General features: G+C 27.4%; 2 protein-coding genes, 2 long non-coding RNA genes and 1 other non-coding gene across 7 annotated transcripts; 2 read left to right on the top strand and 3 right to left on the bottom strand.

Annotated features, from left to right (window-relative positions):
- The first annotated feature begins 10840 nt into the window (after nt 1-10840).
- Nucleotides 10841-10912, top strand: trnah-gug (transfer RNA histidin (anticodon GUG)). The gene has a single exon. It is a non-coding gene; the product is annotated as a tRNA-His (tRNA).
- Nucleotides 10913-13747: 2835 nt separating this feature from the next.
- On the bottom strand, nt 13748-41273 carry LOC136091222 (uncharacterized). 2 transcript variants are annotated; one of them, XR_010643801.1, is made up of 4 exons: nt 41114-41273; nt 31267-31364; nt 27720-27850; nt 13748-14065 (listed from the first exon to the last, which is right to left on the bottom strand). It is a non-coding gene; the product is annotated as an uncharacterized LOC136091222 (long non-coding RNA). The 2 variants fall into 2 exon arrangements; XR_010643802.1 differs by lacking the exon at nt 13748-14065 and adding an exon at nt 21286-21358.
- LOC100204534 (scoloptoxin SSD14) lies at nt 29297-51040 on the top strand. 2 transcript variants are annotated; one of them, XM_065818358.1, is made up of 11 exons: nt 29297-29409; nt 31118-31143; nt 34155-34400; nt 34548-34616; nt 34813-35020; nt 40592-40708; nt 41900-42224; nt 42393-42583; nt 48826-49054; nt 49397-49589; nt 50810-51040. In XM_065818358.1, exons 1-11 carry the CDS (start codon nt 29366-29368, stop codon nt 50914-50916), a joined length of 1755 nt encoding a protein of 584 aa, XP_065674430.1. In that variant the 5' UTR covers nt 29297-29365; the 3' UTR covers nt 50917-51040. The 2 variants fall into 2 exon arrangements, with proteins under 2 accessions (XP_065674430.1, XP_065674431.1); XM_065818359.1 differs by having other exon boundaries at nt 40595-40708.
- Nucleotides 51041-55862: 4822 nt separating this feature from the next.
- Nucleotides 55863-56744, bottom strand: LOC124819244 (mas-related G-protein coupled receptor member X2). The gene has a single exon (XM_065817806.1). It carries the CDS (start codon nt 56742-56744, stop codon nt 55863-55865), a length of 882 nt encoding a protein of 293 aa, XP_065673878.1.
- Nucleotides 56745-60725: 3981 nt separating this feature from the next.
- Nucleotides 60726-63630, bottom strand: LOC136090739 (uncharacterized). The gene is made up of 2 exons (XR_010643679.1): nt 62674-63630; nt 60726-62501 (listed from the first exon to the last, which is right to left on the bottom strand). It is a non-coding gene; the product is annotated as an uncharacterized LOC136090739 (long non-coding RNA).
- Nucleotides 63631-72089: the final 8459 nt, after the last annotated feature.

Genomic DNA, 72089 nt, shown 5'->3' on the forward strand with positions numbered 1-72089 from the left:
TTGAAACAAAAAAGTATAAATCAAATTAAAATTTAAACTATTATTTTAAATCTTTAATCAAGTAAGGAAAAAAGAATATTCTTATTCTACTTATAAACATTAAAGAACAAACATTTATTGTTGATAAATAATGTGGTGCGTTGAAAATTAAAAATATTAAATGCAACCCGTAACTACAGGAAGATACAGCCTGCCTGTGTATAGTTTGCGCCTGCTTGCAGTCATCTTTACATAATATAAATATTATATAATTAAATTATATAATTTTGCCTTCAGCCAATTCTGGTGTGCATATTAGTAAGTAAATTTTAAGTGACAGGGCTGAATGCAGCAAAGAAAAAATAGAGGAAATAGAAAATAACTAATTTGAAAATTAATTGATTTGAAAATTGACACCAATTTTCAAATAAATTTGTAATAAATAAATGAAGCAACAATTTTATTTAGAAATTTTTTATTCGTGCCATTTTCTTTTTAGAATTTGAGTTTTTCCCCTTGGATTTGTACCATTATACTTTTTTCCCCCTCCGAAAGTGTTTTCACTTTTCTGTGAACATTTTCATTTGTACCTATTTGGTCAAAGAAGCTGTCCATGCTTAATAGTTTGTTTTTTTTGATATCACCATCATGATCAGAAACTTTAACGAATTTAACTACTTTTGCTTGTTGTAAAGATACTCTGAATGAAAGCGGTAGTACTCTTGATATAAAATTTCCTTAAACATATTATGATCTGTTTCCTTAAAAGTTTAATTTGAACGTGGTTTCGAGCATCATTGCAACTTTTAGACAAACATTATCTTTGCATTTATGGAAACAATTTAGGAAAACTTAAATAAAATATATAAAAGCACCCATTCATTTGATAAGTGGGTTAAAAAAAAGTTACAATACAGTTTGCGGCACGTCGCAATGTATACCATGCATGCTGCGGCATACGTCAAGGAATCAAAGTAAAGGAGCAAATTAAAAGTAGTAGAATTATAGTAATTATATCGTAAACAATAAAATTCTTTTATGTTTAAAAGAACAGTAGCTTTTTACCTTAAATTACTTTAAAAAAACTCGCCAAAGCCAATGATTCGGCAAAAACTGACCATGGCTTCCGCCGAAGCCGAAGCTTCGGTACCCTACCCGGTACCCAAAAAAAGTTTATTCTATTTACTTTACATCATGCATAAATGGCCTAAACGTTTGTAGAGATTTGTACCAAAACGGATAAAATCAAGTGTATAGTTGTTTTTATATTATTATTCCAAAGCAACAACTATAAACCAAAACTTTTATTTATTGTGGTATATATATACGCATTTAGACGATGTTTCGTCTGACTTTTTTTTTCCCGTGAACTTTGGGAAGTCAGACGAGAAAACTTTGGTTTTTGCGCTAATGCAATTTATCATCTACCGGAACAAATATGTTCCTGCGGCTTTGTTTTGATCTTTATGAAATATCGTAATGTTTCGGGGGGTTTTATTTTCAAAATGCGCTAAAATTTATTTTATTAAATTATCAATGCTATTCAGAAGCTATATGTCAAGCAAAAAGGATAATTTAGAGTATGCATTTAAATAGTTTGTGAGTTTTTTGTATTAAATCTTTGAAGGATTACCAAAAATAATATTTAATATCTCTCAGCAATTGCGTAAATTGTTTCGTTTGCCAACCAACAGGCAGTGAAAAATCAATTCTGTTTCAATGTCTACCCTTTTTTACCTTCACTTTAAACTTGTTAAGAGAAAGACAAGCACCTGATAGTACTCGATATGAATATGTATTAAGATGTGCAATAATAAAGTTTTAGTTGTTTCTCCGCTTTTGAGTTGAATGAAAGATCAAGAAAGCATTCTTAGTAAAAAGAGAATCAAAGTAGCTTCTATAAAGATGATCAAACAGAGGTAATAATCATCATTATTATACATTATTTTAGTTACCAAATAAAGTTTTTCATTTCTCTTGAGAAAGTCTAGTTTTTGCTTGGTAATTACCCTGAGAAATTATACATTTTTTTCTGAATTATTGTTCATAAATTTTGGAATTTTGATTTCATTTTTCTGTAGAAAACATGTAAAATGTTTTTTAGTGAATGCAAAATAATTAATCATTTATTGAGAAATTTTTAATGCTAAATGCATTAAGATTGAAATTGCATTGAAGATTAGAAATGCATTATTATATTTCATTAATTCTAAATGTGTTAAGCATTTATTATAAAATATTATATTATTCTGATATTGAATTTAGACATGCTTCAAGTAAATTTTGTTTTTGAATTGTGGAGTGTTGTTTATTGTTTAAAAGTATACTGTTTTTTTTAGATAAATTACAATGAAGCAAATGTAATACTTTGTTCACCTGAAGCCATTCTAACAACTCATAGATCAATTGTCAATGACTCTGCCTTTAATCAGAAACTTGTTGCAGTTGCAATTGATGAAAGTCATTGTGCGAAAAAGCGGTAAGTGATTTTGTTATATAAATAAATTTTCTACGTAAAGTAAACGTTGATATTTACAACTTTAATGTCAGACCTTCTTGTAATACATTAAATTAAAATTAAAAAAATTTTACTCATTGAAAGAAAAGATAAATGCATTACCTATAGCATTATATAATTAAAATCTTGTAATTTACATGATTTTATTTATACCTTATTTGTCTGTGATTGTTATAGGGGATGTTCAAGTACACAATCAGATGCATTTTGGTCTCATTATAATAGACTCTCGAATTGCTATGACTTGTCCCTAAAAGAATTCCAGTATTGGCATCTGCAGCAACTGCAGCTAAAAGTACTGCTGACTTTATTATTGATAATCTTTGTATGCATAATTTGGTTATTACATCATCTACACCAGAAAGAAGAAATATTATATACAGCCTAATACATATTGACTCTAGAGATCCAGAGAAATTTTTCTACCCAGTTGTTCAACATACACTTTTGAATACTTATTCAGCTAAAAGAACTTTTGTCTTTTCTACAACTATGACTAATGTGAGATCAATTTATTGGTATTTTCACAAAGAACTAGGAGAAAAATATAAAAGCTGATAGACCACATGGTCAATTTCATTCCAAAACAGATGATGATTTAAATGATGAAAAATATAATAATACAAAGATCAAGCCTCATTTGTTTGTTCGAAAATATTTTACAATTCGTTTCTTCTGCTTTTGGTATATATATCAATATTCTTTGTGAGTTTTCTTTAAGAATTTCACAATCTCTTGATATGGCATTTATATTTTTTTGTATTTTTGCTAGTATTCTTTTTACATTTGTATAGCATGTTTTACAAATACAATGATAGTTATTTGAATAAGTTAGCTTTTCACTTATAATTTTTTCTATATTTAGGTCAGCCTCTGTTACTTTTCCCTTATTATCCCATAGATTAATTTTCATAGAATCATCATCATAGGATGAATACTTTTGTGTGATATCATGAAGATATAAAATCCACACGTTTAATGAAGGAGGTAAGAAAACCTCAGAAGGTTGTGACCTTTTTTTTGTTGATGGTATAATGTTTTTGTTTTTTTTAAGCAATAAAACATCGTGATCATTGCATTGAAAATCAAACAACTTATCATCCATTTATTAAAAATTGGATACCATGATGCAATAAAAGAGTTCACCAAAACTTATGAGTATATAAAAAGCAAAGCAAAATGTTTGAATTTAATAAATTAAATTTGAAGTTAATCCGACTTAATTTGGCCACTACTTATGAGTAAGAAAAAAAAAATGAATTTATTATTATTTTTATAAATCTGCAATCAGAAAAAACTTTAATAATGTGTCTTTTTTTAGTTTGAAAGTTAAAAATACAGGTTAACAAGATATATTTGACGTATCTTAAATTTGATAAAGTTGTTGATAATTTGTTGAAAATAGTTGATTTTTTTTTTTTTTTTTAAAATTATTATTTCAGTTCACAAAGTCAGTCGTTATACAATAAAATAAACTGTAAAAATACTTTTACAAATATATAAATATAGCAGACTAACAATATAAACTAGGTTTCCGAAAGAAGATCACAAGGATCTTGTCATCGGAACCTTATAAAATATAATAAAATATATAGTTTTTTACATATTTTTAATATTTTTTTTATTTACAATAATTGTGAAGTGCAAGGTGAAGAATACATATATAATAATCTTTTACACGAGTTAAACTGTAAATAATATAAACTAGCAAAATATTGTAAACAATATAAAGTACAAAACGTGAGAAAAAAAATAAGAAAAAAAAGTTCACAAGTTAAGTTAAAACAACAAGAAATTAAATTTTTTCAATTGATTAGTAATATTGTAAAATGTTATCTTGAGAAAGAATAAAATTTTTTGCTTTGTTTTTAAAAAGATGAAGAGAATTTGTTAGATCAAAATCAAAATTTGGCAAAACAAGTTTATTCCACAGGTATGGCGCACGATAGGCAAGACAAAATTGATTAAAATTTGTGTGACAAAAAGGTTTTTCTAAAAAATTTATGTTTCCAAGTTCGTATTTGTTGGTTGGTTTTAAATTGAAGAGATCTTTAAAGACTGGAGGAAATATATTGTTTTTCCACATATAAACAAAACATAAAATTTTCAAGACGTTAAGTTCATATATATTTAAAGTTCTCATTTTAATAAAGTAAGGTTTACAATGAGAAAAACGATCAGCAAAGTTAATTATGCGAATTGCCCGTTTCTGACAGCGATAAAGACGTTGTAGTTTACTTTTTTCAGTACTTCCCCAGGCAATATTTGCATAGTTTAATTAACAATGAATAAATGAGAAATAGAGTTGTCTTAAATTTATCTTATTGAGATAATTTCGAGCTTTGTATAAAACTCCAATGTTTTTAGAGACTTTAGAGCATATATAATTAATGTGTTGATTCCAAGTAATGTTCTCATCGAGATAAACACCTAGAAATTTGGTGACGGGATCTCTTTTAATTTCAATATTGTCAATAAAGATTTGAGGCAAGTTTGAGGGTAAGGAATTTTTTTTCTTAAGCGAATGAAAAAGTGTCCATTTAGTCTTTTCGGTGTTTAGTGTTAGTTTATTAGATTTGAACCAGTGGGATAATTTTCAAGTTCTTTATTTGCTGTAGCAAAAAGTTCGTTAATATCACTCTTAGAGACAAATAAATTAGTATCATCTGCGAACATGATGCTCATCAGATTAGTTGCTTTATTTAGATCGTTTATATAGATTTAAAAAAGGAGTGGTCCAAGGATTGAACCTTGTGGAACCCCGCATGTTATATCTAGACAATTGTTTTGATAGCTGTCATTGATAACTGGTTTATAAAAAGTTTATTACCTCCGTCCTTAAACCTGCTAAGCGTAAATATTTTTCGCCATTATTAATTTTTTAAATAACCAAAGTTTTCTCGTCTGACTTCCCGAAGTTCACTGGAAAAAAAGTCAGACGAATTATCGTCTAATACGCATTGTGTGTATAGATAGATATATTTACAAGTTATCTAACAAATTATTGTTTTTTAGAAAACATTTGCTTATTTTTAATCAAAATCAGTTATAATATCAAATCGGAATAGTAGTTTGAAACAAAAAAAGCATGAACTGGGAACAGCTGTTCTGCAAAATACTATACAAGCATTTTGCAAAAGGAGTAATAATTAGTAGTAACGATAATTTTACTTTAATATGTGTGTATATATATATGTATATATATATATATATGTATATATATATATATATATATATGTATATATATATATATATATATATATATATATATATATATATATATATGTATATATATATATATGTATATATATATATATATTATGTATGTATATATATATATACATATATATATATATATATATATATATATATATATATATATATATATATATATATATATATATATATATATATATATATATATATATATACACACACACGCGCATATATCTGTATATATATATGCGTGTGTGTATATTCATATATTTGCATATATATATATATACACACATGCGCATATATCTGTATATATTATGTGTGTGTGATTGTATTCATATATTTATATATATATATATATATATATATATATATATATATATATATATATATATATATATATATATATATATATAACCATGGATAACGAAGGGAATCCTTAAATCTTCCAAAATTAAACAACGATTATATTGTAAGTTTCTTAAAAAAAGAACTTTGGTAAATGAAACTACTTATAAAAGTTATAAACGTTTATTTGAATCTGTTCTAAAACGCTCAAAAAAAAACTATTATTCTGAAAAATTAAAGAAAAACAACAGTACACAAAAAACATGGAACATTATTAAAGAGGTAATTGGCAAGAAAAATCTGGACCGAAATGCACTTCCAACTAATCTTAAAATTAATAATAACTTAATTGTAAATAAATCATTAGTTGCAGAAACACTTAATAACTTTTTTGTTAATGTAGGTTCGAATTTAGCCTCTAAAATAGGACCATCTCAGACAAACTTTCGTTCATACCTAACACCAAATAAATTTGTCATGTCTAATCATGAACTTACAGAAGATGAATTATTAAACTCAGTTTCTTTACTAAAACCTAATAAAAGTTCGGGTGCTGATGATGTCAGTAGAATTGTCATTATTAAATCAATAAGTTTTATAAAAATACCACTTTTACATATTTTTAATTTATCTTTAAAACGCGGAGTTTTTCCTGAAAACTTAAAATGTGCATAGGTTACACCAATCTATAAAACAGGTGATCCTTCTGATGCCTCAAACTACAGACCAATCTCAATTCTTATCTGCTTTTCCAAGGTTTTAGAACGTGTTATGTATAACAGACTGTTTTCTTTTTTAACTAATAATAAAATTCTTTACGATAAACAATTTGGGTTCAAATCTGGCCATTCAACCGATCATGCAATCATTCATCTAGTACACGAAATATTTAAAGCTTTTGATGAAAACAAATTTACTATTGGCGTCTTTATTGATCTAAGTAAGGCTTTTGATACGGTGGATCATAATATTCTCCTGCACAAACTTAAAAATTATGGTATCATAAGTTTTAACTTAGCATGGTTTAAAAGTTATCTAGCAAACAGGAAACAGTACATCTCTTTTAATGATAGTAAAACGGATTTAGCGACAATATCCTGCGGCGTCCCACAAGGATCAATTTTAGGGCCCCTTTTATTCCTCATTTATATAAATTACTTAAATAAATTTTCAAGTATCTTAAATTCAATCCTATTTGCAGACGACACCAACTTATTTTATTCTGATAAGGATATTAATTCTTTATTTGAAACAGTAAACAAAGAGCTTGAAAAACTAAGTGAATGGTTTATAGCAAATAAATTATCCTTAAACATAAAAAAAACAAAATATACTTTCTTCCATCGTCTTCATGAAAAGAGACTCATCCCATTAAATCTTCCAATTTTAGTTGTAAATAACTCTTGTATAATAAGAGAGCGTTCATTGTTATTTCTTGGTGTTGTTATTGATGAAAATGTGAGTTGGAAGGAGCACATAAATATAATTCAAAATAAAATTTCGAAAAATATTGGTCTACTTTACAAAGCTAAGCAGTTATTAAATCAAACCTGTTTAAAATACATTTATATTTCATTTATTCATAGCTACCTAAGTTATGCAAACGTTGCCTGGTGTAGCACTAACGTAACTAAAATAAATAAACTATTAATTCAACAAAAGCATGCCTTAAGAATTATTGGAAACGTAGATCGTTTCTCACACTCTAAACCTCTATTCATTAAATTTAATATTCTCAACGTATTTCAACTAAATCTTTATCAAATTCTTATTTTTATGTTCAAAGTTAATAAAAAAATAGCACCTATTTTATTTAACTCTTTTTTGGAAAAAATATATCATCTATACCCAACACGATTTTCAGAAAACAATTATGTTCAACCTAAAACCTATTACTCTGTTACTAAGTTCTCAATTGCTAACAGAGGTCCTAAACTATGGAACATGCTATTAAATAATGAGTTAAAAACTATTTCTTCTATTAAACAATTTAAAAACAAACTTAAGCAAAAGCTTTTAATAAATGACAACGAAGTAAAATTTTTCTGAAGCCTTTGATTAGGAGTAATCACGTTTGTCTATTTCTTTATAAATATGGTTTAAATATATATTCTATATACAGTTCAATTTGTACATTATGGCGTTGTTTTTTATCTGATATAATAAACTTTACAGATATAAAAGACACATGATACTAAAATGTTTTTAAAAAATGTTTTTTGTTTTTTTTTGTTTGTTTGTTTGTTGTTCGTGTATTATCTGTTATTTTATGATTTAAATTCAAAAGGTTGATAAATCTAAAACCAGTTAGGAAAAAAAATAATTTAATTAAAACAATTAATTAAAAAATCTTTGTATGCTTTTGGATATGTTACACTGTAATATAGCGTAAAATGTTTTTTAGTTTTTATTTATCGTTATTTTATTTTAACGCAACGTTTTGTTTAACGTTTATTTAACGAGTTACTTTGTTTTGTATTTTTATTATTGACATTTTTATTTAAAGGGGCTTGGTGATAAGACAGAACTTGTCTTCTTCTTGCCCCAGCCATGTATTTATATATTTGTATTGCATAAACTTGTAAACTTTTCTTATCGGCGAAATACATAATAATAATAATAATAATAATATATATATATATATATATATATATATATATATATATTAGGGTGATGGTAAAAACAACTTGTTTTAAAAATGTCAGCTGACAACCCCTAAATGTGTTTTATATAATAAAATAATACTGGATTTAAAAAATTTTTGAATAAAAAATATTTTTACGGGTGCCACAAGGCCTTTATACATCAAACAGGTTCCTAATATTATAAAAAAAAAAGTTTTTCAAAAGTGTATCATGTTGGGTCTCAAAAGAAGCAAAATTTTATAAAAATTCTAAAAATAACAATTATTTTATAAAAAAACTATTATTTAAGATTTTTTTAAAATTATAATTAAAAAAAATTAACTTTTTTCATTTTTAGTTTAAAAGGTCATTTTTTTTGCAATAAACTATAAAATAACAATTTTTTTTTTAAAATAATTGTTATTTTTGAAATTTTTTTAAAATTTTGCTTCTTTTGAGACCCAATATGACATACTTTTGAAAAACTTTTTTTTTTATAATATTAGGAACCTGTTTGATGTATAAGGGCCTTGTGGCACCCGTAAAAATATTTTTTATTCAAAAATTTTTTAAATCCAGTATTATTTTATTATATAAAACACATTTAGGGGTTGTCAGCTGACATTTTTAAAGTAAGTTGTTTTTAGCACCACCCTAATATATATATATATATATATATATATATATATATATATATATATATATATATATATATATATATATATATATATATATATATATATATATATATATATATATATATATATATATATATATATATATATATATACATATATATATATTCATATATATATATATATATATATATATATATATATATATATATATATATATATATATATATATATATATATATATATATATATATATATATACACACACACACACACACACTACAGTCGATAATTATGACTCCAATTGGCACGCATCGTCCGAAGGATGTTCCCCGAACAACGCATGCTTACTGGGACACTACTATTAAAATGACATATATCATTTGAAAAATTATGGACGAGTATTGAAGATGAATAATTATGGATAAAAAATTTTTTGGATTGTTAATTACTAACGTAAAATCGTGCTTTAAAAAAATAGCTACTTTACTAAAACATCAAAAGATAAATCATGATAAAATATTGATCAACAGAATGCTAGAAGATGGTAAATTGTTAGAACTATAATGGCTATATAATAGATAAAGATATGGCAACCATACATTTTTTCCCTTAAACGGCCAATTACTGGTACCGTTGCCTTGGTATTTTTACAATAGCTTTATTGATGATTTATCAATATTAATAATTTTAGTTTCATATCATGCATATTGATTTATTCGTTGATTGCTCATCTTGTTCCAAACAAATTATCAACTTAACCCGTTGAGGCAGGTTGAGAAGCTCGGTAAACTTCAATATCATGTCAAAGAAATCAAAAAAAAAATTTTATTGACCAATTTTTAGCAAATAAATATATTGTCCCAATAGCGAAAAATTTGTAACTCTGACAAATAGTGAAAAAATATGAGACAAGGACAAACTACTCATGGTATCTCTTAGATTTAATAACAATTGCTCAACTAGCCCGTCTCAATCCTATTCAGGGTGTCACTCTATCCTATTTAAAACCCTTATCTGCGTAAAAAAAGAGGAAACTTGTGTTTTGGCGACAAAACGCCTTCATATACAATTATGTGTTCAACTACAATCGGGATGTGTTTAAGTATTCATGTTTAATTGTTCAAGTAATTGCTTATAAAAATTAACTTATAATATTTATAAATGTGTGCTTTCAAGTGAATGAGCAATTTAAAACAGGCTTTAAAACTTAATCAATTTGAAACCCATTTAAAATTCTCTAAATAAAGAAGAAAAGAAAAATTCTAATTAATAATTGTCTTTTTTGTGATATTTGAATTTCATTAATTAAAAAAGTGATAATTGAATTTCAACTTTATTAAAAACCGAGACAATGCAGTTAACATGGAGTTATCTACAAGTAATTTATGTATTATGATTATTTTTACCTATTTTTAGTTATATAAGAGCAAAAAATAATTGAAAAATAAAAGACAGTTAACCACTTAAAAAAATAAAATAGTATAATTAAAATAATATACATCCAACGTCTCCACATCGCCGTGATCGTATAGTGGTTAGTACATTGCGTTGTGGCCGCAATAACCCAGGTTCGAATCCTGGTCACGGCATCGTTTTTTGACACCCTTATTTTTTTTGTCAGTTTAATTAAATGTTTTCAAATAAACTTTTCAGTCTCAAGAATATTGTAATGTATCTGCATTTATTTCTAACATACCAGGACTGCCAAAACATTTTACAAGTTAAATTCCAAAAGTTTGGTGGAAAAATGACAAAATAATGCCGTTCCGAACGGAAGTGTAAACGCGCAAAAGTGTAAATATGGCAGTGTAAAAGCGCACCCCCTCCCCCACCCCCGTCTCCTAAACCTAAAATACGTTTTACTGAAAACAATATTTTTCATATATTCAAATATATTCAATCAAATGCAACTCCAAATGCAACACCAAATGCAGTCCATGTACCAATCATTGTTTAAATTTATTGATTTCTAAACCATCGATTAGAGACTCTGTCGGTATTATTAAAGAAACTTTAAAAATATTTAATATATCAGCCAAAAGAAATCATGGTCTTAAAATAGTATTTGATAAAGAAGAACATTTAATAAGTTATGTGAAACAAGATGGATTGAAAGACACGATAGTGTTTTAATATTTAAGAATTCTCTAAACTTTATCTTAAAATCTCTGAACCTTATAACTAAATGCCAAAATCATGATTCATCAGTTAATGCTTTATATTCGCTTTATATTCTTTTTTAAATTCATTAACAACATGTCAATTTATAATATAATTATTTATACCATCACATTTACTCAGCTTAACTTCACCTGCAAGTAAACTATTTCAAAGTGTTCAAAATGACCTACATTTTGCAAAAGATTGCTTTAAGGATATTATAAATATTATGAAAAATTCTAACTGTTATTTAAATTTTAAAACAATATTTATAGAAAGAAAAACACTTATTGAAAAACTGGATGTGTGAACTAAACTTACCTCATATTACAAAGCATCAAATACACAGACCAAATATAAATACTTTATCTGTAGAAAAATACTTTAGATTTCTGTTTATAATCCACTGTATGATCATGCCCTTGATGATTAACAAGATAGATATTAAAGTAAGAAATGTTAAACTGTTTATAAATTATCACTTCTTATACCAAGCCTTGTTATTGCTATTAGGTTGCATGATATGAGTTATTTTGCAGACATTGTTGCTAAAGAATACTTATTTATTGGCATAGAAAAACGACAGTTTTCTTCTGAACAAGATTTGTAGATTGCAAAATGGAACAGAGATAAAAATGAAGGCTAATTCAAAATATATTATCAATTTTTTGGGTTTAAGTTATCTAAATTAAAATAAATCATTCTCCTAATTTCTAGAAGGTTATCTACCATCTATAGTAATAGATGATTCGGATTATTGTCCCCAATATATTGTTATATTGATATATTATTTTCAATTGTTATTGATGTATTGTTCCCAAGTATTAGAACAATGCTTTAAATTATTGGTTGTTTGCCCTTTAGCATTGCATCAGCTGAAAGAGGTTTTTCTACTTTGCGAAGGTATATCTACATTAAAAATTACAATATCAAATTAATAACTAAATAATCTTATTTTTCAATTAAAATTATTTAAATCTAGATTAAAAGGTTGGTTACGATCCCAAATGAGTCAAGATAGATTGAATGGTTTAACTTTACTTTATGGTCATAGGGAAAAAGAAGTGTCAACAGATAGCGTTATTGAACGGTTTTCAAAAGTATCAAAAGTTTCAAAAAAAAAGAAAGATTTTGTTGAAAACAAATAAAAACTAATAAACATGCGGTCTTAATAAGCTTGATGTAGTCAGGTAAATTTTCCCAAAGTTATTTTATGTGTAAAAGCACGTGAGAGAATGCATAAAACCATATTAAGAGTTGGCTAAAAATTACTTCAAGCAGATTTGACCATTTTTAACCTCCATTGTAACACTTAATAAAAGATAAAAAAAAAAAAAGAAAAAAAAAGGGGGGAAGAGGGTAAAATTTACAGATATATGGAGGTAAAACATCCTTACTCTGTAGTCCATTAAGGTTTTAACAAAACCATTAACCCCTTTCCTTTAGAGTGTGATGTAATTTAACAACAACCTTTTATGTGAATTAAAATGTTATAAATAAAATACGGCTAGGAAAATTTTTTAACTTTAATTAGCTTCCCCATCCTTGGGGATAAAATCCTCCCCTGGCGTATACCCTGACCACATGTTTCCCCCTCACCCCCTCTCTCACCCTCTATTTATAAATTTCTTAAAGATAATTGAAAAAGAAAAACAATGTTGGTGCATACTAACTAAATTTTATTGAAGGTATATTCACCCAAATTTATTTAACTACCCAAAAGTTGCTGAATTTGAAGATGTTGATGTTGAGCATGCTTTTCAACAATTTCCTTACCTGAAATCTGTTAACTATACTGTTTTTGAAAAGAAGCTTGTGAATTTAAAAAAGCTACATTTTAGTTTTATTAGAAACATCATCAAAATTAACTTTTTTTAAACGCATTTACTTGAAATTGTCAGAAATGCAGTACTTGTGAATGATGATGTGTGTACTAGTAGTATTATTTTGGGGTTAAGAGTAAAAGATAAAGAAAATAAAAAAGCCAGACTTGGTTTTTTACCAGACCCACGTGACCGTGAATCTTGATATCACCAAAGCCACGTGTAGATCGGAATGATCAGATCGTAATGAAAACATGATATTTAAAAATTTAAAAATACGTATTTCGGGCGGCTTTCGAAGAAGAAAAAAGAAGTAAGAAACGAAGCAGAAGCTCAACCCAAACACCAAAATCGACATGAAAAAAAAAAAACAAGATGGCGAACTACAATACAAGTTTTTTATTATTATATAAATACATTTTTAAAAAGTTCAATGACCGTATATATAAATACTGCACTCGTTGGTGACATGTCCACTAGGTCAAGTATAAATATATCCTTTACCGCCATTGTTAGTTTCAGTAATATTAGAATTTTCAAGACAACCGCAGTAGTGATTTTGAATTGTCCAGTTTTCATTTGAAATGCGTTCACTAAGTTGTTTCCCAAAGTTTCGATAAAATGATCAGGACAATACAGTTTAACTTTAAATATTCAAAAATTGTATTTTTTAAAAAACATGTAATTATTTAAAATATTAACTTTGCAAGCCATATTTGCGCAAAAAGCACCAGCCAGTTTGTTAATTGAACAATTTTTCTAAAAAATATATTTAAAAATTTACAAATAATAATTATTTAAAATTTTTATCATTATAAAATTGTTTTTCTTCTTCGTCGTCGAAAAAAGTTTTATTTATTTATTTTTTCAACTTTATTTTCTTTTCTGTTTTTTTTTTCATTTTTTACAATATTACATTTTTACAAAATATTTCTTCTTTTTTTTAATTACAATAATAAATTTAAATTAAATATTAAAAGTATATATAAAGCTCGAAATATGATATTATAAAATAAAAATAAAAACGAGCATGGCTTGCCAGAAAATTTTATTAATGAATGTCGTTTATATGTTGTTGATAATAAGAATGCACCTATTTCTTCTTGAAATGATTCACAATTGTCTCAAAATGATATTAATAAACTTGAAGAATGGTCTAAAAAAGGAAATTAGGATTAAATTTTGAAAAATATAAAATTATGCACATTGGTTCAAATAATAAAGAATATTCTTATTTTATGACTAATAGCAATACATTAACGGAAATTGAAAGGTCAAAATTAGAAAAAGACATTGGTGTTTATATATCAATTGAAATAGGCCAAACAAGTAAAATATGCAGCCAGTAAAGCAAATAGTATGCTCTCACTATTAAATAGTACATTCAAGTACAAGGATAAAGATCTAATAAAAACACTGTATTGTACGTATGTTAGACCAAATTTAGAGTTTTCGATTAAAGCATGGAGTCCGTATTATACAAAAGATGTTAATGAACTAGAAAAAGTTCAACGAAGAGCAAAAGATTGATATTAAATTAAATCAAGCAATGAACTCTATTTGCTCATCAGGTCCAGCATCTAATATCAGAGGAGCAAAACATAGATTGAAACCTGAATTGGTAAGAAATTGTATGAAAAGGCAATATTTTTTCAGCAATAGAGTCATTTATGGATGGAATAGTCTACCAGCAGAAGTCGTTCAATCAATTACACTTAACAACTCAAACTTGCAATCGGTTGATTTAAAAGCAACAGTAAACAAGACAAAAATCAAGAAAGCTTATTAACGCTTTTTTATTTAAAACTGAACATAAATTAATATATACCAGCTGTCATAGATATTGCCTGGCGCTTTATCTCATCAGCATTAACTATTAACTTTTAATGATAAATAATATACAAAAAAATATATATAAAAATTATAAAATTAGAATAAATTAATTATACAGCTTATTAAATAAGCGCAGTAAGTAATTGAATAATTATTCAATTATATAAAATTAACTATTGTTTTTAAATTAAAATTTTTAAAGAATTTTAAAATAGGTTAGTATATTTTCCGTTGTAAAAATGAATTATTTGATATTAAATTTATAAGAATTACATTCTTGAAAAAATCTATAGTAGTATTTAGAACTATTTTATTTTATGAAAATGGTCGGCGAAAAGATGAAAATTTTTCCAAAATTCGTTTGAAAAAATGGTTATTTAATAAAAATATCTTTCTTTAAAATATATTTATTTCGATCTCTTTACAAATACAAGTTCTGAAAAGAAACGGGAGATGAGTTGGCCTTAAATAATAAAGAATATTTTTTACATAAATAAAAAGTTTATGAAACACATTTAATTCGATTATATTAAAGAGCTTTCATTTAATGTAAAAGACGCTTGGCGTTAGCAAAACGGTCCTCGAAATTAATAAGGCGTGCTACATACTGACGATGAAGAGGTTTAAGTTTTGTTTTATTAGTGCTACCCCAAGCAATGTTTGCATAGTTAATATGGCAATGAATTAACGAGTAATAAAATTGAATTAAGGTATGCTTATCAAGAATATTTCTTGTTTTCGTATAAAAAATCAATGTTCTTTGAAATTTCACTATAAAATTAGCAATAGAAGTTTTCCATATAAGATTTTTATCCATATAAGATTTTTATCCGAATAAGATATTCCATATAAGATTTTTATCCAAATAAGATATTTCATATAAGATTTTTATAAGATTTTAGGAGTTTTCCATATAAGATTTTTATAAGATTTTTATACACCTAAATATTTTATTGCTAAAGCTCTTTTTATTACTATATCATCAATAAAATGAAAAGTCAAATTACTAAGGACTATCACCAAGGAATATTACCAAGGACTATTACCAAGGACAATTACCAAGGACTATTACCAAGGACTATTACCAAGGAGTATTACCAAGGAGTATTACCAAGGACTATTACCAAGTACTATTACCAAGGAGAATTACCAAGGACTATTACCAAGGACTATTACCAAGGACTATTACCAAGGACTATTACCAAGGACTATTACCAAGGACTATTACCAAGGACTATTACCAAGGACTATTACCAAGGACTATAACCAAGGACTATTACCAAGGACTATTACCAAGGAGTATTACCAAGGACTATTACCAAGGACTATTACCAAGGACTATTACCAAGGACTATTACCAAGGACTATTACCAAGGACTATTACCAAGGACTATTACCAAGGAGTATTACGAAGGACTATTACCAAGGACTATTACCAAGGACTATTACCAAGGACTATTACCAAGGAGTATATGTCTTTTACCATACAGATAAAAAATAATCCATTTTTTTTTATCGATATTTAATGATAGTCTGATTAATCAAAAATATATGGAAATTTTGACAAATTTGTTGTTCATGTTGCTAAAAAGTGTCATAATGTTATTATTTGAAAGAAATAAGTTGGAATCATCTGCAAACATAATTGTTATCAGGTTAGAAGCGGTAGGTAGATCATTAATATAGATTAGAAATAAGAGAGGTCCTGATATAGATTCTAGAGAAACTCTGCATAAAATATTTAACAAACTAGAAGATACACTATTATCTTCACATGAGATAAATTTCTAGTTACTTAAATAAATGTTCAGTAGAATTATTTTCTTTTTTGAAAACCATATTCATTGCTGTAAATTGTAAACTTTTTAATATTGGTATGACTTTTGCTGATTTTAGAGCTTGTCAAAAACTCCCTGTTTGATTGACATTGAAAAAATCCTAAAGAGTAGATTAAACTGGGGTAAGAGGAAACGAAAAAAAAAAGTGAACGGTTTAGCAACTTTGTTTCTTTTGCATTTATTGAAAGCTAAAACAAAATCTTTTAAAAATGCGAGGCTCCGTATTGTAGAGAATTTTTTCCTCTATCTAAAAATTGTTTTATTTTTGCCTTAGCAAACTCTAAAATTCTCACCCTAGTAAAGAAAAAAGTTTTCTTTTCAAAAAAATCAACTTCAAAACTCCCAAAACTAAAATTATATTTTACTAAACTAAAAAGGCTGTTTTGTATAAAATTTTAAGACGATAAAAATTCTCTTTTTAAAATTGAATTTGCCAGTTCCGGAAAAAAAAGTTATGAGCGAAAAACCGATATAAATGTTTTTCGGGGAAGAGTAAATATGCTAATTGCTCACACTTATGCATTAGGATGAGCTCAGCTAAAGTAATTGATAGTTATTAACTAATTAAAACGTAAATAAAAACGGTAACCTTTGCTATCTGTCTAAAACACTTTAAAACAAAATGACTTGTACTTACATTCGTAAAACGCAAACTACTTAAACTGAAGAGGAATTGCAACTTGCAGTAGAACAAATAAAAAAAGAACGTTTGCAGATGTCATCTCAATAGTTGGGACTAATTTGGTAGCTACAAATCAAGGTCATCTGTTTCCACCAAGCGGTACACTAGGACGAGAATGGTATCAAGGTTTCACGAAACAATGGAGTCATAAATTAGGCGTCAGAGTACCTGGCAATAATTTGTCTCTCAGAGCTTCTTCTTGTACCGAGGACAAAATAACAAGTTATTTCAATACACTTCAAAAACAAATTCTTAAATCAAATATCAACAATAACACTTCTTAAAATTTGTGGAATTTCGACGAATTTCAGGCGATCAAGGTAAGTAACATATAATTTCCAGGCTTGGTGCTAAACGCCCTTTTAAACTGGTTGGTAACAACGAAAAAACATTCGTAGTTTACAAATCAATAATACGTCTGTACAAAGACTGGTGTGTAGGGGGACTACTAAACACCGTATTTACAACATCCAATGGGTTTAATGGAAGGGAAACTTTATTCAATGGCTCACTAAAGTATTCACACCGACAATCAAACTAATTCCATGTAATTAGTTTGGTCCACTTAAATTGAGCAGTTTTATCAATTAATCAACTAATCAAATATTTTTTTTTATTACAGGTATTCACCTTTTAGTTTTGGACGGATACGTCACATGTGTTACTTACGATGTTGCACGTATTTGCATTGACAATAACATCAGGCTGATATGTTTACCGGGTCATTCGTAACACATACTTCAACCGTTAGACGTAGGTGTATAATGTCACGATAAAAGAGTTTGGCGCAAATTACTTACAGAATTTTACACAGCTACAAATTTCAACAACTTAACAAAAGAAAATTTTATTCAACTACAAGCAAAACTTGACACGAACACGAACATTTACACGAACACGAATAATCGTTGGATTTGTTCCCATTTGATATTAGCCAAATTGATCTATCAAAGTTACAAGTTGCTTAAACATTTTAAGCACCTTCTCAGCCTGCTTCATCATCGTCATCCCAGCCTATATCATCATCTAACATCAGTCAGCATCAAACTCCAACGATTCGCCAACTTCAAAATTTAATTTTAATTTTTTTAATTCAAAACTTTACTTATAGTTGATTGCATAATTTTTTTAATTCAAAACTTTATTTATAGTTAATTCCATACAGTAGTTTATAAATAAACTAAATAAAATCAACACAATAAACTGTATAGACAATACAAACAAACAAAAATATGGTAAAAAATAAAAAATCAGTAACAACTAGCTTAACAATGTACTTAAATAAAATATAAAAAATTTTAAAAAGAAAAAAAATAACTTCATAAATATCGTAAAAAGAAAAAATAACTTCGCAAATACCGTAAAAAAAAACAGATAAATTTATAAATTCGTAAAAATGACATGATTTAGTAATAAAAATAAAAAAAATTAAGTTTCACAAATTCTACAAAAACATTTTTCCCTATTCCAATGTAAAATGTTATTTTTGAACACCTGGAGACTTTTTGAGCACATGGTTTTATTGTCTAGGGAATTCCAGAGCGAGGTGGCTCTATTTAAAACATTATTTGTATTTTTATGATTAAAGCCTTTGGGCAGTAGCATCAATTTATTGCAACATCTAAGTTGAAATGGTAAAGTTTTCTTTATAAATAAGCCCTTCATAAATTCAGGGTTAAAATCATTAAGGGATTTAAAAACTTTAATCATAAGAAATCAAAAATTTCAATGATGGATTCTTAGGTTATTATGTAATTGTAACAATTCATCCAGAGACAAATCAAATCTTTGATGGACTATGTGGACTGCTTTTTTATGAATTTTATAAATAAGGTTGTCATTGTATTTTGAGCAAAACATCCACATCAAAGAGCAGTATGAAAAATTTGATAATTGGAGAAAATTTGTAGAAAAGGTCTTTGTCTTGTTTTTGTCTTGTTTTTGAGTTTTTAAATACGAATAAAATAAAAGATTTATAAAAAGATTCATGAGTTTCAAACTATTATTGTAAGTTTGTGTAATATTATTTTATAAAAGATTCAATATATTTTTTCATTATATTTAACTTTTTTAATTTTAGAGGCTAATTTGTTTATTGGTTTCGAAAAAGTTAATTCTTATCTACCTCTCCTGTCACAAAAGTATTGTAGTTTCTACTTCTGTTAAATCACAGAGTAAACACAAGGATTTCAGTTTGTGGTTGTTAAATTTTGAAGTAAACAGAAGCTTTAGCTTATGTGAAAGAATGGAATGGAAAATTATCGATTTTCAAATCGAGATTATCGAATAGCGATTCTTTTAGTTACTTGTTTATATAAAAAGAAAGTTATTTTTATTCAAATAATTTTATAGACTCCGACACCATTTAAAAACATGATCTTTTTTTCAACATTATCCTTTTTAAATATCTTAATCAATATATATCTTGTAATATTTTAATCAATATATATCTTGATAAATTATAAGCGTTAAATAATAAAGTTGCTTGTTTATAAGATAAGAAAACTTTTTATTCGAGAAAGGGCAAAGCACTTACTATTAGCTTTATCGCATAGAATGTGATCACCAAACATTAAATCCTTATTAATTGTAACCCCAAGTAGCTTAACTTTATCCGAAGATAAAATCTTGTTCTCGTCAAGCAATATAAATTGGCTGTTTGAATATTTTTAACCATTTATAAGAAATTGAAAGTGATCCTTGAGCCACTCCTAATGAAACTCTTAACCACTCAGAAAATGATGAACCCAGTTTAACCCTTTGTTTACGATCGCTTTGATATGATAGTAAAAGTTTTAGGCTTTCATTAGAAAAACCATAAGCTTCCAATTTAGCTATTAATAAATTGAGGGATCAGGTTGTAAGTTTTTGAAAGATCCATAAGCATGGACCCAATAAATTAAAAACAACACCATTGACTCCTGCTCAAAAGTATCAAATGTTGCAACACAACACAGAAAGACAAAAAGAGTTGAAGGCCAGTGTTTAAGTACATCTCAGGTTCTCAAGAAACTAAAGCAAGACGATAAGGCCAAAAGTCAAAGTAATTAAAGAAACGCAAGATTTACTTTAGTATAACTTCAGATAAAACATTCAAAAAAAATCGAGACAAGACAAAGACATCAAGAGGGGCAAAAAGTGTCGCAGAGTTTAGAAAGATGCAATTCTTGGGTTTGTCGATCGTGTTTACCCAAAAGATATAAGATTGGCGAAGAGTTTTTTTGCATGAAAAAATGCGGCGAACACGCTTCTGACGATGAAACAACTCAAATTTATTTCAGTAATAAATGTGTTTTTTTTGTTTTTTTGTTTTTTTTTTGCATATTTGATTAAAATAGTTTTTTGTAAACTTAACTTCTAATAAGATTAGTTTTTATTTTATTTAATTTAGATTGTCTTAATATCCTTATCAATTGTTGTTAAAGTTTAACTGGTTTGCTTTTCCCCTACTATAAGGGCAAAAAATTTTGTTCTTCAAAAAAATCCTTTTTTTTTTTTAATTTTCAAAATGTTTTTTCTCAATTCTTATATATTTATATAATGTAAAAAATTATCTATAAACTTAAAAAAAAAAACACAAAATATTTTTTCTTTAAAAAAAATAATTGAATTTGAAGCTTAATCTTACCCCAGTTTACTCTATATCTTTTCAAACATCAAATGAATTTATAATATCGTTGTCATTAACATTATCAGGGCCTAAATAAACAAAATTAAAAAGCCAGTCATTAATATTTATGCTCATAATGCTTCTTTTGATAATTTTGTTATGATTTTAAATCATTTGTTAAAATTTTCTGTTCTTCCATTCGTGAAGACAATTCCGATTTGGATCAGTTGTATCAAAGTTTGTCTTTAATGAGTGTTTTCGTTATAGCTAACAATTTGGGTAAAGTTAAAATGTTTCGATACAAAAACTTACAAATAGTGGACAGTTCAAAAATATTAAAATGTAAACTAAAAGACGGCACAAACAATGACACAATGAAAGAGCAATTGGTTCAAAACCGATAGCCGTTGCAACAACGAGTGAAAAGACAAGTTCTGTTATAAAAATATGGGATGAAAATAGTCAATAAGGTGGTGCTCAACTTCAACCATTAGATGTGGCGTTTCAAGGCTATATTCATAGAGAATTTTAAAGTTTGGATTAAGTGGTCAAAAAATAATATCGTGGAACTTTACAATTAGTGCAATGGTGCAATGTGTCTTGTGTGTAAAACTGGCATTCGTATTTGGGTGGAATTTTGCCGTGTGTAAAAAAAAGAAACAGTTTCTTTAGATCAGTTGTCACTGTTTGAATTGTTTAACAAGAGATTTCAAACGCGCAACGGGATGAAATTGCGAATAGTCAATACTTCTAACTTGGTATATAAATAAGACCGACACAAAACGGTGGCACATTAATATATTATAATGTGGTTAGTTGAAATGCAAGGTGTAATTGTAGAAGAAAAAATTGCTGTAATTGGTGCTATTTAAAACAAAATGGCTGCTCAGTTTGAAGAGTATTTTGCTAAAAAATGTCGCGATGCAGATTGTCGAGGAGGTTGTCGACATTCTATGTAAATTGATGGCCAATGGGTTATACGGTTGGTTTGCGCGCAGTTTGTTGAATTATGATAAATATTCCTACATATTCAACCTTCAACTGTGTTTGAGAGGGTGGATGCGTCGCATTTGCAAAAAGCGTGTTTAGAAGTGTCACAAACGCCCACGCAATCGGAAAGTGTAACTTATTTTGCCTGGGGCCGTATTCTCATCTCTCCGTTAAACTTAACGGAGCTTTTGTCTGAAATTTCATTACAATATTTCTAAGTAAAGAAATGACAAAAATTTATATAAATTCGTTAAAATAAAACTTATACCAAAATAAAACATTTATGTTTAAAAAAATATAATTTTAAATAAAATTTTTATTAATGTAATTTAAAAGAAATTTTTGACTAACGCTCCGTTAAGCTTATTGGAGAGATGAGAATACGGCTACTGAAGATTATCGCAAACTAAGATTTCAAAATTTGCAAGCTACTTTTGACATGATGTATTTTGACAGAGAAGAAAAACAGTTTTAATTTAGGAACAATTGATTAATTGCATTCAATGCAGTTGGTGTATTAAATATTTCATCCGTCTACAAAATGTCAAGTCATACCCGTGCGGTTTCGATGACATGGAATTGATAGAGCAATTAAGTAGTGGCAAACCAAATAGCAACAAAACGATTGCCATGTTGCAAAAGCAACACGAAGTACCCAATCAAAGTTTGAGATTGGCAGCCTCCCACTAACGTGTTTTCAGGATATCCGTCAATGTGCGGTTTAAAATTTGACATTTTATTTTGTCATTTTCATCTTCTTTAAAAACTGTATTTTTGCTAAGTGGCGTCCCCAAACCATCGCACAGTTTACTTAAGATTCAATTTTTTTAGAAATAAAACTTCTTTTATGTAAACGTATCTTTCTTTCAAATCTGGACAAATTTCTTTAATTTTTTTTTTGAATTATATATGCATTTTATATGCTCCTCCTCGCAGTTTTGAGGCGGCAATCGCTTCCCGATTGCATTGACGAATTTCTTCTAAGCAAAATTTGTCACGCACCATCTGAAGACCATAATTGAGAAAATAATATTTTGAATTTAAGTTTTTCATAAACTACACTTTTCTTTTGTCAGTTTGGATTCAGCGCGGAGTATATTTCAATTATGCGCTCTCAAACACGGTCGATTGTCGACGCAAAATCGAATTATTTTCAAAATAATTTTCCAACACAAATAAATCTACCCTTAATGCTTACAGTTCTACAGTCAACTTTTTTGAGGATATTTTTTTCCTCAAACTTTTTTTTTGATTTGTCTAACGAGTCAAAGGCATAATATTTAGATGCAAAAGCAATAACTTGCTGAATCACATGATTAGGACACTCGTCCTGAAAACATTTATATTTTTTTTTTGTCTCTCTGACGAATAAAAGGGATGCTTCTTATCATAGCTTGAATAAACGATCAACGCATCAAAATCTTTACTATTTTTCAGAGCAAACAAAAGACGTCTTTCAAAATCTAAACTGTTTTTAAAAATAACATTGCATAAAGAACCCGTGTCGATCATCGGTAATTGAAAACGTGCGTTAATTTTTTCTAGTGCTTTCTTTAAAAATGTCGCAAAAATTGTTATACGTTCTTTAGTTACACACAAAATATGAAGGACAGTTTTTCGAAGCAACAATATCTTATATAACGACATCTCCAATATACGTATTATACTTGCTCGTATACGAAAAAATTGAAGCTAGAGTTAAAATATGAAAACGAAATTCGTCATTAATGCGTAGATCGAAATCATACAAAACGATTGCACTCTACCTTAACGGCACTCTAGCTATAGTCAAAGACTTTCACACAATTATTAACTTTCAATTTTTTGTATGGTATATAATTAGTAGTTCCAACATACTTTTTCATAAATGTTATCCGTAACCTCCGTTTTTTTAAAAGTATTTGTTGATGGAATATATATATATATATATATATATATATATATATATATATATATATATATATATATATATATATATATATATATATATATATATATATATATATATATATATATATATATATGTATATCTATCTATATACATATATATATATATACATATATATATATATTATATATATATATATATATATATATATATATATATATATATATATATATATATATATATATATATATCAGAGTTGCAATATTAAATTATATTATAAACATTAGCATTTAGCTAATTCCTGGTACTGCGGGTAATAGTAACATATATATTATATATATATATATATATATATATATATATATATATATATATATATATATATAATATATATATATATATATATATATAATTGATTTTTTGACGAGATTAAAAAAATAACTACATGATTTTTACTACTAAAAGTTTCATGCGTTTAGCAATCATCAGGTAAAAAATACATTGCTTTTTTCGTTAAAAAATATACTTAATAAACATCGTGGCGTTCAAAAACAATTTTAAAACTATAACTATTTGCGAGCGTGGTTTGGTTTTTTAATCTTTGGGCTCGTGGTTGTCAAGCAAGAACTTGTTTTCGTGACGGCACTTAGAAATATATATATGTATATATATATATATATATATATATATATATATATATATATATATATATATATATATATATATATATATATATCGTTGTCATTAGAATTTTCTGATAAAAATTTTGTATGCGATTTCTTTTTCGCTTTCGTTCAAAGTTTGTTTTGTACCTTTCTTTACAAAAAAAATAAGGTGTGTTTAAACTAGATCTCTCCAAAAGCTCTCTACTTGCATATAGTCAAAAAAGAAAAAAAGAATGGGTCGAAGTAGTTTAAAGTGTAAATAATACATAAAAAAATTTTAATTTTGAATTTTTGGACGGTAAAAAACCTCTTGAATGAATTATTGAAAGCATTTGTCAAGTGGCAAAAAGAACAGGATGGCGTTCAAGACAATATTCGACATTTAATGATATTCAAGCGATTGTGTAAAAAGCAAAGCGTATACCGACTTTACATGCAGCGGATCTTAATTATTGATTGGGACCATTTCACGTTGTTTTTTTAACGGATTACGTTTACACCATAAACATATAAAAAAATATCAAATTAAAAAAAATGTTTAAATTAGAAGGCATTACAAGATTGAAAAAACTGTGCGAGTCCAAGGTAGTCAAAGAAACAAAAAACAAAACCACAGTCGAAGAAGAATTTGTTGAATATGAAGTCGTAGAAAAAGAACCCCCAGCAAAAAAGAAACGTACATTTCAAGCAGCCTTGCACAAAAAGTGGTACGAGAAACAACGTTATAATATAGAAACAGACAGTGAAGAAGATTCATGGTCAAAAATAAAGACCATTGCCATTGATGACGAGCGACGTTTGATTGGACAGCTGCTTGAAGATCTTAAACAGATAAGGGGTTCTTGATTGCAAATTTTCCGAGAAACTATAGCTGTAGGTGGACCAATTGAATACAATGAGGCATCAAATACAGCTTGTTTCCACGAAAGCCAAACAAAAGGATTTGAAGTGAACGTTTTTAACGTTGGTTTAGATAGTCTGATCCAGCAGATTGATTCAAGATTTGAGACGACCAGTATATTTGGCAATATGTTTTCATTTATCTGGTTGGATAATGATGACCTTTCTGTTCAAAATAAAACTTGCTTTCATTTTTATTCAAGATATGTGAGCAAAGAGGATCTTACTGAGGAGGTTTGTCGTTTTAAAAATGCCTGCAAAACAATTTTTAAACATGGAAATCCAATGCAGCTACTCAATCAAATCGTCGAGAAAAAGCTTGAACGCCTTTTTTCGTACAATTACATCATGCTCCGGATTTTCAGCACCATTCATGAATAAGTTCCTGAGGGCGATTGTTTAGTGAACTGATTGTAAAATACTCTTGCCGTACTTCTTTTAGACCCGAGCGCCAATTGCGCCCGTGTGAAAAATGGAGAGCAGCGGCCCTATTTCAAACAACGAAATTACAAAATTTAAAGTTTTGTGAATGCAGCAATTATCTATTTCTGATAGAGCACATTTTATTTCTGCGTTGCTATTAATTCTCTGGATTGAGAAACGGTTTGTTAATCAAAACTGACATATGAATCAAAATATTAGTTTTAAAACCAATAAACGAAAAGCCAATCCACAAAATCTTCGAGAAAGGTAAATAAGGTGCTAAAAATGAATTTTTAATTTTTTTTAGCCGCCCAAATATCAATGACATTGCCATAGCTTACCTTTTAAGTCAAATCTTTTTCAATCAAAAGAATCAAAAGATCAGTTGCGCGATCCTGACACATGGTGATCCAACTCTACTTTTGGGCGATTTTTTAGATTTTAAAAGAATATTACTAAATATAAGATGCTTGAATGTAACTTAGCTCTAACATAGTCTGATTCTTAATTTTCAGATTTCAGAGAATAGTCTGCTGGTAGAGTTCTTTATGAAGTGCTGATGAAATTAAATATGGTATAATGGGGTTGTTGATAGTCCATTCACCTGCAAACATAATTGTATATAATAATTATGATTAAATTTTTACAATAATTTTATAAATAATCAAAATTAACATTGAGAAAACCTTATAATAATTTACCTAGAAAAGCTTAATTCTTAGAAGCCAACAAAAGAGTCACATCCAAAATTCCATTGTCCTCTATTTAGCTGTCTCAGAATTGATTTGCTTCTGGTGCTCTGAATCTATACCAGTGCAGCTGGTAAGACAATTGTATTCCTCTTTCCAATCCATGTAGAAATTTTGGTACAATAGGCTGGTTTGATGCTGCATTACACTATCTATGAGTTTTGTCTACTGATCCCTAGCTCTTTACATCTCAATCCTTTTGACACAAAATAACTGGCCACAAAGAGTCAGCATTAATTATTACCAAGAGTCAGCATTAATTATTACCAAGTCAGGTTGAGCATTGCATCCTTCTCTGTTGGATAAAGTTCCTCCTTCTGACGCTGATGAATCAAATTGAAATTTGTTTAGCTCAGATTCAGGTGAATTGTTTGAGGTCTCCACTAATCCAAAGTCTTTTGAATCACACATTTTGAGTGCAGCAGGTGATCTTAAAAGAGGAGGAGGGCTCATTGGTTCCTCTTAGCACTCATAGGCTAACAGGGAGCCATGGTCATCATAAGAGGGATTTTTAAAGAAAAAGTTAGTAACAATAACAAGTAATAATAGTAATAAAGAAAAAGTAATAATAACAAAGATTATAACAAAAAGATTATAAAAAAAATATGATAAAAAAAACAGTTAACGTAGAAGTTGCATTTTCTTCGGTCTGTGTTATAGTTATAAATCCAATATCCTCGAAAGTCTACCTATTTTTTGTTTCGTCTGCGGGTTTCAATATCATATTTCCACATTTATACAGATAAAATATTTTACTCGAAAAATAGAAATTTTTTTATAGAACAATTGGATAAAAGAACTTAGTTAGAACTAAAATTATTTGTGTTTTACTTACGGTTTTGGCGTTGGAATGTTTGCAAAAAGTCCTTACAGTGTAATCACAGAACATCTCATTCCTAAACGATCTAGCAAAACTTGCCCAGAAACACCAATCTCATGCTTCAAAGGCAAACGCGCAACCACTATCTAAACAAATATATAAAACTTTCAAAACCTTTTTTAAATAATCAACCAACTTATTTAACCTTTAATTATCAACTATAAAACAAAATAAAACTCATTATTTATCAATCAATTTATTTAACCTAACACCTATTTAATCAACATCAACACTTATCCTAACCGAAAACCAAAAGCCTCACTTCAGCAAGTTTCACCAACGCGTCGAGTTAAAATTTCAACATTTTTACCAAGGGTTTGAGCCAAAACTATTTTTTCTTATTGGGTTTAAAGTAGGCATTCCGTCTACTTTAAACCCGATGAAAAAACTCAAATACGCTGTGAATAATTTTCTCTTGGCTTCAACAGTCAAATTCTACGTGAAAAAGTAGCGCTTTTTATCGCTAAATTGTCAACGAATGTCTAGTTTGCTTTAACTTCTTTAATAACCGCGGTGCTCACCCATGGAACGCACTACCTAACAAAGATGTCAGTGCTATCAGTGTCAACTGTTTCAAAGCGAAGTTTGATCAGCTACTATTAAAACTACTACAGCGCTTCATTTTCCATGCAATCGACCTAGAGTTAGCATAGCTAATTGTTCATGGGCTTTCGGATTACGCCCGGTTCCGCCTAATTCAACTACAACTAAATCTTTTTTTTTTTCGTAAAAAATAGTTTATAATAAAAGAAAATTTAAAACTAATATTTAAATCAAAGTTTTGAGCATTTTTGTTCCGAATACTCAAGTTCTCGGCATACTCAACACTAAAATGTTTTCTATTTATTGTAAATAATTGGGCCTTTTTGCTACCTTTGCCCATCCGAAGGCCATGGTCTGTAAACTTCAACGATTGAAACATCACTAGGTTTGAAAATTGGTATCATTTTTGCAATTTTAAGTTTTTCAGGATAAACCCTTTGTTTTAAAGATAGATTTAAAATGTGCTAAAGTGGAATAGTTATTCTTTATATGTTTTATAATGACGCGACAAGTGATAACATCAAATCCTAAACTTTTAGGTTTTAACGAAAAATTTCCATCTAACAGTTTAAAGGGGTTTTACACGTATTTGTTTATTTATTTTTGTTAATTTCTATCTTTAAAACAAGGGATTTTTCAATTAAAAACTCATGTAAAAAATGCATTCCGCTCATACCACAGACCTAGCTTACACAAATAAGTATGCAAATAAGATTTTATTAAAATTAGGAACGTCTTTAGATACATTCTTACGGTTTTGGCACTAGCTACAGATGCAATTTTACTCAAAATATATAAATACTGTTTTTTTTTCAGGAAACATTTATTTGCTTTTCTTAATGAAGTTAAATTTGTTAAATATTATTAACTGCTCCGAAAAAAAACCACTAGACAGCGCTTTTTTGTTCTCCTCAGAAATAAGAATTTATTACTTGCTCTTTCCTTATCGATTTTCCATTCAGTTTTCTAGAGATAAAAAAAAAAGAATAAAAAAGAAAAAAACAATTGCCCCGTTGCGCTCTTGTTACATTTAAAATATTTTTTGTCAACACGTACCCATGTTACTTGAAATCGTGCTGTCGATAATACAAATACTTAGGCTGTATGTATTGTTCAAACATTTTTCTGTTGTTAACGTAATGTTTAACGTAATGTTATTAAAACAAACAATAACAATCTTTAAAAGCGTAAGAATAAACTCTTTTTGAGACTTTTTTTTTAGTTTTTAAGGTATTTGTTTTGCTATATACATTTTTTATATGTAATATTTTTTTGACTTTGTTACTGTTGTTCCTCCTCTTCAAGCTTAATATTGTTGAAGAATTTTTTCTAGTTTTTATTAAATCTACTTTTCTTTTTTTTCGATAATGGTATTGCGCTAACAATTTACATTATTTAAATGTTTGTATGAATGTTTTGATTGCTAAATTTGAATTGTAGGCCATGTTTTTAGGTGACGCAACCAGGCATTTTACATCAAACGAGTGCTTTAAAATAAGTTAACATCAACATTAATTTGAAAAAGTTTATTAAGATCCACGTATTTGCTACCTCTGTAAAATTTCAACTAAATTTTAGTTAAAAATCTCAAAGATTTTTGTTCAATTGACTAAACATAATTCTTGTTTATTTTATTTTGTTTATTTCCTAACAAGTAAAGCATGCCACTTCATTACAGTATATTAAAAACTTCTTTTTTTGTTTTTTGTTTTGTATTCTAATTAAAAAGTTTGTTAATAAGTTTGCAAAAGCATTAAATTTAACCAGAGTTATTTTTTTTTTGCACTTGTCATTTAAGGCAAAATAAAAGCCATTTCACACAATGTTATAATGATGATTGTGATAATCTTATTCCTAGGAAATTTATTATTTGGTGATTTTACAATATACTCTATTTTTATCAAACCATTATTGAAAATTCAAATTTTAACTATTATATAGAAAAGGCATTAAAATTAGTTATTGCTTTTGTGGTCGTATCACTTACTCAACTACTTAGTGAGTACTTAATGTGCTACTTAATCTAAATAAGTGGTGATTCAACACACTTTTGTATAAATAAAGAAATAAGATTTTTAAAAATCTATATTGTATATATTAAAATATATATATGTAGCCTATTTTTATTCATATATACTGTTTTTCAATCTGTTTTTTTTATTAATTTAACTTATTTATGGCTTTAATATAAACAATAATCCAAAAAAGTCTTGAATGTGTCTGTCATGTTTTAAGTGCATTACACTCAACTAGTTAAAGTGTAATGCACTTAACTAAGTAAACATAACTTGATTGTCAAGATTTATGTTTTGAAGTTATATGATTTATAAAAAGAAATCAGTTATTAGAATTATTACTATCAGCCAAAATAAACTTATAAGCAAGCTTTCATGTTTTAGAACATTTGTAAACTTTTTTTTACAAATATTCTATAACATGAAAATAAATTTGTAGGCTTTTCTTTATAACACCCTACAATATCATATTAAACAAGGGTGTAACAGTTATATACATATTAACTATGTTAATCTTTTTTAGAAAAAAGTGTAAACAGGTCTACTACAATTTTTAATTCTATGACTGCTCTTGTTTGTTTTGTTTCTCAATTTTGGTGTACAACACCAAATTTAATTTTTAAAATTTTTAATTATTAGTATGATAAATATTATTATTGCTAGTATTATTATTATTGTTATTATTATTATTATTATTATTATTATCATTATTATGATCATCATTAAAACAGTTTAAATAATTTATTTTTGCATTAACTTAACTTGTTAAAGTTATTATTTAAATTCTATTTACAGATTTACAAGTACTGCAGAGTGTAAAGGTAATAAATATAATAATTATGATGTAAAGGAATTTTTTATAATTATATTTCATTAATTATATTTATAAGGATCTTGTCTAAACATTATGCAAATATATACAGTTATAAAAGTTAAAACCCCACCTCTGGGCAAGTTTTGCAACATTGGTTAGGAAGGAGGCTTAAATTTCCAATTAAATGCTCATAAGACTGTAAGGACTTCTTGGGGCACCTAAATAAATCTAAAAATAAAAAAAATAAAAAAATTAAATTATAATTTTATATAATTTTAATATTTTTATATAATCTTAGATTATAATTATTACCTGCTTTAAACATTCATTTTAAAGATTTATTTTAAAATAATACTCTTGACACCTGTGTGATAACATGTTCATTAAGATTGAGTTGCTGAGGGAAAAACATTGAATATTAGGCTGTCTGACCTCTCATTATAGAAACATGAATGGCTGTTGTGGTTTACTTGCATCAATATATAGTACTGATGGTTTAAATATTTTTCCTAATACTTTGTTTGTACTAAAGTTGTAGGCTCTTATACAGGGTGTACAATTAATTTCTGACCCCCTTAGTGTCCTTATATAAATGACTGTAACTCAGTTGTTAGTTAATATTTTTATTCATTTTTTTTTTACAAAATCTTTAGAACAATGTTACTGATCAGTAGTTAGTTATTCCATCATTATTACCAGAACATTCCAAAATTCTGGCACTTTCATTAAGTGAAAAGCATTCTTCTTGAGTGATGAGCCCATTCTTTTTGAACTCTTGTCATAAATTGTTGGTGGTTTTAAGGTCTTAAAAACTAAAAGCCTTAAGCCTTTCTAAAGCCTTGCCCATAAATGCTTAATGCAATTAAGGTTTGGTGAATTCCCATGTCAATCAGTCCAGACATTTTTGAACTCCCTATTGATGACATCTAAAATAATCTTTCATTAAAACATTGCATTAAATCATCTGAAGTATTTTTTTTTTTTTAAACACCTTTGCTTCCAACAAGGCTGCAAGCAGCCACTAATTAAAGTTGGAAGTTACTGAAAGAGAAAAGATGAAGATTGTAGAGCAAGATAACGATTGACAGACGACTTATAAGATTGCAAATTATATGAGTCAGGAAAGCAAGATGAAGGAAGCAAATTCCAAAGAGCTGATGTTTGAGGAAAAAAACTAGACGAATAAGCATTTTTGGAGCACTTAGGAACAGTCACAAAAAAAAGGATGACACTTAATTGAATGACGAGTAACACGAGAATGAATTATAATAGATGGCACAAGAGACGCTAGCTCTTTAGAGCAGTGCCCATTATAGTATTTGTAGAAAAGAGAAAGAGAAGCAACATTACGACGATGTGATAATGGATGGAGGTTGGCTGCAAGAGCAGGTCCAACTATGTTTACAACACGTTTTTGCACCTTGTCTAGAAGAGAAAGGGCATCATTAGAGGATCCGCCCCAGATATGGCAACAATATTCCATACAAGGCCGGATTTGAGATTTATAGAGATAGAGAATAGAATCCGAAGTAAGAAAGTGACGAGCTCGATAAAGAGATGCAACCTTAGCAGATGCTAATTTTGCAACTGATTTGATATATGGTTTCCAAGAAAGATTGGAAGTAAGAGTTAATCCTAGAAGATGAAGAGTAGGTGACTCATCGAGTACACCACCGTTCATAAATATAGGAAGATCTAAATTATTGCGATAACGATTGGCTGAAAAAAATTGAGTTTTATCTGAATTAAAGTTCACCAGCCACTGTGAGCCCCATGCTGTAGCAGAAGTAAGATCCTTTTCAAGCTCAAATGCCCCCTCCAAGCAATCAGAGGGTGTTGGTTTTTTATCACGACAAGAATAAATGGTAGTGTCATCAGCAAACAATGCCACCTTAGATGTGAGAATATCTGGAAGATCATTAATGTAAATTAAAAAGATTACTTGACTTTAAGTTCAGTCACTGGGGAAGATCTCATTTTTAATAAACTTAATATTTTAACAATTAAAACATGTGAAGTTATCTCAGGATATATCAGAGCTAATTATTTTTGTTATCTCTTTAATTGTATTGAGGACTTTGATGTAATGTTTTATTCTCATTCAGTTGGTGTTGAATTGTTAAAAAAGTCATGATCAGTTTTGTACAAAGCAGCAGCTTTTTTTTTAATAATTCATTAAATGCTTTATGATGTTTTTAATAAAGAAAGCTTCAGGGGGTTTTTCATTTTATTCCTAGAATCCCCCTCCCGTTATTTAAATCGCTTTAATGATTCTAATAAACTTAAAAAATGGCATCATGAATTAAGCAATCGCTAATTGCAACAGAAGATAAATCGTGATCTTGAAATATTTAAATTATTTAGTTTTAAATTTATTTATTGCTAGGGTCATTTACCATCAGATCATTTAATTGCCACATAACCTTGGGTATAAAGCGAAATTGTAATTTGACCTCAAACCTTTTTTATGCACTCATAATATTTGCAAAAATAATATTAATAAAAAACTTTACTTTTGTAAAAGGTTTTACAATCTTTTAAAAAAAAATTATTAGTTATTATTAACTATCTTTATTATTATCTAGTTATAAAATAAAATAATTAAACTATTATAGAAATTATTATTATTTTTATATTTTTATATAATTATATATTATTTTTATATAATTATATATTATTTATATTATAATTTTATATTATTTATATATATTGTTTTTATATAATTATTATTATAATTATTATAGAAATTATTAAAATATTATAGAAATAGTTTAAAAAGTTTTTGCAAATGTTTGGAGTCAATTTAGTATTTTTTAGGTAAATCCATAATTTATTTAAAATGACATACGCAAATGACATGCACAAAGTTTAATTTATGTTATATACATACATGTGTATGCATGAAACATAAATTATTCATAATTTGTCATTTGTGTATGTCATTTTCAATAAATTATGGATTTACCTAAAAAATACTAAACTGATTCTAAACTTTTGCAAGAGACTGTTTTTTTTTAGTGAATTATCCTGATGGATGGATACATTCAAAGCAACCAACATTTACAAATGATCCATTCAAATTTAAAGAATATTCAGTTGCAGCCGATAGTCAGCTTTGTTCTAAAATTGGAGCAGAGGTTATAAAAAAAGGTGGCAATGCAGCAGATGCAGTTGTAACTAGTCATTGTTGCACTGAGGTTGTAAATAGTCAATCAACTGGACTGGGTGGAGGAGGAAATATTGTTTACTATGATAAACCTACAAGTATCAAACTTTAGGATTTTAAAACTATTAGTTTTTGTTGTTGTGAATAATTAGTTGCTATTGCTGTTTTTTATTTTTAGTTATTATTATGAATTAAGTTATTATTTATTTTTAGATTAAATTTTTGAGATTTTTTATGATTTTTAGAGACTGCTTGGTCATATGATTTTAGAGAAACTGTTCCGTTGCGTTATTCTCAAAATAGGGATAGTTATTGTAAATTTTTTCTTTCTTTTTTTATTTTTTTTATCTTTTATTTTTGTTTAATATTTGAGTCACCAACAATCTGGTAATCCAGATTAGTCAAAACAGAATACTAGAATTAAATAGAATACATTAGAATAAATTAGAATACATTAGAATCAAAATAATAACTAATAACACTGGTAAAATTAAACAAATTTTTTTTCAGCTAACATGCCAGGAGATAAAGTATTAGTACCTGGTGTTCTTAAAGGGCTGTACACTCTCTGGAAGGATTTTGGTAGTAAAAATATATCATGGTCAGAGTTATGGAAACCATGTATAGATCTAGCCACAGATGGTATTCAAGTTGGAGCTGCACTTAACAATGCAATTCTGAAAAAGATTGAATACTTTGATGCACCAGGGATGCTGAGGTTTTTATTATATTTACATATACTGTAAAACATGCCAGAAGTGTTGCTACATCGACTATCTATAGCCTTATAATTTATATCTTATAATTTATTCAGGTTTTAAACTTTTTCTGGTCTTGTTTATTGCGTACAATTTAAACAACAGTTTATAGAAGAAGCTTTTCGATATATTATATATATATATATATATATATATATATATATATATATATATATATATATATATATATATATATATATATATATAAATATATATATAATTCTGTAAATTTATTTAGGCACCAGTCACAGTTGATAAAAATGAAAAAGCACCTAATGTCATGACCCCAGAAAATCTTTTAATGGGTTGATAGTACAACTCTTGGTAGTTTTTGAACCATAAATCCCATGTTTTAAAGTTTTAAACCATAAACTCCAGTATGGTTACACCATCTGTGGGAAAAATCTGATTTTAAGTTTTGCATAAAGTTGGTATCAAGAATTTGAAGTTGTAAATAGGAGTCCTGATGAACAGATGAAGCTCCATTGGTGTAAGCAAATCAAGGTCAAAAGATTTATCAGAGGCATTGATAATAGGTGCATGAACTGATTTTCTGATTACACTTGCCTTCATGATGTTTGCACCAGCCGCACTGAATGTCTTAAAATCTCTTCCAATTGATCCGAAGCTTCTTAGAAATCTGCACTTAGCAACAAGGTCTTTTAATGCAATGTCATCAACTAAAATGTTACTAGGAAGAACTAGAATTAGGTTATCTTCTAATCTCTTTGATAAGACAAAGATAAGACAATCTGTTTAATGAAGTTATGCTTCTTTGTACTCAATGCAACTCTTTTAGGTGCCACTGAGTCCATTTACATGACTTCTGCTAATTCTTTTGCTCTGTAAACTTTAAGCATTTGTGTGGAAGGCTTATGCCAACTTTTGAAAACTTTCCTTTCCCTCTTCAAGCCTATGGAAATGACAATAATTGTAAATGCCAGTTAAGACATTTGGATCATCAAAGTTAATTGATTGCTTTAGAATTTGTTTAACTTTTTCAATGAGCTAGTTGATAAGCGTCTTGTAGTAACACAAGTAGCAAACAGTCTTGCTGTTCTCTATGTAGTTGTTGATGTGATTTGGCATGTGATTCATTTCTTTAGAGACAAATTTTTTTTTAACTAATAAGGCTGAAACACAAGAATTTTATCATATTACATTACAGAAATAACAAATCTGATTTCTATTTCTTTCTATAACCAAAAAATTTAAATTAAAAGGTTTCTATTCTGTAATAAACCTTAATTAAATACCTTCTATCGAATATCATGCATTAGTTGGTAGTGATAACAGCAAAAGTTTTACAAGCCTAGACTTTAATGCAGTTTTATGCAAACTTTGAACTTGGATTTTCTCTCACATTTATTGTAACCAGATTTTTTAATTTATCAATGACTATTAATAATAGTAGTGTTCTCTCTATAAAAAATTTTCTATTATGGTGACATCAAGATTTTTTTTTTTAATGTGTATGATTTGCTAAATTTTATAATGTTGACCTTAAATTTAATTTTTATTATCCAGTCAAAGAAGAAGAAGAAAAAAAGTGAATTTTTTATTTATTTATATATATATATATATATATATATATATATATATATATATATATATATATATATATATATATATATATATATGTTTATATGTATATATGCGTGTATATATATATATATGAATAAAATTCTTATTTATGACCATATTGTTTGGTAATCCGTCTATTGTTCAAGTGTCTAAAATAAACGCTAAATATGATTTTTATAACCTAATTCTTGAAAAGGTATGCCAAGCAAAACAACAGTATTTAAAAAAGTTTTTTAATTTTTTCTGAAAATATGATTAGGTATATAAATAAGCTACTTAACTAATACATTACGGTGATGTGATAATGGTTGGAGGTTGGTCCAACTATGTTTACAATGCATTTTTGCACCTTGTCTAAAAGAGAAAGGGCGTCGTTAGAAGATCCGCCCCAGATATGGCAACAGTATTCCATTCTAGGCCAGATTTGAGATTTATAGAGATAGAGAATAGAATCCGAGTAAGAAAGCGACAAGCTCGATAAAGAGATGCAACTTTAGCAGATGCTAATTTTGCAATTGATTTGATATATGGTTTCCAAGACAGATCAGAAGCAAGAGTTAATCCTAGAAGATGAAGAGTAGATGACTCATCGAGTACATCACCGTTCATAAATATAGGAAGATTTAAATTATTGCGATAACGATTGGCTGAAAAAAATTGAGTTTTATCTGTATTGAAGTTCACCAGCCACTGTGAGCCCCGTTCTGTAGCAGAAGTGAGATCCTTTTCAAGCTCAAATGCCCCCTCCAAGCAATCAGAGAGTGTTGGTTTCTTATCACGACAAGAATAAATGGTAGTATCATCAGCAAACAATGCCACCTTAGATGTGAGAATATCTGGAAGATCATTGATGTAAATTAAAAAGAGTATAGGGCCAAGGATAGAACCTTGAGGAACCTCTGAAGTTACAGAATAAGAAGAAGAGTGCTGTCCATCGAGGACAACTTTTATGCTACAATTGGAAAGGAAGGATTCAATAATCTTAAAGATGTTACCAGATACACCATAAGGAAAGCATCAAGAGCGATGGCCTTAACCTCTCCACCTTTATCTAATGCATGATAAAACCTATCAGTTATTACTGTTAGCAAATCAGCTGTAGAACGAGAAGATCGAAATCCATATTGATGGTCAGAAAGTAAGTTATTAGATTCAAGATGAGAAATTAAGTGTTTGTTAATTAAAGATTCAAAAACAATGCTTATGAAAGGAAGACTAATGGGACGGTAGTTAGACGAATCAGATCGCTCTCCAGAATTTTTGAAGATAGAGATAACGGATGCCGCTTTCCAGCAGGCTGGAAAACAAGACTCTGATAAGCATTTAATGAATAGTTTTGAAAGTATAGATGACAGCTCCGAGAACACTTCTGCAAGACAATAACAAGTATGTTGTCCGGGCCACAAGCTGTAGAAGAGTGTAGATGTCGAGTAATGGATCAACCTGTTTGTTGGTAATATCAGGTAGAACGCAACTAGTGGAATCAAGAGATGATATTGATAAATCTGACTGAGATTAAGGGGTAAACAGATAGAATCTGTTTACCCCTTAGTCTCAGTCAGATTCTTAGTCTCATTTTATTTTATGGTTTTTTAGTTGATTACTGGCAAATATGTTTTTTATGTCATCTTTTGGATTTTGTTAGGCTTATTACTTTCAATTGCATTTTTTCAAATCTTTTTATCTGACAAGGTTCCTTGAAAACAGTTGTTTTATTTAATGTTAATTCACATCCACAAACCATGAAGGCCACTACAATCAATGAGGCTACTTAAATTATGGTTACAACCCTCTCTTAACTCTATAACTCCGAAACATGAACCTTGACAAACAAGGCTGCTGCACAGAGAAACAAGTTGAGTGTGTTGTACTATCAGGGGCATGGTGGGGATTGAACTCAGAATTTCTGGCTTATGAGGGAAGCACTCTACCACCGAGGCACTTATCTTAGCATTGGTGGAAAAATATAAAAGTAAGACATTCTCATTTTCTCAATACTCACATTTTATTTTGGAAGCAAATTTCTAGAAACAGAAATAGTGTCTTAAATAGTATCATAAAAAAAGCAGGTCTAACAGACCTGATCTTATTACCTCTCCCAAGAATAAAGCAGAACTACTTGCTATGAACTCTCTGATGCATCTCTTGAATTTTATGGCCACACTTTTTCTGTTATCTCAGACAAACTGGTTGATGAATTGTTAGACATTCAATTTACTCTAGATATGCTGCTAAAGTCATTTCTTGCTTAAACTCTTATATCACTTGTGGTCTTCTTCATAATCTTTATATTTTATGTTTTCTGGTAAAGTTTTTTAAAGTTGTTGAATCATTTCATTCTATTTGCAATATTTAATTTTTCCCTGGTAGGCAACACTCTCCATTTCCAGTTTTGGGGTAACACAAGCTTTTGCACCTGTCCTGTGTTGTTTCTTATCTATATTAATGATCTTCTGGATATATCATATTTTTGTATATCAAAAAAAAAAAATACAATCGTAACAAAATATGTTTTTCTTTGTTGATGAATGTTGCCAAGTTTCTATTATATAAAGAAATAAAAGAAAAAAATGTTCCTTTAAAATTCTTTTTATGGAGCCATTCAAAACAACTAAGTTGATATATTTTGTAATATTTCAAGACCATTAGATGATTATCAGAGCATTAGATGATCTCATCATCATGTAATATTTCTAGACCATTAGTTTGTTGGTATTGTATTTCCAAGGCTTCCTTAATTTTTCTTTCAAATTTGTTAAAAATTAATGCTTAAAAATTGGCATCAGTCCAGAAACTGCAAGTTAGTTTATAAACACCTGGTTTGCTGAAGCATGTTGATACCGATTCAGCCAGGTGTTTATAAACTAACTAGTTGCAGTAGATCATATCAAGGGTGTATACATAGATGGATGTTAAAACGCATTGTTGTAGACCAAAGGTGCAGCGATTACTGAAATTAAATAATAATTTAACAATCATATAATTTGAAAACTATTTGTTATTTAGTTATACAGGAGTTATACAAGGGTAATTAAATATATATAATATATTTATTTAATTGCAAATATATAGAATATTTATATAATCATGATACCTTATATATAAAAAAGTTTTATTTATTTGGATAGATGAAACAGTCATTTTGATGTGTAATCACATAGCAATAGTTTAATCAATTTTATTATACAAATATATATCGTACAATTAGTATATTATATAGTATTATCAAATAATCATATAGTTATATATATCAAATAATCATATATTCCTCATGGCACAAATGTTTTTTATTATTTTGCTATTGTTATTTATAACAATTGATAGTATGGATATCTTTGCTTTTAAACAATGAGTTAAACTTCCAACCATTAATACGTTCTTGATCATATGTAGGCGAATTTTGTATTTAGTTTTATATTCTGATGATGAGACTGTTAAGTGGTCTTGAAATATTACTAATAAATAAGTAACTTAGTTTTTTTAAATTTTTACATGAAATAAAGTAATTTTGAAAATATTATATTATAAATACTCATTCAAGTTTTCCTTAAAACTTTCGTAATCTATTAAAGCATTAAACATTATTCATAAAGTTCATTCATAAAACCTTCATTTTTTCTTGAGTTTTTTAACTTTCATTTTCTTGCTCTTTACCTCTTCTCTGGCTTTTTTTTCCCTGCTTTTCAAGAATGATAGAACACTGTTGTATCAAATCTAGTCAAATCCAAATACGATTCCTAAGAATTGAAGAACCACTGCACTACAGCTGCAATGGTTAACGCTTTTGCTTTCTGTTAACTCCCAATTTCAATTGAACAAATTTTAGTTCTTTTTTGTTTCAAAGATTTTGAACCCAATGCAAATATTTTTATGATTTTTAATTAGCTTTTACTTTTTTGTTATGTTTTGAATACTTTTTGAATATATAAAAAATGTTTTTATACTAGCAGCACATTTAAACCTGGTGGAAATATTTTGCGGTTCAATGATACTTTAAAAAGGTTGACCTTAGCAAGAACATATTCAAGAATTGCTCAATCAGGAAATGATGAAGATTTTTATAGGTGTGTACTTTTATATGTCAGCATTTATTTATTTATTTTTTCAGTAATTTTATTATTAATATTTATTAAAACAATAGCATTAATTTAATATTATTAAAACTAATAGCATTAATTAATACTGTTTAACATTAATTAACATTATTTAATTCCATAAAATTATAATAGCATTATAATTAATGCCATTAGTTTTATTACCAAACCTTAATGGAAAGCTGTTATATGTTGTTAAGACAAAATAAGAAAAAATTATTTTACCAGTAAAATCTCGAATAGTATATGAAAAAACATTATACTTTTTAGTTATACTTAACTTGTATCATGTTTTTATTATTTAACTTGTATCATGTTTTTATTACTTAACTTGTATCATGTTTTTATTACTTAAAAATAACTTCAACTTAAAACCTCTAAAAATGAGCAGTGCAGATAGAGGCAGTGAAGAAAGGGCTATTGCACTTGACATATCAAAAGCTTTTGATAAGGTTTAGTATGCTGATCTACTCCATAAGCTTCTTCATATGTACTTATGATCTTCCCAAGAATCTTATATCTAAAAAAAATTTTAATAGTAACTTATAGTACTGAGTAAGTTATCATGTATAACAATATTATGAATATAGTGCTATATGACAATCGGAAATAAATTTCTTTTGACTGATTTCATTATTGTAAAAACTGTTGGTGTTTATTAAAAAAATTGTGAAATCAAACTAGTTACTACTGCCTTAATTGCTTATTTACAGTGATTAGATTTGGATATATGATTAGCAGGTCAAGTTCTAAGTGGATTAATTTTTAAATTAAACATTATTATGCTTAAACAGGGGTAATGTTCATAACTCTTTTTAAATCATCAAAATCATTGACAATTAAAATTAATTTTTTATATTTTTAATTTTTTATTCAAATTTTGTTTAAAAAATGTTGTAGTTGTGGTTGTTATGTATAAGTTTCCTTATTGTTATCATTATCATTGTTATCATGATCATTTTATTAACCTAAATTGCTGTAGTCTCAAATGAATATCTCAATAATAATAGGATAATTTATTTTATATTTATTTAGGTTTTATTATAAATATATAAATTTTTTGTTTAATATTTTTACAAAAAAACTAATGTTATTCGACGATATTGTGTTTAGTAAACATTTATTATTTTTCCTTTTATAATTTAGTTTTCTAAATTTTAGAGGTGCTATGGCTTATGATATTGTATTGGATATTCAAGAAGCTGGTGGTACTATCACTCTTGAAGATTTGTATCATTACAAAGTAAGAATAAGTAAGCCTACCAAAGTTGAAATAAAGGGATTATTTATGCATTCTTCTCCTCCACCCGGTGGTGGATCATTGGTTTCACTGGCCTTAAAAATTATTGACTTTTTTAATTGGACAGCAGCTGATAGATTAGCCAATCCAGGATTAATTTATCACTATATAATTGAAGCTTTGAAGTTTTCTTATGCACCTAACACTTTTATTCAAGATCCTTTTTTTGAAATGTATTCAAATCAGGTTTTTTTTTTCATTGTATTTTTCATTGTCTTTTTATTTATATGGTTTTTTATTTGTTCTAACTGTATTTATATTATTTATTGCTTTATAATTTATCTTATTTTTTAAATTTTTTTTGGTTTTTATTCTTAAATATATATATATGTGCGTTGGCTTTTAAATTTTTAGGTATCCTCTTATATGTTGGATCCAGAAGTGGCATTTGAAAAAAAACGTCGTATTGATATGACATCGCATAAATCATCTTACTATATGCCTTACAATATAGCATTACACCCTGAACCTGGTGGCACCACCCATATATCCATCATAGATAAAAGTGGTAATGCAGTTTCTTGTACTTCTTCATTAAATGGAAAGTAAGTTTTTAATATGCTGTATATGTTTTATATAGTTAAATAAGTTCTTTATATGCTGTAAGTTAAATAAGTTCTATAAGTTAAATAAGTTCTTTATATGCTGTATATGTTATATGTGCATATATAAACCCCTAACTGGTTATCAGAAAGTTTTTCCGTATTTTGTTGACAAAAAGGAAAAATTATAATGCAAGACCAGAATTTTTTTTTTATTACTTGATAGACTGCCTGCCCCAACCAAACCCTCAATTGATATAGCAGCACTCCTTTGCGAGTCAGGCTAAAGGATGGTTGATGTAGCAGCACTCTGTTGCGAGTCAGGCTATTTGTCAGTCGATATAGCAGCACTCTGTTGCGAGTCAGGCTATTTGCCAGTCGATATAGCAGCACTCTGTTGCGAGTCAGGCTATTTGTCAGTCGATATAGCAGCACTCTGCTGCAAGTCAGGCTATATGTCAGTTGATGTGGCAGCATTCCGTTGCGAGTCAGGCTATAAGAGAGTCGATGTAGCAACACTCCATGCATGATTTACAGTAATAAAAATAAAAATATTTTATTAAGCCCGGAGTCCTGGAGTCCCGGAGTCCTTGCTGCCATTATACCTAAGGACTCTGGACTCAGCTTAATAGTTTTTTTCAAAAAAATTAAGCTGAAGACGCTGGTCACAACAATCCAGTACTTCACAGAAAACTTGAATAATTAGAATAATTTTACAGTGTATTTGACAATAAGTATTTAAAGTTAAGTTTTTCTATGCTATCACATAAAGGCTAAATCTTGCATCACTTGCTAAATTTTACTTCACATTCTGCACATATGTTTGACCATTGTTTTAGAATCAGCATTGGCTCTGTGGACCAAAATTTTTTCAACGATTTTATTTCTTTTGGATGCTCATTGTATGCTTCTAATAGATTAACAAAATCTGCAGAATTGAAGTAGTGATCATTAAATCATAAATCTCCCCATGAACCATAGTTGAAGTTCCATACTGCTTGTGCAGATTTTGATTCTTGATAGTCTGGTATTAGAATGTAAGCAAGTAAAACAAAAATTCAATTTCTCAAGTTCAATCTCTCAAGTTCAATCTTGCATTGCCTAAAGTAGGAAATGATTTGAAATTCACTTTTGAAAAGGGACATGTGGTTTTAACTTTCTATAACAAGCTATTAAGTGATGCAGGAAGTCCATGTCATCTTGCCAACAAGTCTGATTCACTTTCATCAAATGATTTCAAGTATCCTGAAATAATAACTTCAGATTCTTGTACTCTGGCAGTAATCTTGTCACAAAAGGGTAATGAAGATTTGGTGATTTGTTGATTCTTCAAAAAGACATGTTTCAAAAGCATATCTAAAATATGGTGTTGGCATCCAATAAAAGCAGGCTTTTCTAGTCCAATGGTTTTGAAGTGTCTGTAACAGTGTTACTACACCAACTCTTAGTCCTGTATTTGCCGATGTTGTGTCAGGTACAATCATTTTTATGGCTGGCCACAGCTCATATTCATCTAGCACAAGCTTTATTCCATTAAATATTGTTTCACCTTTTCCATTCATCAGCTCAAAAACAGCAAGTTTAACCTCTCTCTTTTCATTTTTCAAAACAACTACTTGATGTTCCATTTTTTTTATGTGTTTTCCATCAAAGTACAAAGACCACTTTTCATTTTTTAAGTTCTCCATATAATTTGCTTTCAACTTTTCTCTTTCTTTCATGAGACCTTTATAGACACCACTTTGATTTGAAGCAGGAATAGAAATTCTACCTTTTGATAGAGTTTTGCAGGCTTTATGTGCTTTTTTAGTACTAATCTCCGGAGAAATCACTAAATTTACAGTTAAAATTACACTGCTCTTCAGTTTTTAAATGATCTCCTTCACTAGCTCATTCAAGGAAATCTTGGTCTTGGCTGATGGACATTTGTTTCTTTATTAACACTAGTTTTCTTGGATGAATACCTTCAGTATCTTTAATTGTGGTACAATATCAGCTCTTCTCTTTGTTGACATTTCTCACCATAAAATTTTTTATCTTCCTAATACAACCATTCACTTTTTGAGTTCTGGGTTTTCGACTATCTTTGACACGTTTTTTCAATACATTTTCTATTTTTCTTCCTGCTGCCAATTTCCCTTGAAGAATTAGAATAATTTCTCCTTAGTAGTTCAGTTTCTTTACAAAAACTCTCCTTTCTGCTTTTCACATTTGATGACAAACTTTTAAATTGATCAATCATATGCTGTGATCATTTTCAACAATTGACATAAAAAAACTTAAATTTTTTGTTTATAAGTATAATTTCTTATCTTATGATGACACGGGGAACTAAAAAATCTTTTAAAAAAATATTAGTTATACCCCTAATATATATTAGTGTAAATATATGTACATATACATATATGTATATATATATATATATATATATATATATATATATATATATATATATATATATATATATATATGTATATATATATATATATATATATATATATATATATATATATATATATATATATATGTATATGTATATATATTTATGTATATATATATGTATATATATGTATATATATATATATATATATATATATATATATATATATATATATATATATATATATATTATCATAATCATTTTAAATAAAATCGATTATTTTAAATTTGATAGCATAAAAATAGGCATAAATAAGTTGGAAGCTTATTCGCTTTTTACGGCTTCACACTGGACGCTTGAGAAATAAATTAAACATATAGATAAGTGACTGTATAGAGGATCCTTTTTTTTTATTTGAGAACGAAAATCAGGCAGCTTTTATGACCTGTTTTCAGAATAATTTGAAAGGTATTTTTTACAGTTTGCAGGAACAAGCAGGTAATTTTCACAAGCACAATGTTTATATTTACAATAAAAGAACTTAATCATATATAGAAAGATTTATGCATATTGTATCAAATGATACAAAAAACACAAACTTAGCAAGTAAGGTTATTAAGCAATAATAAAATTATAATATGCCAATCAATCGAGCGTATCATAATTTTATTATTGCAAATCTCTAGCCTATCTCTCATATGCGTCAGATGATTTTTTTTCGATAGTTTCTAACCGTTACAATTTAGTTTCAAACGCGTCAGAATATAACGGTTAGAATCTAATGCGATGGGTTAGAATCTAATACAAAATTTTTTATTTCAATAAAACTATTTTTTTAAATATATTGCTGCAAAGAAATTTGAACAAAATACTGATTGAACAAAATACTGATGTACATAAAAAGTAACTTAATAAACATTTTTTATTATATAACATGTTATATATTTTACGTAATTTTAAAACCGTGAATAAACCCCACTTTATGAAACATTCTATTTCTATATAATATGAAGAAAAACGTTTTAAAATGTTTTTATTCACAGTTTCAAAATTGCATAAAATATTCAACATGTTATTTAATAAAAAATGTTTATGTTAATTTATAGACTATTCTTAATATATTCTATATAGAATATAAGAATATAGACTATATTCTTTGTTAAGACGTTAATTTTATTCATCATTAATTTTGATCACTCAAATTACAATAACTTTGCTTCTAATTGGGCTAGAAACATAAATTTGGTATCAATCTACAGCATTTGATAGCCTTTTTCTCCTAAGCATACTTTAAATAAATAAAAAAATTTAGTTTAAAATTTTCATACAACTGCCTACATATAAACTATTGCTTTTTAACAAAAATTGAAAAAAGTTTAGTTTTTAGTTTTTTTGATTTTTTTTATAACATATTTTTGTAAGAAGATTATTATTCGTAAAAAAAAAATTTTTTTTCTTTTTTTCCCTGTGGCGGTTACATGAAAATAGCTTTTAAAAAATTTTCGCATTTTTAGTGCGTCACTTGCTCTTTATATAGAACGAAAGAGAAAGAAAAATTGTTTGTAATTAAACTTTGAATGAGTTCATGATTTGAATGATATCATAATTGAATGATATCATGATTGCGTAAATCGCCTCTGAATAATGATTTTTTTGAAAAACGCTTAAAATTAATTACAATAAAAAGATGTTGTAAATATATTATTTTCCTTTTTAAATGTTTATATTATGATAATATTATACAAAATGGAAAATAATATGAAATAATTTTAAAATAAATTATTTAAATTATATTTTTTAATATATTATAAACTTTTTAAACGATTTCTTCGTTTCTCTTATAACTTTAAACAGCTTTGACGACATTTTAAATAAAGACATTTTAAAAACATTTTTAAAGAACTGACGTTGTAAATTAAAGGGGTTTTTAAATAACTTAAACATCAAACGATTACGCTCTTTTAAAATGATTCTTTAAGAAAAGTTTTAAAATTCTTAATATACTAAAAAAAAAAATTTTTTCACACATTTTCATTTGTATATATTAACAGTATAATTTTTATCATTAAATAAGTTCTTTAATAAATAATTTGAAAACCGGTTTAAATCTCCTGTAAAAAGATATAGCTCGCTCAAAAGCTGCCTTGACGAACGGCTCGCTTAGGTTTACTTAAAGTCTTTTTTTTTTTAATATAGAATATATTATAAATCTAGCCATGATTTTAGATTTATAATATTTTATATTCGGGTTGACTAGTAAATATCATAACCAATAAAAATCTTGACAGATAAAAGTCATAACAAATAAAAAATATTTTAGAAAACATTTTTGACTAAATAATATAATGATTTTATTAAATATCTTGAACAATAAAAACGTGCCCAATGTACATTTTGAACAGAAAAAAATTTAAACCAAAAGTTTGAATGCATTTATTGCTAAAGAAAAACCTGAGGTTTGATGCATATCCCATTCCCCCTGGATCCGTCACTGCTTTTATCTACTATTGTTAAAATTTCAATTTCATTGACTAGTATGATAAAACCATGAGATGTATGATTAGATATCAATCTGATATCTAAGCATACATGCTTTAGGTATTATATTTTATATAAATAAGTTTTATAAGTTCTCAAACTAAAAAAACAAAACTTCAATTATAGCCTTATAAATATCTTTTTGTTTTATCATATTGATGCTGAAACATAATTAAATAGAATTTTGGTGTAACAAATGTTTTACAAATATTTTTTTAAAACTGATTTTGCATATTTGTAATTTTTTTTTTCTTTTTTAATTAGGGTTTATACATCTTTCTATCCATACATATCCAGCAATGCTCTTAGCAGATCTTACTAACCATTAGAGAACGATCTTACTAACCATTAGAGAACAATCTTACTAACCATTAGAAAACATTCTTCCTGACCATTAACGAACAGTCTTACTAACCATTTTAAAACAGCCTAACTGACTTAACTGTTTCAACTGAAAATTGAAAAACTCGTTGTTGTATATCAATATCTGATGTCGACCTCAATATCTTTTTATTCGAAATCCTAAAATTTGAGCAAAATTATTTTTTTATTTTCAATAAATAGTCTCTTATTTACTGCATTAAAGAGGTTCTTTTCTGTTGTTTTTTTTCTGTTTGACCTGCTGTTATTTACGTCTAATCATATTGTTTTTTTAAGCAAATTTTATTTTGGTTTTTGTATTATCTTTATATAAGCTATATAAAGATAGCAGAACCTTATAAAATATTATTTTTAGATTTTATCTAAAAATAATACTAAAGTTCCCATGAGTTAAAGTTATCAAAAAATTGATGAATTCCTCTATATACAATATAAACATTTCAATAGTTTAAGACTTTTGTTTATTTTAATTTTTTCCAACCTCAAGATGTATATTAACCAAGTTTGTTTGACTTCAGGCATATAAATTTTCTCCAGTTATTATCAATTTTTTTTTACTGTGGAGTTGTCAGTTCCTGCAATCTATAACACAATACACATATGCTACAATTTGCAGAAATAGTTTTGGAAAGTTTTTTCATTCATAAAAACTTTGATAAATTCATATTTAGTGAGTTTCATTATTTTTCAAAAAATTTTTTTTTTAGAAAATACTTATACATAGTTATTATTAATGATTGTCTAGTCATTTTACAATTTAAACAAATCAAATAATGCAATAATAAAAATATTATACATTTTAGTAATTCAAACTCTACTTGCTTATAAAGCGAATTCTTAGAAAATATAACTAATAATAACAAATAAATAAATAATAAATAACAAATAAATAATAACTTACAAATAAATAAATATATAACATTAAACGTTTTTTATATTGCAATAGCTTTGGATCTGGTTTCATGTCTAGTCGTCTTGGTATAATCTATAATGACCACATGAAAGATTTTTATAAAACATGGAGGAGTGTTTACAATATCAATGATGATAAAAAGTTTCCTGGAAAAAGACCTATGTCTAGATTGTCTCCAATAATTTTTATTGATAGCAACTCAGATGTTGTAGGAGTTTTTGGTGCGGCTGGTGGTCCTTTTATTCCAACTGCTTTAATACAGGTGATTTTTTTATTCCTATCATTTTAACAAAGATGATTTTTTATTCCTATCATTTTAACAAAGGTGATTTTTTATTCCCATCACCAGGGCTGGATTCACACCCTAGACAAAATGAATTTTTATTCCATCTTCTTTAACAAATTTCACTTTTTAAAATTTTTTATTATTTTCTCGCAAAAAGTGTAAAAAAGAAGAAACCAAATAAAGTTTACATTTAATGATAAAAAGAAATGTAAATGCATTTCATTTTTTATTATATTTACTTTTTTTTTTTATTTATTCAAGTTTATTTGAAATTTATTTGACATTTTAGTTATTTATAGACTTGAATTATAAACTTAGGTTATTATAAATTGGTTATATTTTGGAGACAATATCAAAGAATCAATTAGTTTGTCACGCTTACATTGTCAGTTGTTTCCGAAGAAAATTATTGTAGAAAAAACTTTTCCTGATAGTTTGATACAAAAAATACAATTTTATCAGAAAGAACGATTCACAAATTCAACAGCAAGCAGCAGTTCTTTACAGGAAGGTAACATTATTTTAGTATTATCTCCTATATATCTATTATATATCTACTATATATTTTAACTATGTTTGTATGTTGTTATGCTAACAAATCTTCATCATAACTGTCAGAAAGTGATTACAACAGATAATTACTTTAAAAAGATGTATTATTATTTACAATTGAGCTCAATTTAAGGTGACAAATTATAAATCTGTTCATAATAGAAAAAAATTGGAACTCAAAACATTAAAATGTTTTGAATTCAAAACATTACAATGTTTTGAATTTTTTCAACTCAAAACATTAGAATGTTTACTATATTAATGTTTTGAATTGGATTCATATTTGATGAACTTCTAGGTCATGGAAGGTCAGATATCTTTTTATCAAAGCAATCATTGACCATATGACATATGTTATGGATCAAAAATGTAGCAAAAAATTTGAATTAGTAACTCGATTTTTTATTTGATCTCTCTAACTTTTGTTGTAACTAAGGCAGTGACATAAAGTTCATAAAGTTGCGCTTGTACTATGTATCACAGTATAAAAGTGCGGTAGTGGTGTAGTGGTAGAGCGCTTGCCTCATAGACAAGAAATTCCGATTTCAATATTTACCATGTCCCTGGTAGTACAGCGCTTAACTGTTTCTAAGCCTTGTTTGTCAAGGTTCTTGTTTCAGAGTTAGAGTTAAGAGAGGTTCGTAACTACCATAATAGTAGTTTCCTCGACTTTGTGTGAAGAAGTGTTTCCTTGAAGAAGTGTTTCCTCGAAGAAGTGTTTTTTCAAATTTTATATAATTCTATAAAAGTAAGTTTGATCTCTTTTACTGCTGGAGAGAGACAGGCATACGTAATCAATTATTACGATTTCTTCCTCTTAGTCATTTGCTTTTACACTGAGCACCTGTCTAATTGATTTAATAATTACTTAACTGACTAACTTTAATATAAATTTTTCTTTGATTTCCTTGCCGTTTTTACGAGTGTATGTGTTCCATAAAGTAACTGGAGTTTTGGGTTCAGTTGCGAAGTTATATATATATAATATATATATACATATTTTATATATATGTATATAATATATATACATATATATATACAAAAATTATATATATATATACATATATATATATATATATATATATATATATATATATATATATATATATATATATATATATATAATTATGCTTTTTTTAATTATTTGACAAACAAGGTTTTAAATTTATTTTTTTACAGTTCCTGACGATATAATGGGTGTTGTTCAAGCTATCGTTAGACTAAAGGATGGAACGTTGAATGCCCATTGTGATTACCGTAAAGACGGCCAACCTGCTGGAGAATAACATTCATGACTAATTGCATATTTATTGTTAGACTAAAAGATGGAACAAATGGCCTTTGTGATTACCGTAAAGACGGCCAACCTGCTGTAGAATTTATAACTAATAGCATACATAAAAATTAAAATATGATTTTATTTGATAAATAAAATAAAAAATAGAGTGTTATGCAACAAAGGTTTGAGCTAAAATTTAAAAACGACTACTGAGGTAAATGCGTTTGTATTTTAGTAGTTGTTGAATTTTCTTTTATTTCGTAATTCACAGTTGACAAGTTTAATTGTATTTTTACTGTTTTGTAACTATAGTAACCAATTTACTGCGCTAGCTCATTTTTTAATTGCTTAAGGTTTGATGTGTTTATTGCATAAGTACGTCTAATATACATTGATTTATAAAGTAGTATTTCTTACTATTATTATTTTTAACCTTAGTTTTTTAACCTAAAGTTTTTCGTTTACTTTTTTTTACATTGTTGAATGTGCCTTATAAAAATTAAGTTTCGGAAGCAATACCACACAATTAAGTTAAATTAAAATGATGTTACCAGATAAGAGAAAAAATTACGTCAGCGATACAACGCAATCAATAAAATTAAAATTGCAATAGTATATTAAGTAAGTACGATGTCGTACAATACCGTACGATCGTTGAGAATTTCAATCTAATATAAAACTACCCAAGTCACTGTAATATGTCGTAAGTCACTGTAATATGTCGTACAATACCGTACGATCGTTGAGAATTTCAATCTAATATAAAACTACCCAAGTCACTGATTCCCTAATTACGTAACGCATTAGCGATTAGTTATAACAATAAAATAAATTATTTTCATGCGCTTTAAGTAATCATTCAATTACTTTAGACGTCATCACTCGAAACATTTTGACGTCATCACTTGAAACATTTTAGACGTCATCACTTGAAGCGTTAAATATCAGTTTAAAGAACAAAAAAAATCAAAAATTTTACTCCATAAAGTAAATAATTATTTATTTACAAATATATAATAAGTTATATATTTGTATGATTTCAAATGTATATAATTAATCTTAATTCTTAATAAAATTTTTAAACAGTTTTTACGGCTCTTCTGAATTTAATATTTCTTAAGTAACCGTAATATATATATATATATTTCTCAAAATAAATAAAATTTATATATCGTCAGCCGAGAACTAAGAAGCCGTATGTCCACATTTTGTGTCTTTTCTGTTTAGTATCAATAAATATTCAGCAATCAATCAGTATGTGTTCAATAAATCTCAAGAACAATACAACTTTTGAAAATATTTAAAAAAATTAGTCGTTCTGGCAGAAAGTCTTTACAAATTAAATTTTAAAACTTGATTTTCTCGGAAACACTAAGAATGGACAGACGACTTCTTCGTTCTCAGCTGACGATAGGTATATGATTGCTAAGGCGCCCTTGAATTTACTACACTTTTTTGCGTTTAAGTTTGCCAATATTCATATTAGTTAAGCATTTTTTCATTTTAACTTGGCAATTTTCACTTTAAAAGTAGTATTAGTAGGTTAAGTTGGCCAGTTTTCACTTTAATTTGACATTTATTTTTAATTTGGCAATTTTCACTATAATTTGTAAAGTAAAAGTTGCCAAATTAAAATGAAAAAATGCCAAATTAAAGTCAAAATTGGCCGACTTAAACTCAAAAAGGTGTAGTTGTATTAAATGAGTCATTTATTATATAACTTTCAGTTTTTATATTTACTATCATTATTTTAAATTACTATTGAATTAAAATACTATAATCAAATAAAATACAAGTTCTCGTGAAAAACTGAGTTGCAACTCAGTTTTTCACGAGAACTTGGTACCATGGTAATGATGCCGAAACAACACCAAAATAACAGATACCTTTGATACCAGTATTGCATAATCTCGATATCAATATAAGATAAGGTATCGTATCGATAACAGAGGTTCGATACCAATTGTCTAGTGACTATGATCATTTTATATAGTTTATAGTGAGTTGATTTAAACGACTGATCGATTGTACTTGTATGGCTATTTTGATTCGAAGAAAACCTGCCTTTATTTATTTATTTTTTTTAATGTAGGGTTCATTTGTTGGTATCTAGAAAAAATTTGCCTGTGTCTAAACCTGAATATTTTTCCCAGCAAAATTTTCATTTTTCTAAATGAGTGGCAAACCTTATTGAGTTTCATGCTATATTTAAATTTAATGACATGATACACGTGCGATATAGCTTCCAATTGTGCTCTGGATAAAAAAACTTCTGTTTCACTAAATCTGATTTATTTGTTGTCTTCTCGTTATTTTATTTAAACGTGGGCTTGCTGCACGTATTGACAATGAATTTTTGATAAATTGCTTCAATGAAATCTTGTAGTACAAAACAGTTTGTTAAAACGAGACGGAAAGTCAATTTCTTTCTTTGATTTTGAGCAATTTGTCTTGTGTTTTATGTATTTTTAAATAACCAATCCATTGCAATAATATTAAATGTCTTTTATTTTATCAAAGATAATTGTGAACTCAAGTAAACGCACATTGAATATAGAAGAGTTGAGTTTTTTGGTTAAAAAAAATTAAAATAAAAACGGTAAATGTGTCATACTGTAACTTGCACTGTGTTACACAAATTAATACTTTTCACTGTGTACACTAGTTAATATTTTTTGTGCATTTACCGTTTTTTCCGTAAAAGCTCAACCCTTTTTGAATAGCAGCAACAGTATTTGGCCATAATTTGATTAAAGATTTTAAGAGAATGGAAAATGTAAAACATAGAATAAATAGGTTTGATATACTGGCATGCGTTATGTAGTGAGGAAAAAATTAGTAGGTTAAGAACTTACAATAAATAACAAAATGAAAAAATAAAAAAGAAGAAGTGGTGACTTAATAAAAATGTTTAAAGTATCAAATGTAACTGATTATATTATATTTCAAGAGAACTTGCGACACGATATGTTCAGAAAGCATCATAATAAAAGACTTTATTGACAAATTGCTAAAAAAAGATCAAAGTATTATTATTAAACAAATAAAATGGTAGACAAATAAAAACAACTGGAATTTATTAACACAAGAAGCAGTCAATTCTGCAGACAAAAATACGTTAAAAAATAGAATAGACTTTTATTAGCAAATAATATTAACATTATTTTTACGAAATATTACGGTTTAGGCTATTGTAGTCAAGCACTATGTAGTTTTAACTCACCGAGCTAAAATAGCTTGTACACCGTTTTTTATATTATCATTATAAACTTAAATTTTAGGATGTTTAGTGCGCGGACAAACTTTTCTTCCACCAACGCATTACCTTTGCTCCCCCTCAACCCACAACAGTAAACATTTTTTTGTTTTGTTTTAGGTGCTTCAAGAAGTCCTCATGGTCTTATCACAAAGCACCACGAAAGAGCATTTAAAAGGAAGTCACACCTCTTCCCTTACTGATGTTATAAATATCCCGAGAGACGGCGTTGAACCACGGATCTCTTCTAAGGCAAGAGCGTTAACTACCGCGCTACGCCTATGTCAATCAGCTACTGTTTGCATATCGCGACTTGAGGTTGCGATATCACATCAAAGAAACGCATTTTTTTCAACTTATTACTAATCTGAATCGGATTAGCTAAGTTAAAACGAAGTTATTAGCTACAATGGGAACGACAATTTCAATAAGTATTTAACTTAAATGCGTAATCAAGTGGAAGGAAAGAGTTTTCAATCAATAAAACGAAAATAGTTAAATAACTTTGTTGATAATCTAAAACAGAATAAACTCTTTGGAAACTTTTAGTACTGGATTAGGAATGCATAACCCTTTAAATAGGAAACTTCCTAGACCAAGCTTGATTTCTTGTTTAAAAAAATTTGTTAAAATTGTTGATTAAATTACTTTTATTAACATTTTTTATTAATTATTTTTTTATATTGAATTACTTCAAAATTTCGTTACATTATTGAAAAAAATGTCGTTAATTGTTTCTTTTTTTTTTTTTAAAGAGCATATAATATTTTGCAATTATTATTTTTTTTTTTTTTTGCCAGCTGATAACGCAAAATTATTGCCAGACGATAACGTCCAGAGTTAGAGAATTATTGTCAGCCGATAACCTCCAGAGTTAGAGAACTATTGCCAGCTGATAACATTCAGAATTAAAAAGTTATTGCCAGCTGACAGTTTTCAGAACTTTGAAAAATATTTTTCAAAAGAAGATCACATATTGTTTCATTATATATTTCAATACGCATTTGATGCATGAAGAACAATTGCACTAAAGTATAAATTCCAAGTCCTTTCGCTCCTCCTCTTTCTGAAATTTAAAAAACAACAATAAAATGAAAATAAATATAATAAGTAAAAAAGATTTTAAAAAATATTAACTTCTCATAAATTATTTAAATTTTGATAAAAAATAATAGATCAAAAATAGTAGATCAAAAAATTTTTTTATATAAAAAATTTTTTTGTTTAACTTTGAATTATGTTTAACTATTTCAGTATCAAATATCATATAAACATTTTTTAATAGAGCAATATTAAATTATTGCTAACGTGAAATTACTGACACATGTATATGCGTGTCTAACCATAAGATTATATTTAGAATAATTACATTCAATCAGTTGCCCGAGTTTCTTATTTATTACGTTCGCTTAAATATCTATAGTTACATACATATACGTGCATATCCTTCGACAAATAATAAAACAAATATATCGGAAATTTTAAAATTATTTTATCGTTGAATGTGTGATTTGCGTGGTCGTTTTTATAAAAGTTTTATGTACACTATATCTTTTTTATATATAACAAATTATTATTACAAAAAATATATACAAATTATATATATATATATATATATATATATATATATATATATATATATATATATATATATATATATATATATATATATATATATATATATATATATAACACGTTTATGTGTCCTCTAAATTTTCACTAGATTTCTCTTTTAAAACCGAATCCGTTCGCGAAGATACAGTTTCTCTAGAAATTAATCTTATCCGCGCTTCAGAATTAGATCGCTCTCGCTTAGCATAATAGGATTTTGCAAAGTAAATAAACGGATTTAGAAAATGGTTTAATGTCACAAGCAAGCTTGATATCGGATGAGAGAGCATATTCTGCAAATATCCAAGTGTTATTGGCAGGTGACAAATAAGAAAGCAACACCCTATTAGCAAACAAAACATAGTAGTCTTTCGATCACGCAACTGTTTGCGCATTTCTTCTGGTAGCAATTGAGCAAGTCTCTTTTCTCTAGCAAATAAAGCACACGCCAAAAAAAAATAAATCATAAAAACAGACACACAAGCAAATATTAACACACTGGAAAAGTAAAAATATGCTGACTGCGTTTTTTTAGATTTGCCAATGAAAATCCCAATGATAGTTGAAATTAATATGGCGGTTGTCCAAACAAAACTTATAGTGAACGTTTTACATTTTGCTGTTGTAAATATTGAATATTTCATTGGTAGAACAACAGCAACTAACCTTTCAATAGCTATAGAAATTACGTGAAAGTTGGATACAATTATAAAAAAGAGAAACAATGTCTCTGTAACTAACGCTTCAGGATCGTTCATTTTTGGGGCTACTTTCTGTACCTGGGTAACATCGGATATCAACATTATTGCACCTTCAATGAAGTCGGACACGGAGAGGCTAAATAACAAATACTCAATTCTATCAAGCCTTCGCCAGTTTTTAAGAAGCAATATCAATTCAAAAGCATTTGCTAAAATAACAACTACATCCAGACCAATACTAGCAAACATCCATGGTTTTTGATCCATCGAGATTTTTGATCATCGATAATTAGATATTTATAAAAAGCCCATAAAAGTTTTCATGTGCGGAAGTAGAAAGCAAAAAGATTGCGCTAATATTAGTCGTTCTCGAAGATTTGTGTACTCTTTCGTTGAGTTTAATTTTATTTATTGCGTTTTGAACAGCGCAAAAATTAAAAGTTTTTATATAAAATTTTCAGTCAAATCTCATTCTTTAAAAATACCAAGCTGTTCTTTAAAACTTCGAAAGTCTTGTATAACCGTCATTTAAAAAAGCATCAATCATGAGTATAATACTTTCGTAGTAAGTCGAGAGCTGAAGTGTATACTTTATCTGTTTATTTTTTCTCTGTTGTTGTGTTTTGTGTCGCTCTCTTTATATAAATCAAACACCACGTGCATCAAAAAAACTACAGAGAAGAAGAATGAAAACAATATTTCTTATATACGTGTGATTTTTGTTCCTAAGATAAACTAGTGAAAATAATATATATATATATATATATATATATATATATATATATATATATATATATATATATATATATATATATATATATATATATATATATATATATATATATATATATATATATATATATATATGTATATAGTATAGCATTAGTATATATAACATATAGTTATTTTTCTATATAAAAAACATATATAATTATATTTATATTAATAAATAAGTGTTTAAATATAATTTAAAAGTAAAAAAGAAGTTTAGTAAAAAGAAATTCAAGCAGAACGAAAAAGGTTTATGCGCTACAAAAAAAACTCGGAAAAATAAGTTTAACTTCTACATTTTTGATTAACTCAAGTGAAACATTTATATAATGTACATCAACGCAAGCGCTGCGATTACTACTTTATACTCAATGTACTTAATCGTAGGTTATAAACGTTTAAAACGAAATCAACTTCGGTACTGCCAGATTTCGGTATTATCTTCTTTACAATTTGTCAAGTTGTTAGTTCAAATAGACGCTTACTTTAAGTCCGCATTTACCTAATCAGATAAACTTTAAGGTTTATTCAACTTTAAGATATTTAAATACAAATACTATAATGAACATGTTTTAATCCATTTACAATAATTAGCAATGTTTTAGAAAACGAAGCCAATAATATTTTTTGAAAAATCTTTTAAGCGGCTTCTTTATTACTGACCTGACCTAAGTACCCACGCACTCGCGTTTAAAAAAAGCGTGACTAAGTTTTTAAAAGTATTAAATTGCCAAAAAAAATCTTTTAAATTTAGAAAAATATTGTTTATTTGTTTTTATTTAAATTCTAAAAAGAAATTTTTTTTAACATCTCGATAAACTATTTTGGCGCCCATCCTATTTACCCGTCTACGTATAACTCTATAAAAATAAATAGCAGATAAAAATAAATTTCGCGTTTACTTACTTTGATTTAAAGTTCGACGCGTTTCGGTAATAACTAAAACTTTTAAAAACACAATACTTTATATACGATTAAAATGTTTTTAAAAACACAATACTTTATAGTAGTTTAGCTCTTCACGAACTAAAATAGTTTTATACCCAAATTTATAGAATTTATCTGCTAGATAAGGTAATAATATATAAGTAGGTTATCAATTAGGCATAAGTTTAATTTTTTGCCAAGAGATATCTTAAGAAGATAAAAACTGTTAAAAAAGAATTGATGTAACTAAACCAAAAGCAAAGGAATACATTAAATATTAATGTATTTAATATTATAAAACAATCACAGCATTTGCTGTCATGGCACGCAGCACCACAGGGTTAGGCAGCCGTAGCCCTCCGCAGATTAAAAGCAATCTAATTTTTATTTAATTTATTAAAGTATTACAAAATATTATGCGTTTGTTTGACAAAATAACGCGTGTTTGAATATAACACTTCTTTAATTCATATTTTAAGGTAACTCGTATTTTTTTAAAGCGTATATTGGTTGAAATCAAACAATAAATATTAATGAAGCGTGTTAAAAATGAACTACCATAATACTACATAGGTAGTATTAAGAAGTTAAGAAGTGATTTTGAAGTTAAGAAGTGATTTTGGCTACTTTCAACGTATCTTATACTTGACGAATTTTTGATATTTTCCTTGGAAAGTAACAGAATTTAATATAATAATTATTGGCAGTTTGCAACAAATTTCATATGATTTTGGCTATATTCTTTGAAAACTTACCGATTTTTTAAAAGCATTTTGGCTGCGTTTACAAAAAATGCCAAATGTCGAATATAGATTAAAAATAAATATCTCTTGTCACAATGTAAACCATATTGCACACGCTTTTAAATTTATTTAGGACACTTTTTTAGTCATCTATAAGGATAGAAATTTTGACAATTTAAGTGGTAAGCAAATATTTCAAAAGTGTGTTCACGGAGAAATAAGTAAATTGTAAAGAACGTGGTAGTAATATTGTTTGGTTTAAATGCACTAAATTCTTTAGATAGACATTTGTGGTGCAAAAATGTGTATGCAGAGAAGAATCCCTATGAAATTGGAGGAAGTTTAACTACTTAGGTCGAGCAAAAGAACATAAATGTACATATCTATATATAAAACACGGTCGGCAATCCTTGGCTTTTTAATATAAAAAAGAAAAAAAATTTCCTTAATAGAAGGGAGAGTTTTACTAATAAGTACTTGGAAATAATTTTAATAGGTAAAAGGCTTGCTTTCTAAAGCGCTAACTCAAAGTCGAACGATAAGATAACATAGAGTTTATTTTTATTACCTTTGGAGGTTACCTTTGGAACTACCATAACTACGAATAAATGTAGGGGGGGGGGGGGGAGAATTTTTAAAACTAAAATTCACCCGACAGAAATGTGTAAAATACCCGACAACCCAACTATATTCGTCAAAAAACCAATATAACTTGAAAATCACCTTCTTTAAAACAATTATTCCCCATCACCACCCCACCCCTCCACCCCTCTGCAGAGTAAAATATATTACGCGTCCAATTGGTGTAGAACATATATTCAGCTAAATAAACAGTTCCAGAACGAAAATTTTTTTAAGACTTTTACGAGTGGTAAAGTTTTTTTTGTAACAAAAACAGGAAAAAAAGGAAATCAAATTAAGTATATTTTGAGAAAAAGGATGTACATCTCAAGGATATTTTCAAATAGCTCAAGTTTTAGTTTCAAGTACTAATAGTTAAAAAAGTACAATAACAATGTTCAACCCAGTTTAAAAAAAAAAATTCAATTAAAAAAAAAAATTCTAAAATAAATAGCTATAAAAAATAAGCAGAAACAATAAAATAAATAATAAAAAATTTAAAAAAATTTAGGATTAGTCTAAAATTATAGGATAAGTCGTTTATAAAATTTTAAGGTTAATGTCAGGGATATTGAGAGTAAGTCTGATATAGGAGATTTAGGGTAAGTCTGGGATAGAGAGTAACACGGAAGTAGAAACCATCCCCATCCTCACCCCATCCCCATACAACTTTTTCCATTCATACCCTATCTCCATCAAATTTGTTCAAAAATTAAATTTTAATTTTAATGAAATTTAAATGAACAAGGTTTTTGGTCAGGACGGTAATTTAGTGCGTTTGTTGTATAAAAAAATAAATATTGAAATGATTTCTGCAGAGACTTCTGAGCATATGGTGGCAATCACTTTTCTATTTTAGAAAAAGTCGCCATACTTACTTAATTGAAGTGTGTTGTAATTTAATAATCAATCCTACTACTACTGCTTGTGTCTACAGCTTGTTTTATATAACTGATGTTTTATTTATTATTAATTATTCTTATTTGCATTCATGATTTTTTTTGCTAAAAAATCATTGAATGCAAATAAGAACAATTAATAATAAATACTTAAAATTGAAATGAAGTATCTACCTAAAGATGAATAAAATAACAAAGGAAAAAATAACAATTGATTTTTAAAAAAAAAAATCTCAGAAAACAACAACGAAATAAGAAATATTTAACATACCTTTAATAGCACTTTTGCTTTTGTAATTTATTTTTTCATTGATTTCATAGTTGTTTTTTTTTGTTATTTTTTTTGTTTGTATTTCCATTATTGTACTTTAATGTTATTTTGTAATAAAAAAAATTTTTTTATAACATATTTCTAAATTTATTTTTTTTGTGGTGTAATTTTTTATTTTTAAGACCCATTGTATTTGGAGTGATTTAATTTTTTTGTTGTTGCTGTTGTTTTTCGTTGCTACGTTTTTACTTGTGAATAATATTTGTTAGAAGATTTTTTTACTTGCCTTTTTTTAAATGTAACATTGGTACTCGTATGACTATATACTTAACTACCTAATGCATGCGTATAAACGAAGAGCAATGTAAGTTAAATGGATGGTCAGATGGCAATAAAGCACGCAAAAACACATTCGATCAAAAGTGCAGCATTTTTTAATGGTATTTCTAAGTTTTAGAAAAAATAGTTATTCTGCACCTACTCCATCTATTTTTGTTTAAGAAAGCAAAATACAATTAAACATGTAAAATTTATGAAAACAAAAGGGTTTTATTTATAAACAATTATAATAATTATAAACTTTATTGAGATTTTATTGAAGTTTTTTGAGATTTGCGTTGTTTAGCAACGAATTTTTGCAGAGGAGTGAGATCTAAAACATAGTTTTAAAACATAGTAAAGACATTAACATGATGGCAGATTACAATAAGTTAAAAAGATTTTTGAACAAGATTAATGGTCTTTCCATATAGAAATCTGAGGTCATATTTTAGATAACAAGGTGTAAAAAGAGAACAAGTAAGAAATTAGTTTAATTTATTTCAATCAAAAATGAAGTATTTAACAAACCAGGGTTAAAATACTGCAATGAAACTGGTTTTATAACTAAATAATTTTCCTCCTTTTTACCTTTTCAAGTAATTGGAGAAAAAGGCTCATTTTTTATGTCAGTAACATCAGCTAGGAGAAACAATCTCAATACTTACCTGCTGCAATAATAAAAGTTTACTTTTATAAACAGTATTGTGAAACTTTTACAAAAATATAATGGAAGGAAAAAAGAACTTTGAGAATGCAACTTGGAGCATTTTTTATGTTGGAAAATTAGCATATGTTACTTGTGATCTTTTTTCAAAGTCAAAAAACCGTAAAACTATCTTATTATACTAGACGATAGCTTCTCCCTAATACTTCTCCCTAACACTTCTTTAGTTTCTGCATTGAACAGTCTTCAAAATAGCATAACAATATTATTTTTAAGTCATTGTCTGCTATTTTTAAATCATTGTCTGCTATGTAGAGTTAGATTTAAATATTTTAAAAATTACTTTAATCAATGTTCGAGCCATTTCTTAAAAAAATATCGTGAAAGTTAAGTAAACAGGTTTCGTATTTGGAAAACTGACAGCATATGTTTAGAGGAAAATCAGCCACATACAGTTTAGCCTCTCAAGCTCTTAAATCAACTTGTTAGGTATTTGTAATATGCATATATTAATTCAAGCTCAAATGATGAGAAAAAAAACCACTATCCCGCCAAAGTATTTCTGGGCAGATGTGTAAAATATTTTACTGTAACAAATAAAAACGTCGACTCAAGTTCTTTTAAACAAATAAAAAGCTTGTCCAAAGTTCTTTTAAATAAATAAAAACCATGTCTCAAGATCTTTTAAAGTTAAGGTAACATCAACTACAAAAATTTTACCTATATCAAATTGGAAAAGTAAAACGGTAAGGCAAAAACTTCATGCTACAGAGTCGACTTGATTGCAACACATAGAACATTCAAGATCTAGATAATTACATTGAAAGATAAAAAAAAAACTTTGTTGTATCAAGTCATAAAACAAATAATATTTATGAGCAACACATAGAAACTTATTCGTTTGTCAATAAAGATAACGTTCGTATTTAATGTTTTAAAAACTTTCATAAATCAAAACAACAAAAATTAAATCCAGTACTTTTTACGCGAACGCTGATGTCACATGTTGTGTGCTGAAGTATCTTATACAAGTTATATTGCTTTTGAATTTTACTTTTGAATTTTAATATACTGCTTTCATATTAACTATTTTATAATTATATTTTTTTTTTCATTGTTAATATTTGCTTTAAAAAAAAAATTAAAATTAACCACTTATTGTTATACATAAAATATATCCTACTGGTCGGAAAGTTCGTCACAACTTCGCTCCTACTGTGGAACGTCAGAAAACGTCACAAGCATTTTCTTTAAAAATTCTCACTACATTTTATATAAATTTTGAACACACATGTCAACTAGATTAGGATTTACAGAGAATGTTATTATTAATAATAAACCTTGGTTTGATTAAGACTTGATTAACAAACCTTGGTTTGATTAAACCTTGATTAAAAAACCTTGGTTTGATTAAACCTTGATTAGTTTTTGTTGATTTAATCTTCAGTTTTATAAATGAAATTTTACACTGCTTTTTTTTTAGAAGTTTTCATTTTATTTTTACTTTAAATTTTATTCTTCTCCATTCAATTTTTAAAATTACTTTTTTTAATTGAAATTTTTTTAGTTTAATTGAAAAGTAGTTAAATAAATAAATTTTAAAAACAAACAAATAACTTATTTTTCTTCTTGAGTTTCAATTCCATCCTCTTGAGTTCGAATAACATTAATACTAACATTAATTGTACAAGAGTCAATTACTTTCGTAATAATATTAGTTCTGGGAAGTAGCAATTTTTCACAACTTGGCAATCTCCTCTAAAAGTTCAAATCAATCTAAATTAAAAGCAGACTTTTGATTTTCGGGAAACTATTATACAGATTGGTTATTCTTTTTAACATGTTTTTAAACCTACATAACTATGTGTCTGTTCATCAATAAACTTTTAATTTGTTATACACTATAGAGATAAAAATGGATTTTTACTGAAGTATGGCAACCTCTCCCAAACTTGCCCTGTAAAAATATATAAACACAAAATAACATAAAAATCATCTTTACAAAATAACGCATATATACATATATATATATATATATATATATATATATATATATATATATATATATATATATATATATATATATATATATATATAGATATATATATATATATATATATATATATATATATATATATATACCAAAAATACGATAAAATAATATATATACACAAAATAACTCCCAAACTTGCCCTGTAAAAATATATATACACAAAATAACATAAAAATCATATTTACAAAATAACGCATATACATATATATATATATATATATATATATATATATATATATATATATATATATATATATATATATATATATATATATATATATATATATATATATACCAAAAATACCATAAAATAATATATATACACAAAATAACATAAAAAAGCTAGAACCGGTAGCATATTTACATACTCCACAAGGCGATAGCACACATGCGCCCGCGCACGATTTTTCGTACTTTTTTATAAAGAAACATATTTTTAAATTACGTACTATATACTATACTTTATTTACCTTTGTGTTTACATTTGAAGTGTCGCTTTATAAATGTATAGTAATCAAAGAACACGTAAGTATATTAGAATAACATTTTTTTAATTAAAGTACACAACTATACAAAGATCGTGAGGGTTTATTTTAAAAGAAAAGTTGAATGTAATTAATGCCCTTCTCCATGACTTTTGGCGTTTGCTCTATCTTGGGATATATTTAAAGCCAAATTTCGTGGACGTTTTTGTGGTTTGTTCTTTTTTATACACTTAAGTGGACGACCACAGCGTTTCAAATTTTTTTTTTGTTTTAGTAATATAGTCAGAAAGAAAACAATATATAGGTACAGTAAGTACTTCTTCAAAAATTTAAAAATATGTTTCTTTATAAAAAAGTACGAAAAATCGTGCGCGGGCGCATGTGTGCTATCGCCTTGTGGAGTATGTAAATATGCGAACCGGTATTCTTTAAACTTTGTATACATATTAAAAATCATAAACGCTCTTCATATATGAGTTTAACTATTTATTATTTGCAATTACTAACCATGTTTTGTTTGCAAAAAAAAAATATTTTCCCAAAATTAAGGTCTTTCATCCATAAGCATTGAAAAAAGTTTCTTAATCCGTTAGTTTCTTAATCAATGTTAGGGCTAGAGTCAGCATGACCTGTCTGTAGCATCAGCATAGGTGTTTTAATATATAAAAGTTAAGAATAAATCTTCCAAGATTCTTAACTTTTTCATTATCCCTAAGATTGCGCAACTTAAAAGATCATGATTTATCTTTAAATTGTTTTTACTTTTTATTTGCCTTATTAGTAATCTGAATAATCTGATAATCGTTCAATTTCTGAATCGTTCTCGTCTTAACAGCAAGTTTCCTCCGTACGTTTTCCTTCTTTATAGATGAAAAATTTAAATAAGAAAACTCTAATTTGAGACAAACACCCCTTGATCTAAAAACTGGAACAAAAATTCGCCCCCCAGTAAGCTCAAAAATATACTCTCCAGTTGCAGAGATTTTTTTTCCTTAAATAAGATCATAATTTTCAATTAAATTTCAAATTTAATAAAAATGGATGTATGTATGGCTCTCAAACGGCTATATAAAGTTTAGAATCCCATCGCTTTTTGAACGTTAAACGTTTTAACGTTGTTGAAAAGCGCCAAAAAAAATATACGGTTTTTATTTCGTTTTTAAAGGTTCAGGGCAATCTACTAAAAAGAATGATTTTTAAAAATCTTTACATAAGTTAAACAAATCTTTTAAAAGAAGCAGCGCAAATTTCATTTATAAAACTGAAAATCAAATTATTAAAAAGTAATCCAGGTTTGTTATTTATGACAACATTCTTATTACGCCGATTTCTATAGGGGAAGTTGGGGCACAGTGGATCGGATTTCTTTATTTTTTAAAATAAGCAAAAGTTAAAATATGTATTTTTTTTATCCAGGCGAAAGAATTGAGATATATGTCATTCATGATAATAAATCACTAAAACCCAAATATTTATTATCTAACAGCTCACAAAAAGGTTTAAAGTGAGTTTTGTTACGTTATTCACTATGCTCCAGTTCTGGGGTATAGTGAACCGATGAACCCATCTGTGAATTAATAATAGTGAATAGAGGCAAATAACTATGAGGCTTAGGGAGTAAAGACACTGTACACTATAGTTTTGGAATACTTTTATTTTTTAGATTAGTATAAAATCGAAAAGATAGATATTTTGAAAATTGAGAAGAAAAAAATTTTTATTGATAACAGAACTTATAAAAGTATTAAAAAATTATTCAAATATTGTTATTCAAAACTTAAAACTAATAAATTCATTTTCATGTAGTTTGTTTGTTAAAAATACATGAATTTCATCAACCTATTCACTGTACCCCGATTCACTGTGCCCCTCCATATTAAATTAAGCTTAAAACTAATTTCTTGGGACATGAGTGTTGTTAAAAGAAAAGCTAAACTTCTAAGCATAAATATCAATAATCCGAATGAAAAACTTCAACTTTTAAAATTATTTCAACCATGATCTCCATTACAAATATAAGGAAGGTAAGAAAATTTATTTTAGTTAGCTAAAATTACCTACCAAAAACCGGTAGTCAAAAAAATTTGTGGTAACAACTATAAATAAAGATGGCCGATGAGCACATAAAATGATTACATTGTTAAGATGAACAAAATTCTTATCTTTGATAAATGCCTCTTATTCACTGTGCCCCTCTATCCACTGTACTCCAACTTCCCCTAATACAACTTAATTTAAAAAGCTTTATTTTTTGTTGATAATTGCAATGAAATATAAATAAAACAAGTTTAAATCAATACACTTAACGTAATAAATAAAACAAGTTTAAATTAACACATTTAACGTTATAGATAGTAAATCATAATAGACATAAAAATCAGAAAAATAAAAATTTTAAAAAATTTAAAATTTTCAATTATATTTGACGCAACAAAGTTAAAAAAAAATAAAGCAATAAATATTTTTTTTTTTTCAGAGAAACGTGATTTTTTCGCAGAAGAGGGAAAAAAGTGTTCTTATAATTCCAATAAAGTAAAAACAATATCATTACCGTAAAGCGGAGATTCCGAACTACGGAAATACTGTAACTAGCTTTTGTTGATGGACAAACTTTCTTCATGTTTTAAAAAAATGTCTTTTAGAAGATGTCTTTTAGCTTTTTCCTAGCCACAGTAAGTCAATAATTACGAATGGGAAAGTACTGACATAATTTCATTTAAAATTTTCCGGGATGACTATAATTTTTATGGATTGTGGTTACTTGAATTTTTTTTTTTGATTTATTTTATTAAATGATACAGCATAGATTATGTATTATTTATTCAGAAAGCTGAATTAAATATGGTCTTAAATATTTTTAATGTTTGCTTAAAAAAACATTTTATAAAATGTAATAATAACTAATTTAACTCAAAAGACAATGAAACAAATCTTTAAAAATCTTAAAAAACGTTCTTAAGTATAAAAAAAAAAAAAATATTGCTATTTAAAATTCAATAACATTCTCAATGCATCTTGCCACAAAATAAAAGTTATTTAATTTCATGAATAACTATATAAACAGCTATGAATATTTATACACCAAATATAAATGATGTAAATACACCATTGTAAACTCGCGGTCAAGAACCCATTGAAAGTGTTTAAATTATGAAAAAGAAATCCTTAAAGGTTATATGGGATTATATAATTTATCAAAGTTTGAATTTTTTCCTACTATGTGAAATATAAACGGGAAAACGGGAAAAATGGCGAATGGGAATATCTGTTCTTTTCATATAATAGCAAAACAAAAAAATTTTAAAACGGTTGGAAACATAACTGTTTATTTTAATTTACAATATTTTTTTACGAAATTTAAAATCTGTCGACAAATTTAAATATAGTTTAAGATTGTGAAATTGAAAATTTTACTACATCAGTTCTTTCACGTTTGGGCAGAAGGGGCAAGCGTTTTAGGGTTATTTTGTTCCCAGACTTCCGTTATCCCAAATTTTAACAAAGCCTCCTCATTTGGCATAGGTATGAACATACTTAAGTCTGGAGTTTGCATAATGTGTGAAAGTTTCCTATCTGAAACATCAAAAAATCCAGCGGGTGCCTATATTAGAATTATTAACTTCAATCTCAGATAATTAACAAAAAAGTTTAACAAATAACGCATGTTTACATTTCAAATAACAATATTCATTTCAAATTAACAAAATCTTTTTGATAAATATTTTTTTAAATCTGTTTTCGATTTTCTCGAACAACCAGCATAACGTTTTGTCTCTGATTCTCAGAGTGTGAAGTGTTCACAAACTTTTGTATAAGTCCAGTATTTCTTTCAGAACAATTATTTGTGACACTGAGGTTTTTAATAGAAAGCACAAACTTTTTGTGCGAGGGAATCAAGTTGAAAGCTTCGTTATTTTGGCATGCTTCCAACCAAACCTTTATTTCCTTCAAGTCGAAAGTCACAAAAAAAAGCTTTAATGATGAAAACTACCAGAAACTAATGGCAAGAACTTCAGCTTTCACAGGTAACAAGAAGCTTTCACAAATAACACGAAGCTTTCACAGGTAACAAGTTCACAAAGCTTAGTATTTTCATCTACAAAAACAGGAAGTGGTTCCTTTTCAATAATTTTACTAATGTTAGGAAAGAGTGAGATTTTAAACTATTTAAAAATAAACTTTCTACATTCTTACCTCATACTTCCTGTCATTCCTCTTTTACGATTTTTGCTACTTTGAATTAAAGTCATTCATTACTGAATGTTCAGCAAAACTGGATTTTAAAAATCCTGGAGCATAAAATATAACAATTATTAGACAAACTCTAGAGACTAGAATCTGCTGGTTTTGATTTAAGTAGTTTGTAACCGGCGATATCAATTTCAAAGCCATGTGATGCATCTATCATGAATATAACTTCATGAAAGACACCTGATTGGTGAATCCTAAAGTTTTTTAGCTTGTCAGACTGAATATTAAGATAGAAAGCTAAGTATTCCATAAGATGCCTATAATTTTTTGGGGGGAAAATCTCAAGAAAATTTCAAGACCAAATTTAATATTTAATAATAAGTATTTAATAATTCCGGGAACAAGTTATGTTATATTTTCATAAAATTTTTTAAAACTTGAAGTGACACCACTAGTAGATAAAACAACCGAGTAAAATTTTCCCATTGCTTCTTAATTTTGAGTAAAAGGCCATTCGTGGACCCTTGGTGTTATATCCAGTTACTGATTTGTAAATATGTTAAATATTTGCTTCATGTTGCCGACATAATAGCCACAATAAAAGTTTCTGAAATTCTTGCCAGTATTATAATTGCATCCTTTATCCTACCAGTGTTAGTTGCTGTAGTATCAACTCACACAGCAAATACAAGGTCTGAAACTTTAAAATATTCGAATAAATTTTGAATTACAAAATCCTGATACTTCACCTGTGTCACTTTGAAAAACTCCTAAGAGAAGATCGTCCTTGCGTTGAAATTCAGAACTAATAACAGACTGAGCAATTCCATCTCTTGTAACTGTTTTTTGGATTTTCTTATACAAATGAGTAACTAAGTCGTCATCAAAGTGAAGGACAAGATTTTTTTCTCTCAGTTCCTCAATATAATTCGGTCTAATTTCAATTGAAAAGGATCGAATCGGATCAAGGTATGAGTGGTGCATTGTTTATTGTATTTTTTAAGTCTTGTTTTATATTTTTGCTGATATTCCATTCTCATCAGAATTATAACTTTTATTACCTATCATTAATGCAAGGTTCGAAACAATAATAACTAAAAAAAATTAAAGTAAAAAAGTACATTGACAAAGTACAGCTTATTCTATAAAGTAATTTTAACAAGCATGTAACAGTTTATACAATTTAGCTTTTTCATAAAAAAATTACCTGATTCAGATATCAATATTATCTCATTTAAATAAATTCCATCAGCATTTTTTAATTGAGATTTCTAAATCTTCAAAATCTAAGGAACTGCAGTTCTCATCATTATGATATTGTCTCCATTGGCCTTTATTGACATTTTTTTCTTCCAATCTGTATACCAACGGTATCTCTCTTGTCTATGTTCAATCTTTGCTTCAAGTTCTTTATCTATATGCCCGGTTAAGATGTTTTTTTTCTGATCTTCAAAAATCATATCTTGACTGAGTTGTTCTTCAATGTTGGGTTTTCCAATTTCAAAAAGAGTCTCCATGATCGAAATTCTTTAACTAACACTTCTTTAGTGTCCTATTTTCAAACAAGGAACTTTGGTCATGGATACCCATTTTTCGTAAACTTTTACAAATTTTGATATATTTTATTCTTTCTAATAATATACTTTTTTAAATCAATGGACTCCCATTTATTTATTATCTAAGAATAAGAATCTATCTAAGAAGACACAACTCTCCATTTTTCTGATAGCATGGTGTTTTTCCTTCATGTTAAAACTTGATCCCATAGGACAAGAAAAATTATATTTCATAAATACTTTTGAATTGTTTTGATCTACTGCTAATTAAATAATGATATGTCTAGAAAGTAATCCATTAGTTGGAAGCTAATTCTGAGTTAAAAAAGATATAGGAGATTTAAGAAGATAAAGGGATCTCTTACAACTGACATTCAGATGTCTAATATGTTTTGCCTTCTTTTCAATAATTGATTGCATCTTTGTCTACACACTAAAAAAAAAAGGTAGAAATTTCTACCTTAGGGTAGGATATGTGATATACCCTTAGTAAGGTATAATTTTCTACCTTTTAAGGTAGAAAATTATATTAAAAACAATTATATGTCATACAATTTTCTAACTTAAAGGTATAATTTTCTACCTTATAAGGTAGAAAATTATACCTTACTAAGGGTATATCACATATCCTACCTTAACTAAAAATTTCTACCTTTAATTTTTAGTGTGTATGGTGTATGGTGGCAGTTACATAAATAATGTTTATTTTTTAGTTATATTTAAAATAAAGCATTAAATTTAATTGATGCCATTTTTAAATAATATGCTAAATAACATTTTCATGACCCATACCTGAAACTATATTTACCACGCCTTTTTCTACATACGCAATTTTCATTAGTAATTTTGTTAACAGTTCGAAAAATGTTCATAGCTGCCGTAAAACGTTTTGCAATGCAGAGTTATTCTATTCAATGAGTAAAAAACTAAACATTAAATTACATTTTACTTTTCAAAGTGATTTTTGCTGAAGTAAAAAAATATTGATAATGAATAAAGACAATTTTGAAATAATGGTTAACTGTAAAATCATCCGATTTCTACATCTAGCACTAACAGTGATGGATCCAGGATTTTTTGGTGTTTAAGATAGCTAACTTCCAGACATGGAGCTAACTCCAAGCATTATATGTTTATACTTATGTCAAATAATGAAACTTTTCAAAAAATTGCGATGATTGAAGGCGGGGAACGAAAAAACCCTTTGACTTCATACACAACACAAACGTGAGGGGCAGCAAGTTGATAAAATATTTTTTGTACTAGTCTCAACTAGACTTAAATTCATCTATAAAATTAAAGTTTCATTGAATGATCTCTCAGCAATCAAAAATTATGCATAATTTTATATGGTCATATGATCACATAAAATTTGTAATCCCCTCAAAATGAGGGGGGCTTAAACTTTATATGGTCATAATTTTTGAACGCTGAGAGATGATACTATGAAACTTAAAATTTATCCACAAAAATAAGTTTAGTTAAAAATAGTAAAAAAAATATTGTATCAACTTGGTGCCCCTCACGTTTGGGTTGGAGGAGGAGTGGATGAAGTCAAATGGCTTTTTCGTTCTCAGCCTCCAATCATCTTAATTTTTTACAAAGCTTAATTTATCTGAAATAAGTATAAACATACAAATTTTTAGAGTTTACTCCATGTCTGGAAGTTAGCTACCTCAAACACCAAAAAATCCTAGATCCTAGTCATTGTTCATATAGCTTTTGTGATGTATGTGAAATATTTTAGCAGAATGATATCTTGAGTTATTGTTCTGCCTAATATATCAATAATAATATATCAATGATTTTTTCATTAATAAAATAATATATTACTTATTATACTATTAATGTTGTAATATTATAAAGCACTACCATATATTATAAAGCACTACCACATATTATAAAACACTACCACATATTATGAAGCACTACCATATATTATAAAACACTACCACATATTATAAAGCACTACCACATATCATAAAGCACTACCACATATTATAAAGCACTACCACATATTATAAAACACTACCACATATTACAAAACACTACCACATATTATAAAGCACTATCTGGGATAAATCTTTTATAATAATATTATAAAGCATTA

This window comes from Hydra vulgaris, chromosome 14 (genome assembly GCF_038396675.1).
Source record: "Hydra vulgaris chromosome 14, alternate assembly HydraT2T_AEP".
NCBI lineage: Eukaryota > Metazoa > Cnidaria > Hydrozoa > Anthoathecata > Hydridae > Hydra > Hydra vulgaris.

Excerpts from the sequence above, each read along its gene's own strand:
- LOC100204534 (XM_065818358.1), top strand. The coding sequence starts at position 29,366 with ATGTTACTTGAAATCGTGCTGTCGATAATACAAATACTTAGGCT. Across the intron at positions 42,225-42,392 it reads TTGAAATGTATTCAAATCAG|GTATCCTCTTATATGTTGGA; the intron begins GTTTTTTTTTTC and ends TTAAATTTTTAG. Across the intron at positions 49,055-49,396 it reads TTCCAACTGCTTTAATACAG|GTTATTATAAATTGGTTATA; the intron begins GTGATTTTTTTA and ends TTATAAACTTAG.
- LOC124819244 (XM_065817806.1), bottom strand. The coding sequence starts at position 56,744 with ATGGATCAAAAACCATGGATGTTTGCTAGTATTGGTCTGGATGTAGTT.